Source organism: Oncorhynchus nerka, linkage group LG26 (genome assembly GCF_034236695.1).
Source record: "Oncorhynchus nerka isolate Pitt River linkage group LG26, Oner_Uvic_2.0, whole genome shotgun sequence".
NCBI lineage: Eukaryota > Metazoa > Chordata > Actinopteri > Salmoniformes > Salmonidae > Oncorhynchus > Oncorhynchus nerka.
This window is the reverse complement of record NC_088421.1, coordinates 24,116,539-24,188,627: the sequence shown is the minus strand read 5'-3', so window position 1 is coordinate 24,188,627 and position 72,089 is coordinate 24,116,539. Positions and strand designations below refer to the sequence as shown.

Genomic DNA, 72,089 nt, shown 5'->3' with positions numbered 1-72,089 from the left:
AGGAATGAAAGATAAATTAAATTCTTTGTTGCCATTTTTCCATAGGAAATTAAAGATGACCTTTGATTCAAACGCTCTAACTCTTTGTAGTGTTACAGCTGGGATTTCTCTGTCAAGGCACTCTCTTCCAGGTGTCAGAATATGAACTATTAACGTTTTTTAGTGTTCCCCACTTGCATCCAGGGCTCTGATTCAAGTCAGACATGAATTCAAAACATGTGACAAACAACCACCCACACACACACAGCCCCCAACTCCATAAAAATACTTTCAGTATTTTCACCCCATTGTTTGGAAGCTTTCCCAGGCTGTTATTCTTCTCACTGTAAACTAATGTAGACCTATAACTGTCTGCAGGACTGAGGGGCCAGGTAACACATGTGCATATGGTATGTGTGGATGCTGGGTGTGTCTCAGGCTGGCTCTAGATGTTACGTAGGTCTCAGGGCTGTGAGTAAGTACAAAAGTGATGTGATTATGGCTAGGACTGAAGAGAGGGAGGGTAGATTATTTTTCAAGGATTTTACTCTCCTGTTTAAATGTCACACGGTTGGTTGTTGATAATGTGTCCACCATTCTTTTTCTGAAAGGCATCTGGGAGCATGTGAAAGGATAGACATTTTACTTTAAATATCAAAAACTGGAGCTTCATCTAATTACTATCGTGACCATGGGCACAATGCTGTTTTAAAGATCAGATTTGATTTTGTCCCTTTTGTGCACTTCTTCTCTCTCTCTCTCTCTCTCTCTCTCTCTCTCTGTCTCTCTCTCTCTCTCTCTCTCTCTCTCTCTCTCTCTCTCTCTCTCTCTCTCTCTGTCTCTGTCTCTCTCTCTCTCTCTCTCTCTGTCTCTCTCTGTCTCTCTCTCTCTCTCTCTCTCTCTCTCTCTCTCTGTCTCTCTCTCTCTCTCTCTCTCTCTCTCTCTCTCTCTCTCTGTCTCTGTCTCTGTCTCTCTCTCTCTCTCTCTCTCTCTCTCTCTCTCTCTCTCTCAATTCAATTCAATTCAATTCAATTCAAGGGCTTTATTGGCATGGGAAACATGTGTTAACATTGCCAAAGCAAGTGAAGTAGATAATATATAAAGTGAATATATAAAGTGAAATAAACAATCAAAATTAACAGTAAACATCACACATACAGAAGTTTCAAAACAATAAAGACATTACAAATGTCATATATATATATATATACAGTGTTTTAACAATGTACAAATGGTAAAGGACACAAGATAAAATAAACAAGCATAGATATGGGTTGTATTTAGAATGGTGTGTGTTCTTCACTTTTCTCGTGCCAACAGGTCACAAATCTTGCTGCTGTGATGGCACACTGTGGAATTTCACCCAGTAGATATGGGAGTTTTTCAAAATTGGATTTGTTTTCGAATTCTTTGTGGATCTGTGTAATCTGAGGGAAATATGTCTCTCTAATATGGTCATACATTGGGCAGGGGGTTAGGAAGTGCAGCTCAGTTTCCACCTCATTTTGTGGGCAGTGAGCACATAGCCTGTCTTCTCTTGAGAGCCATGTCTGCCTACGGCGGCCTTTCTCAATAGCAAGGCTATGCTCACTGAGTCTGTACATAGTCAAAGCTTTCCTTAATTTTGGGTCAGTCACAGTGGTCAGGTATTCTGCCGCTGTGTACTCTCTGTGTAGGGCCAAATAGCATTCTAGTTTGCTCTGTTTTTTGTTAATTCTTTCCAGTGTGTCAAGTAGTTATCTTTTTGTTTTCTCATGATTTGGTTGGGTCTAATTGTGCTGCTGTCCTGGGGCTCTGTAGGGTGTGTTTGTGTTTGTGAACAGAGCCCCAAGACCAGCTTGCTTAGGGGACTCTTCTCCAGGTTCATCTCTCTGTAGGTGATGGCTTTGTTATGGAAGGTTTGGGAATCGCTTCCTTTTAGGTGGTTATAGAATTTAATGGCTCTTTTCTGGATTTTGATAATTAGTGGGTATCGGCCTAATTCTGCTCTGCATGCATTATTTGGTGTCCTACGTTGTACACAGAGGATATTTTTGCAGAATTCTGCGTGCAGAGTCTCAATTTGGTGTTTGTCCCATTTAGTGAAGTCTTGGTTGGTAAGCAGACCCCAGACCTCACAACCATAAAGGGCAATGGGCTCTATGACTGATTAAAGTATTTTTAGCCAAATCCTAATTGGTATGTTGAAATTTATGTTCCTTTTGATGGCATAGAATGCCCTTCTTGCCTTGTCTCTCAGATCGTTCACAGCTTTGTGGAAGTTACCTGTGGCGCTGATGTTTAGGCCAAGGTATGTATAGTTTTTTGTGTGCTCTAGGGCAACAGTCTAGATGGAATTTGTATTTGTGGTCCTGGTGACTGGACCTTTTTTGGAACACCATTATTTTGGTCTTACTGAGATTTACTGTCAGGGCCCAGGTCTGACAGAATCTGTGCATAAGATCTAGGTGCTGCTGTAGGCCCTCCTTGGTTGGTGACAAGCACCAGATCATCAGCAAACAGCAGACATTTGACTTCTGTCTCTGTCTGTCTGTCTATCTCTCTCTCTCTCTCTGTCTGACACAACATATAGTATCTGGACAACCTTTTCCTCCCCTCTGTTTTACATGTCTCTCCTCCACTCTGTTTTACATATGTCTCTCCTCCACTCTGTTTTACATCTGTCTCTCCTCCCCTCTGTTTTACATCTGTCTCTCCTCCACTCTGTTTTACATCTGTCTCCCCTCCCCTCTGTTTTACATCTGTCTCTCCTCCACTCTGTTTTACATCTGTCTCTCCTCCACTCTGTTTTACATCTGTCTCTCCTCCCCTCTGTTTTACATCTGTCTCTCCTCCCCTCTGTTTTACATCTGTCTCTCCTCCCCTCTGTTTTACATCTGTCTCTCCTCCACTCTGTTTTACATCTGTCTCTCCTCCGCTCTGTTTTACATCTGTCTCTCCTCCACTCTGTTTTACATCTGTCTCTCCTCCCCTCTGTTTTACATCTGTCTCTCCTCCCCTCTGTTTTACATCTGTCTCTCCTCCACTCTTTTTTACATCTGTCTCTCCTCCACTCTGTTTTACATCTGTCTCTCCTCCCCTCTGTTTTACATCTGTCTCTCCTCCCCTCTGTTTTACATCTGTCTCTCCCCCTGTTTTACATCTGTCTCTCCTCCCCTCTGTTTTACATCTGTCTCTCCTCCCCTCTGTTTTACATCTGTCTCTCCTCCCCTCTGTTTTACATCTGTCTCTCCTCCCCTCTGTTTTACATCTGTCTCTCCTCCCCTCTGTTTTACATCTGTCTCTCCTCCCCTCTGTTTTACATCTGTCTCTCCTCCCCTCTGTTTTACATCTGTCTCTCCTCCACTCTGTTTTACATCTGTCTCTCCTCCCCTCTGTTTTACATCTGTCTCTCCTCTCCTCCCCTCTGTTTTACATCTGTCTCTCCTCTCCTCCACTCTGTTTTACATCTGTCTCTCCTCCACTCTGTTTTACATCTGTCTCTCCTCCACTCTGTTTTACATCTGTCTCTCCTCCACTCTGTTTTACATCTGTCTCTCCTCCCCTCTGTTTTACATATGTCTCTCCTCTCCTCCCCTCTGTTTTACATCTGTCTCTCCTCTCCTCCCCTCTGTTTTACATCTGTCTCTCCTCCACTCTGTTTTACATATGTCTCTCCTCTCCTCCCCTCTGTTTTACATCTGTCTCTCCTCTCCTCCCCTCTGTTTTACATCTGTCTCTCCTCCACTCTGTTTTACATCTGTCTCTCCTCCGCTCTGTTTTACATCTGTCTCTCCTCCACTCTGTTTTACATCTGTCTCTCCTCCACTCCTCTGTCTCTCCTCCTCTTTTACATCTGTCTCTCCTCCCCTCTGTTTTACATCTGTCTCTCCTCCACTCTGTTTTACATCTGTCTCTCCTCCACTCTGTTTTACATCTGTCTCTCCTCCACTCTGTTTTACATATGTCTCTCCTCCACTCTGTTTTACATCTGTCTCTCCTCCCCTCTGTTTTACATCTGTCTCTCCTCCCCTCTGTTTTACATATGTCTCTCCTCCACTCTGTTTACATCTGTCTCTCCTCCCTCTGTTTTACATTCTCTCCACTCTGTTTTACATCTGTCTCTCCTCCACTCTGTTTTACATCTGTCTCTCCTCCACTCTGTCTCTCTCCACTCTTTTACATATGTCTCTCCTCCACTCTGTTTTACATCTGTCTCTCCTCCCCTCTGTTTTACATCTGTCTCTCCTCCCCTCTGTTTTACATCTGTCTCTCCTCCCCTCTGTTTTACATCTGTCTCTCCTCCCCTCTGTTTTACAGTATGCGGTGTCTTTTCACACAACATTCTAGACATGTGATTTTGAATATACTGCTTGTTGTGGTAAATAGTTTATGTTAAGTGTATGACATGGATTTGGGCCTTCACAGGTCGACAGGTAGCTAGTGTTTACTGTTCTCTCCATTGTTTTCCTCCCTAGGAGTTGAGCTCTTCAGACAGAGCTGTAAGCCGATCCTTTCTGGCCGATATTGACCCAGAGCCTCAGATATCTCTCTCTCCCTCCCTCTCTCTTCCTCTATGCTCTCTCTCTCTGTCTCTCTATGTCTCTCTATATCTCCCCCTCTTTCCCGCTCTCTCTCTTTCCCCCTCTCTCTCTCTCTCTCTCTCTCTCTCTCTCTCCCCTTCCTTCCTTCCTTCCTTCCTTCCTTCCTTCCTTCCTTCCTTCCTTCCTTCCTTCCTTCCTTCCTTCCTTCCTTCCTTCCTTCCTTCCTTCTCTCTTCCTCTATGCTCTCTCTCTCTCTCTCTCTCTATATCACCCCCTCTTTCCCGCTCTCTCTCTCTCTCTCTCTCTCTCTCTCTCTCTCTCTCTCCCCCCCTCCGCTGCTCTAGAAGCATAGCCCCTATTGATCCCATTCTCTAAGTGTTACCATAAATTCCCTCTTCATTAGTTTAAACAGCACGGCGCTACATCCATCCCATGATTCATCTGGACAGTTCTCCTAAGAGCCACGCAGTGTGTACCGTATCTCTTCCTCTCCTCCAGACGCCCCCCTCTACTCCCTTCATCCCTCCACCCCATGTCCTCCCTCCATTATTACCTCTCCATCTGCGCAACTCTTTGCCCACTCTTTCATTCACTCTCTCCCTTGATAATAATGCCAGGATCCCAGTGCTGTGGTACAAAGTGCTTCTGATAGAGAGATTGAATCTAACCCTTATTTGGTTATGTGTATTTTTGTCTGTGTTATTTCTTTGTTTTAAGTGGAGACACTTTACCCACTTTCTGTCCTTGAGAATGAAGATTGGCTCAATGTTCTGTAACAGTGAAATATGGAGCATTTTCTGGTGGTGCTATTAATTATTACTTTCCTTTCGGTCATATGTTCACCATACTTTCAACCAAAATCAGCACACAAGACCTGTCTGTACTATCTGTGGAAGACATTTGACAGCGCGGCATACTAAGGAGGGGTCAGGAGAGGTAAAGATTGACACCAGTCCAGAGTCAGCAGCAGCCCATTACCACAGCACTGGCAGCTTAGAGAGATATGCTTTCATACTCATATCACATATCACATGATTTCTCTCTCCTGCACAGTCTTTTAGCCTCCATGGTCTCATGTGACCAGGGTTCTCGGCTCAACTCCCAGGTGAGACCAAGGAAATCCACTTGAATCACTTTGCTAAACCATCCAACACTCTGAAGTGTGAAATGTAAGACACACAAATCATCCTGGATGGATGAACGAGCCACATGCAAGGCAATAATCATCTTGGTTAGGAGCCAGGAGGTAGAATTATGACTTTGTCAGTGCAGTGAAATATATGCCTTTATTCTAAAGTTGATGGAGAATCTGAGTCTCAATGACAGATGGAGCTGTTGTTTCCACAGGGATGGCAGACAGCTCTAGTGATTCTCTGGAATAGTGCCTGGGTGGCCCGTTGGCGAGATCCAAGCAGTCTGTAAAGCTTCAGTTATACTCCTACACTCTTAGAAAAAAAGGTTCTATCTATAACCTAAAAGTGTTCTTCGGCTGTCCCCATGGGATAACCCTTTGAAATAACCTTTCTGGTTCCATGTAGAACCATTTGGGCTCTATGTAGAACCCTTTCCACAGAGGAACCAAAAAGGGTTTTCCTATGGGGACAGCCAAAGAACCCTTTAGGAACCCTTTTTTCTTAGAGTTTAGTCCACTAAAGCCTGTATACGTTTTATGCCCCAGAATCTGTGTGAGTCTGTGTGTGTCCTGCCCATCTGTGTCAGTCTGTGTGTGCATGGATATGAGTGTGTGTATATGGAGTGTGTGTGATCTGGAAGGAAGGAGCAGATTGGCTTTGGGAGATCAAAGCTGTAATTTAATCAGACGTTCAAAAATAGACAGAGCAGGAAGTTTGATTAAAAAACTTGTACATCTGTATAAGGAGGCTGGTTCAGCCTTCTCCATGCCTGCCCTGTGGATGGACCAGCATCCAGTCAGCTGATTAAACCCCCACAGGACCCCTTCACTGGATAACGCTCTCTGAGTGAATAGACTGGGAGTGGTCGACAGGGGAGGGTGTGTGTGCGTGTGAATAGAGTCCCAGTCAGTGCACTAAATCACCGTAGTTCTCCTTTACTACCAGACACTGTGTCTCCCCTCCTCTCCTCTAGCCCCCCTCGATGAGTACCAACATCATTTTAGACAACAGTCCAATCCAGGGAACCTGTGCTCCTCAGGACGTTGAGGATGTATTTCATTATGTCTCTGATTTACAAGTGGAGACCATTGTGTTGGTATACAAGCCTCTTGTGTTTTCTCAGAGGTCATGGAAGAACCTGCCCTCTAAACAACACAGAGTTGTGTTTGGCTTCCACATTGTCTAATCAAATTGTGATAGGACACATGCTTTGATAATGGCCAATCATCAGAGGTTCATTAACCACCTGCTGTGCTGCTCCATTATATATGTATTATCAGTGAGCAGCCGTGTGTTACAATCCACGTGTGTGACAGTGCACAGTACAGTGACGTTCTATGGTATGAACCACGATGCATCATGATGCACCTGTATATTGTGATGGCGTTACAAACGGTCAAAGGATAACCTGTAATTGAACCTGCCAGGTTTAGATCAGCTGTGTGCAAGTAAATAAGCATGATCAAGGTCAACTCATTCTTAGAAAAGACCAAACACTTCCTCTAGCCACATGCTCTCTACAATGTGTTGTCTCTGATTGATTGATACAGCCAGTGCCATTAGTTGAAGGGCTGGTTAAGTATTAAAAGCCAGGAGGCTCTATTAACCACTGTTATCCTCATGGCCTGTAGACTAAACACTCCTGTAGTTACACTGTTATCCTCATGACCTGTAGACTAAACACTACTGTAGTTACACTGTTGTCCTCATGGCCTGTAGACTAAACACTCCTGTAGTTACACTGTTGTCCTCATGGCCTGTAGACTAAACACTCCTGTAGTTACACTGTTATCCTCATGGCCTGTAGACTAAACACTCCTGTAGTTACACTGTTGTCCTCATGGCCTGTAGACTAAACACTCCTGTAGTTACACTGTTATCCTCCTGACCTGTAGACTAAACACTCCTGTAGTTACACTGTTATCCTCATGACCTGTAGACTAAACACTACTGTAGTTACACTGATATCCTCATGGCCTGTAGTTACACTGTTATCCTCATGACCTGTAGACTAAACACTCCTGTAGTTACACTGTTATCCTCATGACCTGTAGACTAAACACTCCTGTAGTTACATTGTTATCCTCATGACCTGTAGACTAAACACTCCTGTAGTTACACTGTTATCCTCATGACCTGTAGACTAAACACTCCTGTAGTTACACTGTTATCCTCATGGCCTGTAGACTAAACACTCCTGTAGTTACACTGTTATCCTCATGACCTGTAGACTAAACACTCCTGTAGTTACACTGTTATCCTCATGACCTGTAGACTAAACACTCCTGTAGTTACACTGTTATCCTCATGGCCTGTAGACTAAACACTCCTGTAGTTACACTGTTATCCTCATGGCCTGTAGACTAAACACTCCTGTAGTTACACTGTTATCCTCATGACCTGTAGACTAAACACTCCTGTAGTTACACTGTTATCCTCATGAACTGTAGACTAAACACTCCTGTAGTTACACTGTTATCCTCATGACCTGTAGACTAAACATTCCTGTAGTTACACTGTTATCCTCATGACCTGTAGACTAAACACTCCTGTAGTTACACTGTTATCCTCATGGCCTGTAGACTAAACACTCCTGTAGTTACACTGTTATCCTCATGGCCTGTAGACTAAACACTCCTGTAGTTACACTGTTATCCTCATGACCTGTAGACTAAACACTCCTGTAGTTACACTGTTATCCTCATGAACTGTAGACTAAACACTCCTGTAGTTACACTGTTATCCTCATGACCTGTAGACTAAACATTCCTGTAGTTACACTGTTATCCTCATGACCTGTAGACTAAACATTCCTGTAGTTACACTGTTATCCTCATGACCTGTAGACTAAAAACTCCTGTAGTTACACTGTTATCCTCATGACCTGTAGACTAAACACTCCTGTAGTTACACTGTTATCCTCATGACCTGTAGACTAAACACTCCTGTAGTTACACTGTTATCCTCATGACCTGTAGACTAAACACTCCTGTAGTTACACTGTTATCCTCATGACCTGTAGACTAAACACTCCTGTAGTTACACTGTTATCCTCATGACCTGTAGACTAAACACTCCTGTAGTTACACTGTTATCCTCATGACCTGTAGACTAAACACTCCTGTAGTTACACTGTTATCCTCATGACCTGTAGACTAAACACTCCTGTAGTTACACTGTTATCCTCATGGCCTGTAGACTAAACACTCCTGTAGTTACACTGTTATCCTCATGACCTGTAGACTAAACACTCCTGTAGTTACACTGTTATCCTCATGGCCTGTAGACTAAACACTCCTGTAGTTACACTGTTATCCTCATGACCTGTAGACTAAACACTCCTGTAGTTACACTGTTATCCTCATGACCTGTAGACTAAACACTCCTGTAGTTACACTGTTATCCTCATGACCTGTAGACTAAACACTCCTGTAGTTACACTGTTATCCTCATGGCCTGTAGACTAAACACTCCTGTAGTTACACTGTTATCCTCATGACCTGTAGACTAAACACTCCTGTAGTTACACTGTTATCCTCATGGCCTGTAGACTAAACACTCCTGTAGTTACACTGTTATCCTCATGACCTGTAGACTAAACACTCCTGTAGTTACACTGTTATCCTCATGACCTGTAGACTAAACACTCCTGTAGTTACACTGTTATCCTCATGACCTGTAGACTAAACACTCCTGTAGTTACACTGTTATCCTCATGACCTGTAGACTAAACACTCCTGTAGTTACACTGTTATCCTCATGACCTGTAGACTAAACACTCCTGTAGTTACACTGTTATCCTCATGACCTGTAGACTAAACACTCCTGTAGTTACACTGTTATCCTCATGACCTGTAGACTAAACACTCCTGTAGTTACACTGTTATCCTCATGACCTGTAGACTAAACACTCCTGTAGTTACACTGTTATCCTCATGACCTGTAGACTAAACACTCCTGTAGTTACACTGTTATCCTCATGACCTGTAGACTAAACACTCCTGTAGTTACACTGTTATCCTCATGGCCTGTAGACTAAACACTCCTGTAGTTACACTGTTATCCTCATGACCTGTAGACTAAACACTCCTGTAGTTACACTGTTATCCTCACGACCTGTAGACTAAACACTCCTGTAGTTACACTGTTATCCTCACGGCCTGTAGACTAAACACTCCTGTAGTTACACTGTTATCCTCATGACCTGTAGACTAAACACTCTTGTAGTTACACTGTTAATTCATTTTATTTATTTTTATTTACCTTTATTTAACCAGGACGGCAAGTTGAGAGCAAGTACTCATTTACAATTGCGACCTGGCCAAGATAAAGCAAAGCAGTTGGACACATACAACAACACAGAGTTACACATGGAGTAAAACAAACATACAGTCAATAATATAGTAGAAAAATAAGTCTATATACAATGTGAGCAAATGAGGTGCGATAAGGGAGGTAAAGGCAAAAAAGGGGTGCAAAGGAGCTAAATAAATATAGTAGGGGGAGAGGTAGTTGTTTGGGCTAAATTATAGATGGGCTATGTACAGGTGCAGTAATCTGTGAGCTGCTCTGACAGCTGGTGCTTATAGCTAGTGAGGGAGATATGAGTCTCCAGTTTCAGAGATTTTTGTTGTTAGTTCCAGTCATTGGCAGCAGAGAACTGGAAGGAAAGACGACCAAAGGAAGAATTGGTTTTGGGGGTGACCAGAGAGATATACCTGCTGGAGCGCGTGCTACATGTGGGTGCTGCTATGGTGACCAGCGAGCTGAGATAAGGCGGGGCTTTACCTAGCAGGGTCTTGTAGATGACCTGGAGCCAGTGGGTTTGGCGATGAGTATGAAGCGAGTGCCAGCCAACTAGAGCGTACTGGTCGCAGTGGTGGGTAGTATATGGGGCGTTGGTGACAAAAATGATGGCACTGTGATAGACTGCATCCAATTTATTGAGTCGGGTATTGGAAGCTATTTTGTAAATGACATCGTCGAGGATCGGTAGGATGGTCAGTTTTACAAAGGTATGTTTGGCAGCATGAGTGAAGGATGCTTTGTTGCATCGGTGGCCCGTTCCTGTAGGTTCATGCTCTACAACATCCGCAGAGTACGACCCTGCCTCACACAGGAAGCGGTGCAGGTCCTAATCCAGGCACTCGTCATCTCCCGTCTGGATTACTGCAACTCGCTGTTGGCTGGGCTCCCTGCCTGTGCCATTAAACCCCTACAACTCATCCAGAACGCCGCAGCCCGTCTGGTGTTCAACCTTCCCAAGTTCTCTCACGTCACCCCGCTCCTCCGCTCTCTCCACTGGCTTCCAGTTGAAGCTCGCATCCGCAACAAGACCATGGTGCTTGCCTACGGAGCGGTGAGGGGAACGGCACCTCAGTACCTCCAGGCTCTGATCAGGCCCTACACCCAAACAAGGGCACTGCGTTCATCCACCTCTGGCCTGCTCACCTCCCTACCACTGAGGAAGTACAGTTCCCGCTCAGCCCAGTCAAAACTGTTCGCTGCTCTGGCCCCCCAATGGTGGAACAAACTCCCTCACGACGCCAGGACAGCGGAGTCAATCACCACCTTCCGGAGACACCTGAAACCCCACCTCTTTAAGGAATACCTAGGATAGGATAAAGTAATCCCTCTCACCCCCCCCCCCCCCCCACTCTTAAAAGATTTAGATGCACTACTGTTCCACTGGATGTCATAAGGTGAATGCACCAATTTGTAAGTCGCTGTGGATAAGAGCGTCTGCTAAATGACTTAAATGTAATGTAAATGTTGCGAAATAGGAAGCCAATTCTAGATTTAACTTTGGATTGGAGATGTTTGATGAGAGTCTGGAAGGAGAGTTTACAGTCTAACCAGACACCTAGGTATTTGTAGTTGTCCACGTATTCTAAGTCAGAGCCGTCCAGAGTAGTGATGTTGGACAGGCGGGTAGGTGCAGGCAGCGATCGGTTGAAGAGCATGCATTTAGTTGTACTTTTATTTAAGAGCAATTGGAGGCCACGGAGAGTTGTATGGCATTGAAGCTTGCCTGGAGGGTTGTTAACACAGTGTCCAAAGAAGGGCCAGAAGTTTACAGAATGGTGTCGTCTGCGTAGAGGTGGATCAGAGACTCACCAGCAGCAAGAGCGACATCATTGATGTATACAGAGAAGAGAGTCGGTCCAAGAATTGAACCCTGTGGCACCCCCATAGAGATTGCCAAAGGCCCGGAAAACAGGCCCTCCGATTTGACACACTGAACTCTTTCAGAGAAGTAGTTGGTGAACCAGGCGAGGCAATCATTTGAGAAACCAAGGCTATCGAGTCTGCCGATGAGGATGTGGTGATTGACAGAGTCGAAAGCCTTGGCCAGGTCAATGAATACGGCTGCACAGTATTGTTTCCTATCGATAACGGTTAAGATATTGTTTATGACCTTGAGCGTGGCTGAGTTGCACCCATGACCAGCTCTGAAACCAGATTGCATAGTGGAGAAGGTATGGTGGGATTCAAAATGGTTGGTAATCTGTTTGTTGACTTGGCTTTCAAAGACCTTAGAAAGGCAGGGTAGGATAGATATAGGTCTGTAGCAGTTTGGGTCAAGAGTGTGTGTCCCCCCCCCCCCCTTTGAAGAGGGGGATGACCGCAGCTGCTTTCCAATCTTTGGGAATCTCAGACGACACGAGACGTTGAACGGGCTAGTAATTTTAGAAAGAAAGGGTCCAGATTGTCTAGCTCGGCTGATTTGTATGGGTCCAGATTTTGCAGCTCTTTCAGAACATCAGCTGACTGGTTTTGGGAGAAGGAGAAATGGGGAAGGCTTGGGCGAGTTGCTGTGGGGGGTGAAGTGCTGTTGACCGGGGTAGGGGTAGCCAGGTGGAAAGCATGGCCAGCCGTAGAAAAATGCTTATTGAAATTCTCAATTGTAGTGGATTTATCGGTGGTGACAGTGTTTCCTAGCCTCAGAGCAGTGGGCAACTGGTAGGATGTGCTCTTATTCTCCATGGACTTTACAGTGTCCCAGAACTCTTTTGAGTTTGTGTTGCAGGAAGCAAATTTCTGATTGAAAAAGCTTGCTTGGCTTTTCTAACTGCCTGTGTATATTGGTTTCTAGCTTCCCTGAAAAGTTGCATATCACAGGGGCTGTTCGATGCTAATGCAGAACGCCATGGATGTTTTTGTGTTGGTTAAAGGCAGTCAGGTCTGGAGAGAACCAAGGGCTATCTGTTCCTGGTTCTACATTTCTACATGCCTATTTAAGATGGCGAGGAAGGCACTTTTTAAAGAATAACCAGGCATCCTCTACTGTCGGGATGAGATCAATATCCTTCCAGGATACCCCAGCCAGTTCGATTAGAAAGGCCTGCTCGCTGAAGTGTTTCAGGGAGCGTTTGACAGTGATGAGTGGAAGTCGTTTGACCGCTGACCCATTACGGATGCGGGCAATGAGGCAGTGATCGCTGAGATCTTGGTTGAAAACAACAGAGGTGTATTTAGAGGGCGAGTTGGTTAGGATGATATCTATGATGGTGCCCGAGTTTACGGATTTGGAGTTGTACCTGGTAGGTTCATTGATAATTTGTGTGAGATTGAGGGCATCAAGCTTAGATTGTAGGATGGCTGGGGTGTTAAGCATGTTCCAGTTCAGGTCGCCTAGCAGCACGAGCTCTGAAGATAGATGGGGGGCAATCAGTTCACATATGGTGTCCAGAGCACAGCTGGGGGCAGAGGGTGGTCTATAGCAGGCGGTAACGGTGAGTTGAGTGATCATAAGGGTCCAGTGAGTAGTGAGGTTGGTTGGGGTAACGGCGATTCAGACAGCTAGCCGGGCCATCGGTAGCAAGCTAGCATAGGAAGTAGGTCTGTTTTTAGCCACCTTGTGCGCTTCCGTTGGTAGATTTGTGGGGTTCCGTGTGGTGGAGGGGATCAATAAAATTGGCAAAATAGATATAGTTATAGTGAACCAAGAAAAATTGTCCGATAAACCTATTCAGATAGCAGCGGATAAGACAGCTAATGATTAGCGGGCCGCAGATGGGCATTCAGGTAACGTGACGACGGAGGGGCCAGTTGGATAACTCCCTCGGGCAGATAACGTCGGTAGTCCAGTCGTGAAGGCCCGGTGGGGCTCCGCATCGGCAGTAAACCGGGTCCTGATAGGTGATTGTAGCCCAGGAGTGGCTGATGGAACTCTTCAGCTGGTTAGCTCTGGAATAATTGATGTTTGCTCCAGGATCGACGTAAGCCAATAGTCACACGGATAGCAGCTAGCTAGCTGGGGATATGGAGAGAAAAATAGGTCCGGTATGTTCTGGTCTGCTTCGCGTTGTACTAAACTGGCGATAGCTTTTCGAGCTAAAGGATAGCTGATGACCACAAACCGTGGTTAGCTGAATATTAATGTTAGCCAGTACACTGGCTACCTTCTGGCTACCTTCTATTGTGGATTTCAGATTTGAGGAAAATAATACTTTCTTTTTTTCAATTGGTGAGGCGGGTTGCAGGAGAGTGTTTTGAAGTTGAGTTTTTGGAAAATAAAATATCTAAGAAAGATGTAAATATATACATACACGTGGACACGACAAGACGAGGACAAAGGACGTCTGACTGCTATGCCATCTTGGTATTCAATAATAATAACACAACACCATTTATGGGGCACCCCAATACCACATAATGTTTCAGTTGAAAACACATATTTAAAGATCTATAAACAAGGAGACTATCTGTTTGATGAGTTGATCATCTTTATTAGAGCTGATGTTCTTAGTGGAGAGTTTAGTCTTCATATCACCTCCAGTCCTGTGTTGATGCACCTTCCTTCACTTCCATTTGGAATGTTCATTTACAATGAGATGACTTATGGTGTCTGAGTGTACCAATGAATTTCAACATTTTAGTTGTGTAAGCCTGGAATTCAATCCAAGGTGCGTTGTAAATAAGCATGCTACACTGACTAATGACTAATAATGTGCCTTTTAAATGCAATATTCCCAACGTCGGCGGAGATTCACGGTAAAATCTACAGATGTTGGTTCAACCATAAATTACCTTTAAAAGTTCAATGTGTGCCTTTACAATGATCCTTGGATTGAGTCCTGGTCTATGTATTTGATGTTCTATGTGTGTCTGCTTATAGGACATACAGCATGCATGACCTTTCACCATTCATTGCTGGTAATGTTCTGTATGTAAGAGAATTTCAGTAGAGCCTCTGAAGGAATGAACTACCCCCCTCCTCTTCCTCCCCCTCCGTCCCTCCATCTCCCCCGCGCCCACTCCATCCCTGACCCTTTCCACTCAGTTCCATTTACCAGTGCACAGAGTATGATTTCATTACACCATCCTTAATAGTGTCTGCAGCATCCTAATATGCTCTGGCAAAACAATAGGGAGGGGGAGGAGGGATGTAGACGGGGAGGGTGGGCAGAGGGGATGTCAAAGCTTTTATTCACTGGCTTTTAAGAAGCTCTCTATTCCATGCTGATGCACTTCCTCTCCGCAGGCCTGGGCTGAGTGTGCCTCCTCAGCTGTGTCTGTACACTGAGAGAATAGGCCTTCAGTAAGCCTAACTGCATGCCTGCCTCAATGAGTTATATCCCTCCGTTTATGGTGCAGAGGGAGGAGAAGGATGGAGGGAGAGAAAGGAGGTGAGAGTGAGATGTTGTCGCTTCAACATCTCTACTGGCTGCATCACCGCCTGGTATGGCAACTGCACTGCCCTCGACCGCTAGGCTCTACAGAGGGTGGGGCGGACGGTCCAGTACATCACTACACCCAAGCCATGGACTGTTCTCTGTGTTCCTGTCAGACAATCGGTACCGAAGCATCAGGTCTCGGACCAACAGGCTTCGACATATACGCTGCAGCTACTTTTGACTTTACCCTGATTCTCTCCTGATGCCTAGTCACTTTACCCCTGCCTACATGTACATACCCAGCAAGCACATAACGTTCTGAGACCCCTATGTTTCTTAGAGCTTGGTGAGAGCATGTTTGTTCTATGCTTACAACCTTCCCGCAACTTTCTAGGAATGGTGCAGGAAAGTCGCTTGGATTTGAAACATTCTCTTGACAAAATGACGTTATTTTCTTGGAATTTCATTACTTTAACAGGTTGTTTACTAAAAGTTCAAACATGGTTATAATTTTGCATATTTAAAAAAAAAAATTATATTAACACATACAATCAACCTGTAGTGAAGCCGGTCAACATTTACTTTACATTCAGTCATCTAGTAGACACTCCCTTCCAGAGCGACCCACAGGAGCAACCAGGTGTCAAGCTCCACGCCCAAGGGAAGGTCGATAGATCTTCCACCAAACCAGTGCCCTATCAGCCACCGACCCAAGCTCCCAACTGCCAGGCTACCAACCAACCCCCCCCCCCACAGTCCCCCGAGAGTTGCCCCTCAACCAACCGAGACCCCCCCCGAACCTCCCCACTCCTCACCTCCAAATCTCCCCCTCAGTGAACGTATGCATTTGAGTGCATATATGGCACTATTTACATATGTGTGTCCGTGTGTGCTCTCTTTGACCGTCATTCTATCCCCCGCCCAGCAACTCCACTCCCACGTGTCTCCAGTTCCACATCCCAACCCTCAGTTTCCCCCAGCCCATCCCACCTATCTGCTCTACGGATTTCTACCCTCAGTCCATCCCACCTATCTGCTCTACGGATTTCTACCCTCAGTCCATCCCACCTATCTGCTCTACGGATTTCTACCCTCAGCCCATCCCACCTATCTGCTCTACGGATTTCTACCCTCAGCCCATCCCACCTATCTGCTCTACGGATTTCTATGCATCATATATCTTTCAACTATGCTGTGATGTTTAACATACAATTTGAATCTATCTAATCGAGTCCACAGATTGCGAGTTAAAGATAAATACTTTTACCAAGAGTATTAGTATATTAGTAATTGACTGACCAGTTCTCTCCAGATCTCCCAACAGTACTATTTCTAGGGTCAGTTTTTTATTAGTGTTATGCTTTTTCAGTCATTCCTGAACCTGAGACCAGAAACAGGCTACTTGAGGGCAATACCAGAACACATTTCAGCATTATGTCAAGAAGCAGTGTGGCTTGGTGGGGTCTTGTTTTGGTGGACACATGGCTCACATGGCCTCGTCCGAGTCAAGACTGTAACTACCTATTGGATACCATGAAAAAGGGTGTTCAAAAAATTGTCTTCTTGAAACGTTCAGTGAAATATCCAAATAAATCATTTCTGTTCTGAGCGCTAATAAAACCTCCCAGGAGAACTTTCAAGGAAACAGAGTAAAAGGTTCTTAGAACCTCCCTGCATCCTAAAAATAAACAGTCCCAGAACAGGCAAAATCTTAACTTCTGTTCTCAGAACAAAACAACCCCTCAATTTTACCGATCAGGAAACATAGGATTTTGTTCCCAGAATCAATGGGAAACCAAAAACGTATGTTCCGTGAAGACTTCCAAGAAACCGAATGTGTTAGCTGATTATCTACCTCAATTACCACTTATCCCTGCATTTTTCTTATCTGACTTTGCATCATTGGGGAAGAGCTTGTAAGTAAGCATTTCACTGTAAGGTCTACAGCTGTTGTATTCAGTCCATTTGATAAATACAATTTGATTTGATTTTGATACAGAGAAGGGCAAGACACAGAAAGGTACAAAGGAAGGTGGTGTAGGTTATTAGAGGAAAGGTAATGAAGGGGAAATGGAGAGAGAGATGAGGAGAGAGAGAAAATAAAAGGACCTTTATGTCTATGCCTTAGCCTCTATAAATCTGACAGAAGTATATCATTTCTTGATAGAGTTGCCCTTAAATAGACTGATTATGTTCTCACTTTTCTTGGCAGTCGCTGCCTATTTACAGCTATTACAAGAGCTTACATTTCATGTCAAATCAATCTGGACAGCTGGAAATATACCACAGAGCAATGGCAGACCTCACATGGGGGTCGGAGTAACAAAGATCCCATCAGGGACTTGAACCTCCACCCCTCTGCTGTTCCCCGGCCTGGCTGTTGGTGACACCTGACACGGCCTGGCTTACGGCCTGGGTTGTGGAGCTGAAACACCTGCTGGGTCTATTATTATATGTGGAGATCTGTTCGCATGGGTTCAGAGGTCAGCCATCCACCCACAGCACACCACCCCACTGCTGGTTAATCTGTCAGACTGCAGCTGAGAACGATGCCCTGTCAGCAAATTTGTGATGGAATAATTTGTGTGCATGTGTGTGCGTGCATGTGTGTGAGTGCTTCCATGAGCGTATGTGTGTTTGTTGATGTTGGAGGTAAAAGAGTTAACACACATTCCATGTCTGCAAAAAGTATCATGTTGATTTCAGTGAATGTTCTCAGATATTGACAACAACAACAACAGCAGCCACGGAAAGTACCATGTTGATTTCAGTGAATGTTCTCAGATATTGACAACAACAGCCACGGAATTCTGTTCTCATAAAATTAAGCACTTCCATCCTGGTCTCTCTTTGAGGTGGCTGGTGGATTTCGTCATGTGGGAGTGAGAGACACTGCGTGAGAGACACTGCGTGAGAGACACTGCCATTACAGACCAGTTGAACGGTTTGTGGTTAGCCAGCCAAGGTGCCTGGCAGTCAGCTGGACATGAATGTTTCTCCTCCAGACTAAATCCAGAGACGTCTGATGAGGGTGGGTTCAATAGAATCCTTCTACACAGAACAGAACCTCCAGGTGGAGCCTAAGGGACCAATTCCTGGGCAGTTTGTGTGTGATTGTGTTTAAAGTTAGAATTTACCCTTGATTTAAGGTGTTATGGATTGAGAACTGAACAGGGGTGGCTGTATACCAGAGGAGGCTGGTGGGAGGAGCTATAGGAGGATGGGCTCATTGAAATGGCTGGAATGGAATATATGGAACAGTATCAAAGAGTGTGTTTGGGCCAGGAGGAGACTGAGTAAAGGGACAGACGGGGTCTTTAAGGCTATAGATCAGGTCTTTAAGGCTATAGATTAGGTCTTTAAGTCTATAGATCAGGTATCAGGTCTTGTAAAGTAACTTTGAAAAGTGGACTTTGTAGTTTGATTTTCTCAGGCACTGGAGCACTGGTCAGTCCTGCCATTGGCTTGATTGCACTCACTTAGAGCCATTTGGGTCTTCAGGATGTAGCTTACATGTATTATCCCACGTATCACATACAGATGTGGGATCCTAATTTGAGCACTATTTTGTTGTTGAGAATGCAAACTTGTAGTGTATTCAAGGTTTAAAAGGCTTCTAAAGTTTGTAATTTCCACTTTAAAATGTCAGACTTGATTTGCCCGAATGAAAAATGCACATTAATTATAATCCACATAATATTTCACATTTCCTGTTGCTGCAGGATTATTTTCCTGCTGTAGCAAATTGGCTCAAAATAAGATCCTCCATCTGTATGTACGGTAATACAACTGAGTAGTCTTTTGACCTCACAAATGGACATGGATTGCATACAGTAGGTTTTATGCAGAGATAAGCATATTGAACACCATACCCTCTATTACCTAGCTATTTCAGTGTCATAGAAAGCTCTACACAACTCAACTTTGCTTTTATCTGCACCCATCTATGCTAGCTTTACCGCTAATGTACATGCATGCATTTGAATAATGGAGGTGCATTTAAAGACTCGCATCTAGGCTTTTAACCATTATGATATGTGGAGCACGTCACTGAGAAGCAGGGGCAGAGAGGGTCTTTGTGATTTATAATTGGGTCGGGCACTTTCCTAGACAGGCCTGCAGCGCCAGCGAAGGACCCATGTATGGTCTTTTGTTTTGATCCTCCTCAGCTTGTCTGATGCATTGAACCACCTCTCTCAGCAGACACACTCACCAATGAGTCACAGTAAAGAGAACCGCAATGAGATGCATTGTAAAACCTGACCCCTTATTCCTTACTGCACAATGTGATGCTCTCTACTACATCATAGCATAGGTCATAGGTCACTCCCTGTTGCGTCAAAAAACAGAACACTCAAAACATGAGCACAATGGCAGCTCTTCCTTTAAAGAACTCCAGGCCTCAAGAGGGCAGATAACCCAAAAACACAGGTGGAACTAAAAAATTGAGCCAGGATTTCTGGAGTGACTACTTTTACATGTGCACCTGGCAGATAAGCATGGGTATAAAATGTTTGGGCTTAGCTTTGCTTGGGGCCTCAACATGCAAACAGCTCATTGTTCAACCCTAAAGAAGCAACTGGTATGTAATGTTTGGAATGATTTATTATGTTGCATCCAGTGCTTAGCACAATTGACATGTTTAACTCTGGTAGGAGTGGTGACTTCTTTTTTTGTGGATATTTTCTGAATGCAGAATTAATTGCTTGAAGTGCTAGATTAAACTGTTCAAACGTTTACTTTATTCCAAGCCATGCTTTGTTGCTGTGTCATGCATTGTTTATTGTGTAAAATAATGCATGTTTATTCTCTGTTTAAGATTATCAACCTATTCCTATTCCCTATTCCTCTGTCATTCAACTACTCTATTCAACAAATCAACTGTTTCAACATATTCAACAAATGGCATGAAAACCGTAATTAAAACACTAAAAAGGAATTGAGTTGTCCCTTTGCATCCTTCACGTGTTGGGCAAGCAGTTTTCAAGTTTGGGCAGAGCTGAAATAATTATAACACCTAGACAACTTGACACTCCCCACACATAAACTATCCGCAGTGGACATTATACTGGAGTGTTACGGTACTATAAAGCCCACACAGCACAGCATACTAAGAAACCTGTAATGATTCATGATTTGTAAACTGAGGCTTGATTGTCCTCACAGAAGTCTGGAGAGATGAACTAATAAAACCCAATGGAAAATGCATTGGACTTATTAATTGATTCAACTTAAAACAATGGAACAACAGGCTGTGTCATTGTTAAGAGTTTGGCAGCTTCTTACGTTATGAAGTCAACAAGCGTTTGACAATGGATGCTGTCTGTGCTCAAGGCTTACAGTTTGACAGAGAGCATCTTTTCTCCTCTCGATAGATTATTCCTCTGCCTTGCCTTGTAATGTTATGTTTTTCCTAGTAGACTAACTTGATTGGCACCTCCAAAAATGCATAAAGTTGAAGAATGAAATGATGCAGTTACTCAATGAGAATGTGGTTAATTACAACATGTCTGAGGGGCTCTAACCTACCCACGTCCATCCTGTGTTAAAACTCCATGGCCTCTCCTGAACCTGCACCACATGCCTGTACTACACTGTAAGAACAGCCATGCAGGATTCAGACTGTGTACCCATACCAATTACAATAAACAATGCAATAAAGCTGACGAATGCTCATTTAGATTATCTACATAGCAATCTCATTGCCATAATGCTATTTTAATGGTTCTCATTGCAGTAACAACGTAAACCCTAACTTCATTAGGTGTCTACAGTGCTGTATACAATCTGGCTGGCTCTAGTGCTTGTTAGTGTTTGCATGGATATTGTGTGTGTGACAGTCAGGGAGCAGCAGTTGGCAGAGCTCTGGCCCTCAGCCTCCAGAACCTGCTAATGAGATCGCTAAGACCCTGGTCCCTGGGTCTCTGCTCCCCGGTACAACACCACCTACATTCCTCTGTTACAAATTTATTTATATAGCCCTTTGTACATAAGCTGATATCTCAAAGTGCTGTACAGAAACCCAGCCTAAAACCCCAAACGGCAAACAATGCAGGTATAGAAGCACGGTGGCTAGGAAAAACTCCCTAGAAAGGCCGAAACCTAGAGGAACCAGGCTATGTGGGGTGGCCAGTCCTCTTCTGGCTGTGCCGGGTAGAGATTATAACAGAACATGGCCAGACCTACAGACATTGGTCCCTAGGTCTCTCTGCTCCCTGGTACAACAACACCTCCATTACTCTATGGTACAGACCCTGGTACAACAAACATCCTCCATTCCTCTATGGTACAGACCCTGGGTCTCTCTGCTCCCTGGTACAACACCTCCTCCATTCCTCTATGGTACAGTCCCTGGTACAACAAACATCCTCCATTCCTCTATGCTCCAGACCCTGGTCCCTGGGTCTCTCTGCTCCCTGGTACAACACCTCCTCCATTCCTGTATGGTACATACCCTGGTCCCTGGTACAACACACATCCTCCATTCCTCTATGCTCCAGACCCTGGTCCCTGGGTCTCTCTGCTCCCTGGCACAACACCTCCATTCCTCTATGCTACAGACCCTGGTCCCTGGTACAACAACACCTCCATTCCTCTATGCTACAGACCCTGGTCCCTGGTACAACACCTCCTCCATTCCTCTATGCTACAGACCCTGGTCCCTGGTACAACAACACCTCCTCCATTCCTCTATGCTACAGACCCTGGTCCCTGGTACAACACCTCCATTCCTCTATGCTACAGACCCTGGTCCCTGGTACAACACCTCCTCCATTCATCTATGCTACAGACCCTGGTCCCTGGTACAACAACACCTCCTCCATTCCTCTATGCTACAGACCCTGGTCCCTGGTACAACACCTCCATTCCTCTATGCTACAGACCCTGGTCCCTGGTACAACACCTCCATTCCTCTATGCTACAGACCCTGGTCCCTGGTACAACAACACCTCCTCCATTCCTCTATGCTACAGACCCTGGGTCTCTCTGCTCCCTGGTACAACACCTCCTCCATTCCTCTATGCTACAGACCCTGGTCCCTGGTACAACAACACCTCCTCCATTCCTCTATGCTACAGACCCTAGGTCTCTCTGCTCCCTGGTACAACACCTCCTCCATTCCTCTATGCTACAGACCCTGGTCCCTGGTACAACAACACCTCCTCCATTCCTCTATGCTACAGACCCTGGGTCTCTCTGCTCCCTGGTACAACACCTCCATTCCTCTATGCTACAGACCCTGGTCCCTGGTATAACACCTCCATTCCTCTATGCTACAGACACACTGCACCTAATCAGGCACACAACACACAGTCCTTCCTTGCTCATATGGATGCAGTGATAGAACAGGGCCTTGAGTAGCTAAACAAGTCCCCTGCAAAGCAAGGCTCGTCTTCAAGCTAATAAACCACGGAGTGCTGCCTGTCCATGGTGTATTGGAGGCGAAGTCAGGTGCAGGAGAGCAGAGTATAATGAACAGGCGCACTTTTATTACAGTTCCAAAAATGAGAGCACTACATAAATCAAACACGCTCAAAAAATGGAACAAAAGTAAAGCGCGTAAACTAACATCACTTAACATGAAACAATTACACACAAAACATGATGGGAAACAGAGGGTTAAATACAAGTAGATTGATCGGGGAAATGAAAACCAGGTGTGTATAAAATCAAGACAAGACAAATGGAAAAATAGAGCGGTGATGGCTAGAAAGCCGGTGACGTCGATCATCAAACGCCGCCCAAACAAGGAGAGGAGCCGACTTCGGCGGAAGTCGTGACGCTGCCTCTGAAAGAGAGGGAGAGAGAAACAGAGATATGATAAAATGGGAAAGGAGGGGGCGGAGTAGGGATGTAATCTAATACAGTTTTGTAAAAGCATTTCCATCAGGCCGGGGCGAGGGTCCACGTGGGCTGACTAACGACAAGCACAGCTGCATCTGTACAGTTACACCATCCTGTCCTCCACAGAGGAATTTGGCTAAAGGAACCAACACTAGAAGGGTTGTTTCAGGGTTAGTTGGAAGCTCATTCTTACAGTTACACCATCCTGTCCTCCACAGAGGAATTTGGCTAAAGGAACCAACACTAGAAGGGTTGTTTCAGGGTTAGTTGGAAGCTCATTCTTACAGTTACACCATCATGTCCAACACAGAGGAATTTGGCTAAAGGAACCAACACTAGAAGGGTTGTTTCAGGGTTAGTTGGAAGCTGATTCTTAGCTTGCACTTTTATACTACTGTTTTCATTTAGGAAAAGCCATTCTATTCAGAGATCTTTTCCATTGCTCAGATGACATTCGGCATCTAAGATAACAATGAAGAAAACATGGAGTCATCAGTGCGAAATCAGAAGTGAAACAAGTGCTTCAAGTGAAATGAAGAGCCAAAATGAAGTAAAACATTTTTTTAAAGAAAAGCTTTCGGGGGTAGGTCCAATGTTGTCCCTCATCCTCCTGTTCTCTCATATCACATTATTGATCACAGGGTTCTTAATATGACCAGACCAGTCTACAACACTTACACAGTGGTCCTGTATGGCTCAGTTGGTTGTGGGTTCAGTTCCCAGGACCACCCAAACGTAAAATGTATGCACGGATGACTGTAGGTCACCTTGGATAAAAGCGTCTAACAACGTTGTGAGGTCATACCATTTGGAAGCCATTAAGCATTATATTGTACATGAGCAACCATATATAACACTATATAGCAGTCCGTTGATGATCACTGGCACAGTTCACCAGTCCATATGGTCATTTAACAGAACACGTGTTCATTTACAGTACAGTGTGTAACAGTATACATGGTAATACAGACCCAATGGAACTCTCCCAGCCTGTGCCATCAGGCCATGTCTTTATTAGTTCCCATGCTGTAATGAGATGGAGGGAGGGGGGAGAAGAGGGGGGGGGGATCTGTTAGGTTAGTCTGTCCAGGCTAGGTTTAGGTTCACCCCTCCGCAGGGTCTGCTGTTTTCTTTAAGGAAAAACCATTCTATTCAGAGATATTTTCATTGCTCAGATGACATTACAATGGAGAAAACATGGCCTAGGCTCTGTTTAGGGAAAGGGTGCCTTTTGGGACATATAGATGTTGTAGACTGGGAAGGCTGGTGGAGAACAGGGAGCTATAGCAGGACTGTTGAGATCTGGTGACACATTGAGAAAACAGGGTGTGAAAATGGATGAGAACAGTAAGCTCTCCTGACAGATGTGTTGACAAGGCTGCAACAGGAAGGGCTCATGGTGAGGGTATAACTGTGAACCGACCAGAAAGGATGGAGGGAGAGAGTAAAGGAGGGAAAGAGAGAAGGGGGAGATTTGAGAAAGGAGGAAATTGGAGTCGTCTTCTTTCTCAGCTGTGATTAGTCATCTTATTTGTCTGACCACCCTTCAGCCCTCCCTCCAAATTAGTAACTGTCAGACCCTGTCCCTCTGTGGCGCTGATTGATGACCTCATCGGGGAGTTAACATGACACTGTGTCAAGTTTGGAGACTACCACTCACCTACTAGTCTTTCCTCCTGCCTCTTCACCAGAGACCAGTCATCCCTTTTTCACTTCTTTCCCTATTTCCCATTCCCCTCTCTATTTCTGTTTCTCTCTCTCACCTCATGTGGCGAGCAGATTTCTGGCACAGCATTAAAGTGGAAGCAGGGTAGGTCGTTGTAGTGAATGCAGGGATCAGTGCTAAGATAGGTGAGGATGTTTGACTAAGGCCCCTGCCAGAGGTCCAGCTTGAAGGGCTTGGTTCACCCTGTCCTGAGACTTGCATTGGGACACTACCCACGCCCATAGGTAGTTGATGCATGGCTGGAAGTCTGATGGATGACTCAGGGTGCTCTGTGTGGTGGGGCTCAGAGGTTTATTTACTTTACAGTCTGTTGGTGTGTCCTCAGAGCACTAACTGTAATTTACTGCAAGAGAGCAAAGGTGACCAGAGTTGGAGAGTTAAAGTTTCCTGTCAGTCCTTTATTCTGTCAGAGCTACTTGATATGATATGTTTGATATGATAAGTTGATATGTTTTCTTTCCATGTCTCATTGCATTCTTCCATTTGATCATAGACATAAACATGATCCTACAGATATAGGATCTTAATTTGAGTCAGTTTGCTACGGCAGGAAAATAATCTTGCAGCAACAGGAAATGTGAATTATTATGTGGATTATAATGAAAGGGCATTTTTCTAGGCGTTGATACATTTCTCGTTAGGGCAAATCAAGTCAGAATTTACAAACTTTAGAAGCCTTTTAAAAACTTGAATGCACTACAAGTTTACATTTCCTGCTGTGCAGGAAAATTCTCAACAACAAAAGAGTGATCAAAATTAAGATCCTACATCTGTACTTTTATTTTAGTTTGGGAGCTGTCTTCTTAATTACCATGCATTGGCAACCGTTTATAAACGTTTAACAGAGGGTCTCATCTGGAAAATACATTTTTCAGGGCAACTTGTTACTGTGCCAACATGTTGCGAGATCACTGTTTGTATGGCATTTCCTGAACAATAAAGTCCACTGTGGTTTCAGCATGGCTTTGTACTGGGATAGTAATGATCTATGTGATGTGAGGGTTCTATTAGCTGTCCTATGATTAAATATATTTGTGCTACTCAGAATGATATGTAATGAGTTTTGACTCTTCATATAAATAAAGTAACAATGGAGAACTCCAACTAACCCTTTAAATAGTTTATGAATGCAAATGAATTCAAGCCCAGAAAAACACATTTAGCATTTGCATCACTTCACTTCCTGGCAGACACCTCACAATATTATAAAAAAATGCATATGCTTTTTTCATTTTCTTTTCTTATCCATTTATGTTTTGGACAGTAGCCCACTTCCCTGGTTGGTTTCTGGCACCACCTTTTAATGTAATGTTGCAGTTGTTTGTTTGTCTGTTCCTGGTTTAAAAAGTTTAAAAAAAAAAAACATTTATCCGACAGCTTGACTGGTGAGATGAAGAAAATAAAGTGAGACTTATTCATTCTTCATAATGTCACCTAAGGATTGGCGGTGGTGTAGATGGGGTGGGGACAGGGTAGCCCCCCTGGGCAGTCTCCTATTCAGTACTGTTAAAAGGGATGATTTCCCCTTGATATGGTATATTCAGCGATGAGCGGAGAGAGAAATGGAGAAGAACTACTGCTGCTGATTGACAGGTGTGCTTTATTGTCTCAGTGTAATGGACTTGGCACAAACACAATGCAGGCGATTATCATTAAAGTGACTCCCTAGCTCATTACAGTACTGTACGGTTAGAGCAGCCGGCTTCCTTTTCCTCACTGTCACAGGGACAGCCATGTTGGCAGCCTGAGTCAGAGTCAAGGAGACGTGGAGACGTGCCCTGGGTACCCAGCAGCCTCAGGCTTTCCCTGGGGGGACGTGTGTGGGATCCATAGCAACCCTGCTTTCTTCTGACTCTCTGTCAGATATCCCCGTCTCACTGACTCAGTGACTCATTCATTCACAAACACAAGCGCACACATATACATGGACACACACACACCCTATTATTTGCGTATATAGATTGTATTCCAAACATGCAAAAAACTTGTCCCTTCATAAGCATCTGCATGCAGTCACATGCTATACACACAGGGGGCCACATACCCACCATATGCATGTAGGAGATGCTTGGTGTTCAGACGGCATAGAGCCAAATGCATCTGAGCCCTGCAGAGAAAAACAAACTCACGCTACATTGTTGGTGACAGCAACTGGTGGGTTTGAATGATGGGACAAAGTACGGAGAAAAGTCAACTGTTACAGTCTTTGAAACCAAGCCTCTCTTGTTTGGCCCACAGCCCTTGTTGCATTAGGAGTTTGGAAGGATAGGTAGGCTGCTTCCTCACTTTCTCACGTTCATGTAACTGATACCAACAATGCTAAGCAGGATTTGGCTTGGTCTAATGGTGGAATATAATTTTACCCCGTTCCGTTCACCTTGGTATTATCAGGAATGTCTGAGTGTTTTTGATCTGTACCGGATCAGACTCCAGACTATGGTGTTGTATGCCTTCCTGTCTGTAAAATCAGTTTGTGTATGCCAGCATCTGTTTAGTGTGTGTGTGTGTGTGTGTGTGTGTGTGCGTATGCGTGCATATAATAGAAGCTTAAATTCACTGGGACAACAGGAAGAGATAATTACAAGGAAATAAATCCTGTCTTGTCTTATCAACAAAGTAGCGATTGAAGAGAACTCCCAGAGACTCAGGTGTGTCAGAGCAGAGATGAATGCAGACAACGTGTTGTCAGAGCAGAGATGAATGCAGACAAAGTGTTGTGTCAGAGCAGAGATGAATGCAGACAAAGTGTTGTGTCAGAGCAGAGATGAATGCAGACAAAGTGTTGTGTCAGAGCAGAGATGAATGCAGACAAAGTGTTGTGTCAGAGCAGAGATGAATGCAGACAAAGTGTCGTGTCAGAGCAGAGATGAATGCAGACAAAGTGTTGTGTCAGAGCAGAGATGAATGCAGACAAAGTGTTGTTTCAGAGCAGAGATGAATGCAGACAAAGTGTTGTGTCAGAGCAGAGATGAATGCAGACAAAGTGTTGTGTCAGCAGAGATGAATGCAGACAAAGTGTTGTGTCAGAGCAGAGATGAATGCAGACAAAGTGTTGTGTCAGAGCAGAGATGAATGCAGACAAAGTGTTGTGTCAGAGCAGAGATGAATGCAGACAAAGTGTGGTGTCAGAGCAGAGATGAATGCAGACAAAGTGTTGTGTCAGAGCAGAGATGAATGCAGACAAAGTGTTGTGTCAGAGCAGAGATGAATGCAGACAAAGTGTGGTGTCAGAGCAGAGATGAATGCAGACAGTATTGTGTCAGAGCAGAGATGAATGCAGACAAAGTGTGGTGTCAGAGCAGAGATGAATGCAGACAAAGTGTTGTGTCAGAGCAGAGATGAATGCAGACAAAGTGTTGTGTCAGAGCAGAGATGAATGCAGACAAAGTGTTGTGTCAGAGCAGAGATGAATGCAGACAGTATTGTGTCAGAGCAGAGATGAATGCAGACAAAGTGTGGTGTCAGAGCAGAGATGAATGCAGACAAAGTGTTGTGTCAGAGCAGAGATGAATGCAGACAAAGTGTTGTGTCAGAGCAGAGATGAATGCAGACAAAGTGTTGTGTCAGAGCAGAGATGAATGCAGACAGTGTTGTGTCAGAGCAGAGATGAATGCAGACAAAGTGTTGTGTCAGAGCAGAGATGAATGCAGACAAAGTGTTGTGTCAGAGCAGAGATGAATGCAGACAAAGTGTTGTGTCAGAGCAGAGATGAATGCAGACAAAGTGTTGTTTCAGAGCAGAGATGAATGCAGACAAAGTATTGTTTCAGAGCAGAGATGAATGCAGACAAAGTGTTGTGTCAGAGCAGAGATGAATGCAGACAAAGTGTGGTGTCAGAGCAGAGATGAATGCAGACAAAGTGTCGGATCCTTTCTGCTTGTATCCCATTACTGTAAAAGCTCTGCTGACTATCAACAACCAGGTGTCTGTGTTTAGCAGCCAACCACAATGGTTTGTTAAGGCATGAGACATCAGTTCGATACTGGTATGTAAATTACAGACACATTATCGTATTGCAGTTAAATCATCCCAATGTCTGCAGACCATGTGAAATTAGCCAGACCTAAACTCAGCCGTTGGGAAATATGATTAGTTGCTTTTCAAGGCAAATGTCACAAATAGACAGGCGGATGGTGCTGTCATTGTGGTCAATGGTTAACACAATGGGAACGGAATCACATAATGAAGAAACAGTGACAGGGCAATTGCCTCATTTTGTGTGTGTGTGTGTGTGTGTCCGTGCGTGTTTTATTTTATTTTACTAGGCAAGTCAGTTAAGAACAAATTCTTATTTTCAATGACGGCCTAGGAACGGGTGGGTTAACTGCCTGTTCAGGGGCAGAACGACAGATTTGTACCTTGTCAGCTCGGGGGTTTGAACTTGCAACCTTCCGGTTACTAGTCCAACACTCTAACCACGAGGCTACCCTGCCGCCCAAGTGTGTGCATATATGGTTGCATGTGTGAGTGTGTGTGGCCTCATTTCCAGACTTTTGTATGAGTGAAATTGTTGTGGGGTGTGGTAGGGGAGGGAGGGAGGGAGTACAATTTGTGATGCAATGCTGTAGGTTGTGAATGACTTTTAAGTGCTCAACAGCATCACTAGTACTGCGGCATTGGAAACAGATAATTGGATATAGATGAGTGAGGGTGTGTGTGAGTGGGTGGGTTGAGAGGGGAGTGGTGCAAGACACTTACAGGGTCGGGTGCTCACAGCTGGTCTCCATCCCAGGGAGGGGTATGTCTCTCTTTCCCTATTCTCCCTCTCCCTCTCTCACAGGGCAGAGTGTCAGACAGGGTGGTCCCTCTCCACCTGTGTGGGAGGATGGAGGAATGGAGGATGGGTGGGGCTATTTGATTTTCTCATGTTAATTGCTGTGGTGTTCCAGATGGTTTCCTCATGGGCGTTCTAACACCAAGTTCTAACACCAGTTTCTACTAGCCCAGAGAGTAGAGGACAGGAAACCGACATGTTGGATGATGCCCTGTAGCCTGTTCCAGCCATCTCCCCACACAGACCACTACAGAGACTTGTAAACAAACACCCGAGAAACCCCAGTAAAACCCAGCAGCAGGATCAGAAACAGAGCAAATTGATAATGATCTCAGTACAGCAGTAGTCCTACCTACCAATCTGTGGTCTATGTTCAGAAAGGGATGAAAGACTATAGGGTGGCTCTGCAGCTGTCTTTGGGTTGACTGCGTGTGCCAACACATTCTGGGAGTGTTTTTCTGTGTATGTGAATCACTTTCTCTCAGGCCTGCCTTGTTCTAGGCCTACGCCTGTGTCGTCTTCGATCAGGCAATACGATGCCTTCATCAATCACCTTGACCTTATTCTGAACTGCTTCCAACAGGCAAAGGCTCTGCTTACCAGAGTCTGTAGAGACAACAATGTGTGGTAAGAGTTCTGATGTCTCACAGGCTATTCAACATGGTCAGTGGATGAGATAAAGGAGACAGTACACCAAGTCAGTACACCAAAAGTACACCAAGTCAGAGTTTCTGTAACATTCAGGTTATCAGGGGTGTATTTTCTATGGGCCTAATCATAGAATTCCATATAGAACTGCTATTAATTCAATAGGATCTCTGTAGACCTAGTTGTAAATATTTGTCATTTAACTTTTAAATGCAATCACTTCAAAGGAATCCTTTACTAGGCTAACCTCGCACATTCATCCACTCTCAACATACAGTGCATTCGGAAAGTATTCAGACCCCTTGACTTTTTCCACATTCTGTTATGTTACAGCCTTATTCTGTAACATTAAAATGTTTTGTTTTTTACCTCATCAATCCACACACAATACCCCATATTAACAAAGCAAAAACAGGTTTTTAGGAATGTTTGTACATTTAGAAATAAATAAATAACTGAAATATCAAATTTACATAAGTATTCAAACCCTTTACTCAGTACTTTGTTGAACCTTTGGCAGCAATTACAGCCTCAAGTCTTCTTGGGTATGACGCTACAAGCTTGGCATACCTGTATTTGGGGAGTTTCTTCCATTCTTCTCTGCAGATCCTCTCAAAGTCTATCAGGTTGGATGGGGAGGATCGCTGCACAGCTATTTTCAGGTCTCTAAAAAAAAGAGGTTTGTTCGGGTTCAAGTCCAGGCTCTGGCTGGGCCACTCAAGGACATTAAGAGACTTGTCCAGAAGCCACTCCTGCGGTGTCTTGGCTGTGTGCTTAGAGTTGTTGTCCTGTTGGAAGGTGAACCTTTGTCCCAGTCTGAGGTCCTGAGTGCTCTGGAGCAGGTTTTCATCAAGAATCTTTCTGTACTTTGCTTCATTCATCTTTCCCTCGATCCTGACTAGTCTCCCAGTCCCTGCCGCTGAAAAATATCCCCACAGCATGATGCTGCCACCACCATGCTTCACCGTAGGGATGGGGCCAGGTTTCCTCCAGACGTAATGCTTGGCACTCAGACATTCAGGTTTTATCACACCAGAGAATCTTGTTTCTCATGGTCTGAGAGTCTTTAGGTGTCTTTTGGCAAACTCCAAGTGGGCTGTCATGTGCCTTTTACTGAGGAGTGGCTTCCGTCTGGTCACTCTACCATAAAGTCCTGATTGGTGGAGTGCTGCAGAGATGGTTGTCCTTCTGGAAGGTTCTCCCATCTCCACATAGAAACTTTGTAGCTCTGTCAGAGTAGCCATCAGGTCCTTGGTCACCTCCCTGACCAAGGCTCTTTTCCTCCGACTGCTCAGTTTGGACGGGCGGCCAGCTCTAGGAAGGTTGTTGGTGGTTCCAAACTTCTTCCATTTAAGATTGATGGAGGCCACTGTGTTCTTGGGGACCTTCAATGCTGCAGAAATGTTTTGGTACCCTTCCCCAGATCTGTGCCTCAACACAATCCTGTCTTGGAGCTGTACAGACAATTCCTTCAACCTCTTTCTGAATGCACTGTACATGCATTTCCAGCCTCCAAACAGTGGTGTATGGAAAGAGACTGTAACGAGTGAACTGAGAGTCGGGAAGCAAGTTCAGAGAGTAAGTATTTTAATTAATAAATGAAACAATAAACACGAAACACAAACAACGCACCGACATCAAAACAGAGTCAATAACACCTGAGGAAAGAACCAAGGGGAGTGACAGATATAGGGAAGATAATCAAGGAAGGGATGGAGTCCAGGTGAGTGTCATGAGACGCAGGTGCGCGAGACGATGGTGACAGGTGTGCGGGATAATCAGCAGCCTGATGACCTAGAGGCCGGAGAGGGAGCATACGTGACAGAGACATCTGTTACACAAAACACCAAACATTTGAATGAGGTTAGACTTATGAAGGTCAGTGTTTGCATATACTTTACACAGTAAGCATAATTAATGACATCATCCACATTGAATGTAATCGCCTCAATCCCATCTCTGAACGATCTCCACATGCATCCATTTTATTCATGGTTGTTCCTTTTTCTCTCTTTAACGATGTTTCTTTCTTTGAAATTTCAGCTGACTCATGCTCTTGATTAATGTTCAGGTAGGAAAAAAGACATTTCAGCATTTGATTAGCGCCTCTATTTGAACGGTCCTGGCTAATTAAATTAAACTATGTAGCGTGTCTAGCTCCCATCTGGTTTGCTGGTTTGGGATTCAACCACACATTCTGATGATTCAGCAATTCATCACACTATGTCGTGTGTGTGTGTGTGTGTGTGTGTGTGTGTGTGTGTGTGTGTGTGTGTGTGTGTGTGTGTGTGTGTGTGTGTGTGTGTGTGTGTGTGTGTGTGTGTGTACGAACCATATCTACCAGACATCGATGGTGACTCCATGTTTGTGAACGCTTACCTGATGATAAGAGAATAGAGAACGAGACTCCAACAGTCCAATGAGCCCTCACATATGGTCCTGTTTTTAACTGTGGTTTGGCTAAGGTCACATGCTCCATACTTTGTGGTTTTAACATTTTATTTTCATTAGCTTGAGGCCTTTTTCAGAAATACTTTGGGGGTAATTCTAAAGGGGAACCTTTTGGGTATTTTCATACAGAAAGCCAAAACTGTCAATGAGACACAAACCCACAGAGATCATTCCTGTAACTGTTGATAAAAGATCAGTTATACATGAGGGTCGGGAGAGTTTGTACTGGGTGCTGTCCAATATTGTTGTAATCAAGGATTTCCCGGGAGAGATAGCCGACTACCCGTGTTAAACATTGGCAATTTTAGATGTTTTAAGCGAAGAAGCATATTTCAGTGTATTGTGTCCACTATATTTCTTTCCCAAGCAACAACGAATTCACAGTAGGGAATGAGAATCCATCAGCTGACTTGCTACATTATCAACATTCATTATTGAGGACAAATGACTTGACAAAGGTGCAATTACATTTGTTTTATTCTATCAGATAATTCATTTGTTTGCTTTTTCAATTTTATAGTGTATTTATATATTGTAACAACTCTAAGAAATTCACATTTACACAATGCATTTTACACTAATAGGTAAGTACATGTAACATTCAGCTTTTGGGGGGGTCTGACATTTCTGTGTGGATTTATTATATCTTGGATATTACCATAGAGAATCACAGTGAATCCTCCTCATACATGGCATGTCTGTCCACAACCTCTGGACAAACTGAACATGTAAAAACATACTGGTCATGCTCATCACATATTGCCACTTTTGCACTGTAGGTAGAGTATATTGTGGTCGGTAAAATAGGACCACAGCAGATGGCATGTACGTAGATGATGCTATATGGATTTCAACAACATTAGTAGTACGTTTGAACCTATGGCCTATACTTCCTGAAACCTTCATTAACACTCAAATGATGAAACAAACACAGATCATACAACAAGTGAGAATAAAAACAGAAGAAGAACAACAAAGTGTTCTGAACATAACTCAAAGACACCTGGCTCTGTACACAGGCACTTGTATAGCACAGTCTGTGAGTGTGCCTATTACATCTAATAAGTGCTAAAACAAGAAACCGATTACAAAAAAATACTGATTTCAAAAAAGAGAATAATATTCATAACAAAAACAATAGAAGAACATTGAATGTTTTGCATATTTATGTCTGTAACGTTATTCAGCTTTACATTCTTATATTATCACCCTTCACTCTACCAGTGTCCCCTGCTGTGGAGGAACAGTACAGATTGAGTCATACTGTAGATTCTATATTGACACCTCTATTCACCTGTGAGACAGCACAGTGTTAGATTGGGCCCGTGGGGCCGCCAGCCACAGTGAAAGGTTCAGGTGTTCACCAGTCGTTGATGACAGTCCCTCCTGTCAGTCAGTGGTATTATGCCAATCAGTTGGTCCACTGGGTCCTACTGCACTTCCATTGTGGAGCAATATGAATCACACTGCTGTCAATAATATTGTGTGAAACACTGTGTGTGTGAAGCCACTGGATATGTCACAAGCAGAAAGAGGCCCCCAGGGGGAATATAGTGTGGGTGTGTTGGTCTGTTTTCTATTCAAAAGCCTCAAAACTCACTACTATGAGAGCGTCTTCCCTGCTGTATCTTTGCTATGCCAGATTATCTCTCTCTCTCTCACAACACACAAAAGTATCTCTGCTAATATCTCTACTTTGCTGTCTACCTACATCTAAATTCAAGCACCAAACCACACCAAAGGGACCCTGAGTAATCGCATGTCCCTGGGAATCAAACCTGGACTTCAAAGCAGTACAGTTACAGTAAGCGTAGCTACATTGCTAACATCTAATACCTACTGCGTGTTCAGTATGCTGCGTGCCAATATAGATACATACAAAAGGGATCCAAGGCAACACATACATACAGTTTATCATCAGAGAGAGTGTGTGTGTGTGGGGGGGGGGGGGTGTATAAGTGCTCCAGATCACTATTGTGATACAGTAAAATGTCACTGCTCTCTGACACATGAGAGGTGAGTAATGGTAATGTCACATTGTTGCCACTTTAAAAGCGTTCTGTATGTCTCTGTGCAGTACATAACAGAGGGATTCAGATGAGAGCCAGCTGACTGAGTGAAGCTAAATGAACCTGAAACCCTGAGGTAATTATACCTGCCTGTCAGGAATGTCTCCCTAATGGCCCCTGTGTTTACACCCATACCCCTACCATACCATACCACAGCAGACACATTAGCGCCACCGCACACTCTTTAGCACACACACATATCTGCATGTGAGTGTGTGTGTGCAAGTGCTTGTGTTTATTTCAGTGAGACGGAAGTCTCTGACGAGTGTCCCATGTCTCCACTCATTAGCAAGTACAATATAATGGATAATTAAGGGGAGTCTTGAGGATAGCCTACTATACAGTGTTTGTATATAAACTGTGTACTATTTCTAGACAACTCTCGTCAGGCTACCATGGAACAGCCTCGAATACTGATACTGCAGAGCCTCTTTCTGATGATGTCACCAGTTCCATGGTTTGGCAAAGTGGGTGGGGTTATATCCTTCCTGTTTGGCCCTGTCCGGGGGTGTCCTCGGACATCACATTACGCATCAGGTCAATGAGTCAGCAATGTTCAACAGTCCAAAATTGCTCCTCATATTGCATATCACAGCTCCTGGGGTAATGGAGCTGCACTGCTGAGGAGGCCTTGTAACTCAAACCACTAAGAGAGGCGGATGTGCCACAAACAGACATGAGAGAAACATCTAGAATCTGTTACATTCAAAGCATGAATCATTCCTGGAGTCCATGTTGGATGGAGGAAAGGAGTCAAGTGTGTCAGAAAACAGAGGGATGGTGTATCATGTTGCGGTGACGGAATGATGGAATGATCCACAGCCAATGAGAATAGGAGAGCAGTAATCAGAGGCAACAGTATAACAACAACACAAATGTGTCCGTCCCTGTACACCTTAGGAATGTCTGTCTGTGGTAAAGAAAAAGCATAGGAGATTTTGGAATGGGTGACTAATGCTGCATTTAGACGAGGGACGCAGAAACCGTCATACAAGAAGAAAGGAAGTCAGCACGACGGCATGTGTTGCTGTGGTGATTTCGGTAAACAAACAGTGCAAATCAACATCCGGTAGAAAACAACGCTACGACAGACAACAAAAGTTTCAATATTTGAACTCTGGTGGCATGTCCCGTCTACCGTGACCTCAACGGCGTGCTCTCATTGAAAACAATGACATCCGCACGCCGTCTACCTCGTACCATCTAAACGCAGCATAACCGTTCCCCCACTGAGTTGTGTTGAATAGATAACAGTGGGATACTATCAGACAGGTTCACATGGAGGATTACAACAAGCTGCTACTGCTGAGGTCTGAGAAGACAGTCTGGAGGTGTGACGGAGAGACTAATGCAGGACTTGCCCTGAGAACACACTAGGATAGGATAGGTACAGATGGAGGGATGGAAAGAGGGACAAATAGTTACACGCTGAGAGAGAGAGAGAGTACAGACAAGGGGAGAGAGGGGACAGAGAGTTTATCTACCTCTGAGGCACAAACATTTGATGATGTGAGTGAGTAGGGGGGAACCGGGGGATGGATGAATAATAATTTTAGCAAATGGTCAAAGGAAGTTGGCAGTGAACTTATGGGGACACAGGATGAAACTCCTTCATGGGATAACATACTAACACACTTTTCATAATGATTGGTCAACACCAGCTGACAGAAAAGACGGAGACCAGGATATCTAACACAGTGATGCTTCTTGGATTATGGGTGGTAGTGATATTGCAACTTTAGTGACTTGAGGCAGAGGGTTGGTGTTAGGGTTGGTGTTAGGGTTGGTACTGGCGGAGAGGTTTAGTGTTCAAAGACACACTGGCAGAGTTGAGTTCTGTGTAGAGATAATGGGTCAGTCTCTGATGTTCCAGTCTGTCTAATAAGGGTCCATACTGGGACAAGAGGCCAGTCAGAAACCAATGGCCACACTTGGTGAAAAGGGGCGATAATGTCGTCAACTTCCTTGTTGTATCCAAGAAGCCCACTCAGTCTGTACTCTCATACTGTATGTCCGTTCCCACATCAAGGTTTCCATGGCAACCCCACTTCCCCCTCTCCTCCTTTTCCTCCTTCCTGTCAGCGGCTTCTCCTCTTCCTCAGACCTGGGGGGGAGGTGAGTCAGGTACCCCATCCACCCTTACCACTGAGAGAGAGAGAAACATGTTAAAAACATATATGAGCAGTGGTGAAACGTGCAGATGTTCTCTGGTCGTATGAAGTAACACAATATCAGTGGTCAACGGTCTATGATGCTGTGTCCACTCTGACACACTTTGCCCTGTAGGGGGCCTTGTGAGGTCACAAACTCATCAACCCCTCCAACTGTTTCACTGAACTCATTACTACAGGGAGTGAGGAAGTGGGACAAATGTCCCCTTTTCCCACAAGCCCTCAACCTGTTGTCAGTTGAGGGGTGCCATGGAAACGCTTCCGGAATGCAGAGGCGTTTTTTAGAGGAGCTCCGAGCTCACTGGTTGTTTTTTTGTCTTGATCAATGCACCCCTGTGCCAGCCAGAAGAGAGCCCTAATTCTAAAGGTTCACAAGAAGGGCTTTTTTGTATCAACCACGCTATGACATCATCAGGCCTGTTTAAGTGTATGTGGTGCACACAGAGGCGGAGCTTCTGCTACAGTCGATCTTCTCTCATTCTACACACATTCCATTGTTTTCTGAAATCCTCTCTTTTTCCTCTGGCTCTCCTTTAGCTCTCGTTATTCATGTTGATTCTCTCCAGAGTACGTCATGCAGTCTGTGACTTGTTCTCCTTCCTTTTTAGACAGCCATCCTGCAGGCATGACAGACACTGCAGACAGACACTGAGCAGTCTTGCTGAATCATTCTGTCTTTTCATGATAGCAGCAAAATACTTGTGTTCCTCTTCAGGATCTCCACTTTGAATGGTTCATGCAGCCCTCCCTAGACTGCAAATGTAAACCTACTGAGTCAGTTGGTGGCTTCCTTGATAAATATTGTTGACACAGAAAATGTAATGGTTGCTTTAAATGGGAACCACTGTTTCACCCATTCCATTTCTAAGCTATTGACCAGTCTTTATCAGATTAAATTCTACTGGTCATGTTCAGAATAGTCGATCTAACAGTCGATCTTCCATTAGCATGTTCAGCCGATGCTGATTTGATTTCAGGCCACTCCGAAGCTTTAAAGATAGCTGATTAAGACTGAGATTGAGATCGGTAGTGAATAGGCAATCAACTGCTCTCCTCTTAATGGCAAGAATGGAATACAGGAGACATGCTGATTACTTTCTGTTGCCCCAGGGTCATTTGACCAGCCCTGACCAGCCCTAACCACCACATACACTACCTGTCAATCAGCCGGCAGTTACATGTATGTCATTGCCTCTGGCACCTTGAGGCGTCTCACATTCCTCCTCACATTCGATGACCCTCTCTGTGATGGGATTTTGCTTAAACAGGGACTGTGATTTGTGGTTGTCTTACCTACCTTAATTGAATGCACTGACTGTAAGTCTATCTGGATAAGAGCATCGGCTAAATGACCAAAGTGTACATGTAAAATGTAAATGTGACCTGGCCCTAGCTTCTCTGTCTGATTGTCACACTGTACCCTTCCCTGGCCCTAGCTTCTCTGTCTGATTGTCACACTGTACCCTTCCCTGGCCCTAGCTTCTCTGTCTGATTGTCACACTGTACCCTTCCCTGGCCCTAGCTTCTCTGTCTGATTGTCACACTGTACCCTTCCCTGGCCCTAGCTTCTCTGTCTGATTGTCACACTGTACCTTTCCCTGTCCCTAGCTTCTCTGTCTGATTGTCACACTGTACCCTTCCCTGGCCCTAGCTTCTCTGTCTGATTGTCACACTGTACCCTTCCCTGGCCCTAGCTTCTCTGTCTGATTGTCACACTGTACCCTTCCCTGGCCCTAGCTTCTCTGTCTGATTGTCACACTGTACCCTTCCCTGGCCCTAGCTTCTCTGTCTGATTGTCACACTGTACCCCTCCCACCACTGACATCCCTCTTTCTTTTAGAACTGACTCAATACAGACTCAAGTTATTCTATTTTACTCAATACAGAGGTCCTCACTACAATATGTTACATTTATTCATGATTAATACCAATAATGGATTAGCATTTATATAGCTCTTCATTTAGTCTCAAAGTGCTTTGGACAACGCAATACGTCAGTATTTGTCCTGCTCTAAAGCTCTTGCTGTCTACCTCATCCACATCCCAGGGCTGCCTCCTCAACAGAAAGGGCTTTACTCCCTACTACACCAACTTTCTACTGCACAAACTACTCTCCTACCCCACTAGCTACTCTCCTACTCTACTAGCTACTCTCCTACCCCACTAACTACTCTCCTACCCCACTAGCTACTCTTCTACTACACTAGCTACTCTTCTTCCCCACTAGCTACTCTTCTACCCTACTAGCTACTCTCCTACCCTACTAGCTACTCTCCTACTACACTAGCTACTCTCCCACCCCACAAGCTACTCTCCTACTCTACTAGCAACTCTCCTACCCTACTAGCTACTCTCCTACCCCACCAGCTACTCTCTTATCCTACTATCTAGCTTCTCTCCTACCCCACTAGCTAGCTACTCTCCTACCCTACTAGCTACTCTCCCAAAGCACTAGCTACTCTCCTAACCATCTAGCTACTCTTCTACGCTACTAGTTACTCTCCTACCCCACTGGCTACTCTCCTACTCTACTAGCTACTCTCCTACCCTACTGTCTACTCTCCTACCCCACTAGCTACTCTCCTACCCCTCTAGCTACTCTCCTACCCCACTAGCTACTCTCCTACCCCACTAACTACTCTCCTACCCATCTAGCTACTCTCCTACCCATTTAGCTACTCTTCTACCCCACTAGCTACTCTCCTACCCATCTAGCTCCTCTCCTACCCTACTGTCTACTCTCCTACCCCACTAGCTACTCTCCTACCCCTCTAGCTACTCTCCTACCCCACTAGCTACTCTCCTACCCCACTAACTACTCTCCTACCCATCTAGCTACTCTCCTACCCATTTAGCTACTCTTGTACCCCACTAGCTACTCTCCTACCCATCTAGCTCCTCTCCTACCCTACTAGCTCCTCTCCTACCCCACTAGCTACTCTCCTACCCCACTAGCTACTCTCCTACCCCACTAGCTACTCTTCTACCTTACTAGCTACTCTCATACTGCACTAGCTACTCTCCTACCCCTAATAGTTACTTTCCTACTACACTAGCTACTCTCCTACTACACTAGCGTTGTACTACACTAGCATTAGCCCACTGCCCCTCTAACCTGGGACGAGCAGACTTTGACTGACAGTTTCCGTGACTATCGTTCAGGTAGAGAATGGGATCAGATTAAGGACAGAGGCACGATGATGAGAGATGAGTGAGAGGTTTGAGTCTCATTTAAATTTTAAACATCCCTCTGCCCCTTGAGGAAGGAATACTCCAGCGTAAAGGGGAAGGGGCCTCAGAGGGAAAAGACAGATTGCTATTTAAAAGATCACCAGATTGCACTGGAGAGTAGAGAAGACTTATTATAGATGTCTGTAAGTCTTTTGGGAGTTCTTACCCCAAGGCAGGGACGCGGGGAGTCCTTTTGAGCTTGTCAATCAAAGCACAGGGCATCTTTTATAGACTTTCATATTTCACTTGAAATCTTAATTGACTTGTTTTGACTGGGTATGACACCGTCTACAAAGACTGCTGTGGGCTTTCAGTCATACTGTATGTGTAAAATATGGTTCATTTGAAAAGGGAAATCCATATGATTTTATGGATTTATTGTACATATTCTCACCCCCTTGGGTGTTTTATATTTTAACAAGTCCCCATTTACTAGTGGAGTAGTCTCCCAGCCCACAGCATGCTGTGTGCAGTACTGTATTTTAATGGCTTCTGCGCCAGAAGACAGCGCTGATGCTAATTAGCAAGACATTAAACACTGTTGCTGGATCAAATTTAAACAGGCAGGGGGATCGGGCCTGGCTTCCATCACACAACACCTGCTAATGAGCCAATCACACAAAGAAACAAGGGTTAAAGGGGCGGGCATCTACTCAATGACCCAATCACATGCTAATCCCCAGGAAAAGATGCCCCCTTTTCTCCATTATACTGAGGCTTTGCATTTCTGAGTGGGGGGAAATGAATAGAATTCCCACAACACAAAATAAAACAATAGCAGCATTTCCCAGGCTTCCCAAACATCACATGGACATGGGTATGCATTTAGGTTGTGGGTAAGATCCAAAACAGCAGAGGTCCCGGGTCAGATCAGGTGATGGTGCATAAGTTAACTCACGATTCACAAACATAACTTTATAATTGTCTTCTGAACTACCTCATTACTACTTCATAACTTCTTCAGTTATGCATTCATGACTGCATAGAGAGATGCTGAGTCACTGGATGTGTGGGGCCCCTTAGGCTCTGGCTCAGCACTTAGGAGGTTGACGACAAAGCTCTCTCTATCACTCCTCTGAGTGGATAGAAACTGTGCCACGCCACTGAGACTCCAGAGAGAGAGATAAAGAAAAGGGGAGATAGAAAGGGAGGGAGAAAGAGTAGATATGTAGAGAGACACAGAAAGAGAGAGATAAGTTGAAAGAGCTAAAGAGATGGAGAGAGGAGTAAGTAGAGCATGGTTCTCCTCAGTATAAGAGGACTGACTTTCTCTGCCATGGATTTTTAAATTAAAGTTAGGTAGGTTGCTCCAGGCTCTATAGAGAGACCACTTCACATTCCTGAAGCTCTTGCTTTTGTTTTCACTTGTTCCGTTTAAAAAGTTGCTCTCCTCCTTCACGACCATTCATCATGTATTTCCCACAAGGCAGTGGTGCTGTCTCCCACCGAATACTGGACCACCCTGTCCTCTCTCTCTCTCTCTCTCTCTCTCTCTCTCAAATATCAAATATCAAATATCAAAGGCTGGGTCACATGTAGCATAGGTAAAGGGGTATACTGTACATTGGTAAAACACAGATATCAGATGTAAATTGTGTAGACTACTCATCCTTCCCACCTTCATAACCTCCCATGTTAAGACTTCTTTGGTGACATTTCCAAAGTCGTATCTAAGTATGTACACACAACGGGATAATATCTGAGACTCGCTATGTACAATAATAAAATATGTATCCTAAATTCACTTTGTTACCACTTTCATCTCTATATGCCTAGTCCAGCTAGCATGGAATCTCCATACAGACCCAACAGGTGAACACACACTCATACAGACTTCCATTACAGCATCTAGCTAAGTGTACAGTGTGTGTTGTAGAGCTCACCTATCTGTTCCTGTCTGTGTGTCTGTGTCTGGGCCTGGGCTGCATGCTGCTGCTCCTGCAGACTCTGGCTGTCCACTGAGATGCCGCTGTCGCTGTGCAGCTTCTCCCCCTCCGGCGTCACCGTTTGATTGGCTGCTGTGACTTGGTGGTTGTTAGCCGGCTGTTTGTTCTGCTTGCAGCTGTTCCACCTGGGAAGGTGTGAACGGAGAAGAAGTGAGTCAAGCCCACAACACTGTGTTCCCAGAAGTGGTTTAATTGATGTGATACAAGTAATGGACGTTTTGTGATTGGGATGGTCATCAGGAAACGTGGAAGGGACGAGGAGTGATCAGTCATCAAACATCTCTGAAAGTCTTCCAGTAAACAGAAAGGACCAGCAGGGAAACAAGACTTCTGGCTTCATAGTGGTTTTATCCTCAGTCATTTTTACTGTAATGTTGTCTCTGGCTGGAACAGCCTCCTAGTCGTAATGATCCAATCTAATCAATCAGTCAATCAAGGCCTTTTAACAGACCGTGTTGGACCTGTTTATATAGTGGAAGGAGACAGATATTAAAGTAGCCCCGTAACTGTTTGTGTTGACGAAGTAGCCACTCGGATTTCAACTGGACTGCACTTTACAATCGATACTGGATTTGATGATGAGCTTGTTTACTTGGTACATGGTGTGTCTGAATTGGCGTGTATGCTTGTGTGTGTATGTGTGCGTGCGTCTGTGTGCGTAATTTCTAATGTTAAATATGTCACTCACCTCTGTCAATCTTTTTACTCTGGGTGTGTGACCTTTGAAATGCATTATGTGTGTGTGTGTGTGTGTGTGTGTGTGTGTGTGCGTGTGCGTGTGCGTGTGCAATCATGTGGTGTAACTGGGTCAATATCTTGCCATTCCACAACAGGCATGAATATTTCACCATACAGTCACTCTCTATCTGGCTCCCTGCCTTTCTTTAGCCATGGGCTACATCACTCAAACACCATCCTGCCTGTCATTCCCCTTCCCTGACAAGTCAACCTCTCTGTCCTAGTTCACTCTCTCTCCCTCCTCCAGCCTGAGCCCACTGTCTGCATACATGTATCATCCTCCCTGCTTTGTCTCTGGTCCTATCTGTGTGATAGCTGCTTCTATCTGTGTGATAGCTGCTTCTATCTGTGTGATAGCTGCTTCTATCTGTGTGATATATTCTTCTATCTGTGTGATAGCTGCTTCTATCTGTGTGATAGCTGCTTCTATCTGTGTGATAGCTGCTTCTACCTGTGCTCATATCCTATCTCCCTGCTTTGTCTATGCTCCCACTCCATGGCCCCTCACCTTTTGAAGACGATGTAGGCCACCAGCCCCACCACCACAGCAGCCAGGATGGAGCAGTAGATGGGGATGAGGTTCTCGTTGAAGCCCGGTCTGATGAAGTGAGGGCTGGGCTGGGCCGTGGTGCTCTCTCCCCCTGGGGAGGGGCTGCTGGAGCTGTCTGGTGGGAAGATGTCTGTGAAAGAGGGGGAAGACCGGTCCAGGGGAAAGGTGGGAGACGTGTAGGACGGGAGGAGAGGATCTAAGGAGAGTGAAGGAAGAGAGGAAAAAGGAGAGAATGCTATTATATAAGACAGGAAGAGGTCATTTTCGTATGAGGTCATTATTTTACGGTAAGAACGTTGTTGTTTTTTTAAATCACACACTTAACCAGCAGTAATAATAGCCAGTTTAGGAATACATTATCATTGGCTAAACAACCTACATCAAGTCTCCTTGGAACCAGCACATGGTACTGTAGTTAGCACACCGGTATATCAAAAAGGTAATTTACAATGGGGACCAGGGAAATAAAAACAAACCAAAAAGATACGTTTCCCCATAATGAAAAAATAACATTTCATAAACTATAACTGTATACATCCTTCTTCAAGTAGTTTTGAGCCTGTGTTTAGTCACGACAATGTCCCTAAGCAGATGTTTGAGTGACAGTGCACACATGTGAATGCTTGTTCTTATTAATCGGAATGGCCGATTTCAAGTTTTCATAACAATCGGAAATCTGTATTTTTTGGACACAGATTTGGCCGGACACAGATTTTTCATAACACCTTTATTTAATCTTTATTTAACTAAGCAAGTCAGTTAAGAACACATTCTTATTTTCAATGATGGCCAAGGAACAGTGGGTTAACTGCCTCGTTCAGGGGCAGAACGACAGATTTTTACCTTGTCAGCTCGGGGGACACAATCTTGTAACCTTACAGTTAACTAGTCCACTAGTTCTAGTTCTCTTGCGTTCATTGCACGCAGAGTCAGTGTATATGCAACAGTTTGGGCCACCTAATTTGCCAGAATTTTACGTAATTATGACATAACATTGAAGGTTGTGCAATGTAACAGGAATATTTAGACTTATGGATGCCACCCGTTAGATAAAATACGGAACGGTTCCGTACTTCACTGAAAGAATAAACGTCTTGTTTTCGAGATAATAGTTTCCAGATTTGGCCATATTAATGACCTAAGGCTCGTATTTCTGTGTGTTATCATGTTATAACTAAGTCTATGATTTGATAGAGCAGTCTGACTGAGCGATGGTAGGCACCAGCAGGCTCGTAAGCATTCATTCAAACAGCATTTTCCTTTGCCAGCAGCTGTTTATGACTTCAAGCCTATCAACTCCCGAGATTAGGCTGGTGTAACCGATGTGAAATGGCTAGCTAGTTAACGGGGTGTGCGCTAATAGCGTTTCAAACGTCACTCTCTCTCCGACTTGGAGTGGTTGTTCCCCTTGCTCTGCATGGGTAACGCTACTTTTGTGGAGCGATGGGTAACGCTGATTCGAGGGTGGCTGTTGTCGTTGTGTTCCTGGTTCAAGCCCAGGTAGGAGCGAGGAGAGGGACGGAAGCTATACTGTTACACTGGCAATACTAAAGTGCCTATAAGAACATCCAATAGTCAAAGGTTAATGAAATACAAATGGTAAACTGTCACTCACCCACATAATAACCCAAGCCCAGCAGCACATAATTACTCTCTCACCAGGGCCACATCCCAAAGGGCACCCTATTTTCTACATAGTGCATTACTTTTGACCAGAACTCATAGGGCTCTGGTCAAAAGTAGTGCACTATTATATAGGGAATAGGGTGCCATTAGGGACGCACTCCAAGTTCTACTCCATATGGGAGCATGACTGTGATCTCTGTACATAACATGACACACACCATGTGGAGTACCCGCAGTACAAACTGAAGGGCTTTAGAGAGTCAGTGTGTTCAGCTTAACCTCTGGTGCTGCAGGCCAGGCCTGGGAGTGCAGCAGTAGGAACTCTCTCTCTCTATCTCTCTCTCTCTCTCTCTCTCTCTCTCTCTCTCTGTGCTACTGGAGGGGTCTGGTTTTCATCAGGCTTAACTCACTAAAGAGGAGACATTTTTTATAAATTGTCCCATTTCCTCTCTCTTTCTGTTTCTCTATTAATTGCATTAATGAACAACTGCTATTTTCCAGTGTGCCAGCAACACCTTTCACCATAGCTGCCCAGAGGCCTTCTTGCTTCTGCTTCCCTTGGCAACGTACATACAGCACAGGACAACTCAGTCATGTTCTTTGTAGTGGTTACTCTGTTATCTGCTGTGTCACGCACTCCTACTGTGTGTGTTGTGTAATAAAACTGTTATGCTTCAAGCATTAGATGTAGTTACAGTATGTCTGCCAGTATCCACACCCCGAGGGAAGTGTGGTGGATGGTGGAGATGGGCCTTGTCTCTCTCTGTGGTGGTGTGGATATGAAGGAGTAATCCCCAACAGAACAGAACCCCATGCAGGCTTCCTCAGCCCTCAAATAATATGATTTTCCTGTGTTTTATAATCACCGGGTCAGACCTAAAAGTCGGAAACATTCCACAGGGATGTTGGTCTGTTGACACCAGGCAGGATGTTGGTCTGTTGACACCAGGCAGGATGTTGGTCTGTTGACACCAGGCAGGATGTTGGTCTGTTGACACCAGGCAGGATGTTGGTCTGTTGACACCAGGCAGGATGTTGGTCTGTTGACACCAGGCAGGATGTTGGTCTGTTGACTCATGCTGCTTACGCCAAATCCTGACTCTGCCATCAGCATAAAGCAACAAGAACCGGGATTTGTCGGACCAGGGAACATTTTTCTACTCCTCAATTGTCCAGTGTTGGTGATCGTGTGCCCACTGGAGCCGCTTCTTCTTGTTTTTAACTGATAGGAGAGGAACCCAGTTTGGTGGTTTTCTGCAATAGTCCATCCGTGAGGACCGACGAGTTGTGCGTACCTGAGATGTCGTTCTGCACACCACTGTTGTACTGCCCCGTTATTTGTCTGTTTGTGGTACGCCTGTTAGCTTGCCCGATTCTTGTAATTCTCCTTCGTCGTTGCTTATCCACAAGTTGTTGTCCCCCACAGGACTGGCGTTGACTGGACTTTGTGTTTGTTGCACCATTCTCTTCATAAAAAGCCCAGGAGGCCAGCTGTTTCTGAGATACTGGATCCGGCGCGCCTGGCACCGACGATCAAACCAGACTCAAAGTCACTTAGGTCACTCGTTATGCCCATTCTAACATTCAATCCAACAGGAACTGAATGCCTCGATGCCTGGCTGCCTGCTTTAGATAGCAAGCCATGGCCAAGTGACTCACTCTGTGTAGGAGCGATCCATTATTATGAAACGTTGTGGTATACTTAATAAACTGGCTGGTGAGTGGATATTTCCACACTATGAGTGAGGTTGGTATAATACTGTGAAAATTATGATAATGACATTTTAGTGAAAGAACTGTTTGAAAATACTGCCTGAAATTTCTGCCTGTTTTGGTGGGATGGAGTTTTGACATCACCAGGCTGTAAATGAGTTAATAGACCAATAAGAAAGAGTTCCAAACCTCTCTGCCAATAACAGCTAGTTTTCAGTTTTCCCCTCCCCACTTAAGAAATTTCTCTTTGCTAAGAAGCTATTTTTCTTTCTTTTTGACCATTTTAATTCAAAACGATCACTGTAAAGTGCTTAATCGTTACACAGAAATGATTTGATATTGAGATAAAATGGCTGCAATGGAACTTTAAGAACACAGTGAAGTATGAAATGGCAGTCCTGGTCAGTGATGTGGTCTCTTGACAGTTTGACACAAAGTTAAGCAGTGGACCATCACAATAATAACGAACTGTCGAAATGCAGCACTTCTTTTTATTACTGACAAGGCTGTTTTTCAGTTTTTTTTCTCCACATTGATTGAATGCATATTTATTTACGCTCCCCAGGGACACTGATGGGAGTCTTAGGGTACATTTGTTAAATTCTGCAGCTTGTTAAGACTTAGATATCTCCTGGCTGTTTCCTTGACGATGACAGGACATTCCTTTGTCCGTAGGTTTACTGAAATTGTAGAGAATACCGTTCCACACTGGACACTCCCTGCTCACAGCCACGTCACACCAAGACACAAAAATAAAACTCAACCTATTTAAAGGCATGGTATCGATTGCAGGGAATTATTTTAGGCCCAGGTCAGGTCACAAGTGATGTTGCCAGTAGGAATGGTAGTCACGTTTCCAGTCTGTCAGTCCCAGTGCAGGTGTAACAGAACATGCTTGAACTTTCAGGAAGTGCGCTTCTCCTTCCATCTCTATTCACCTATCAGTTACAGTCTGTTTAGCATTATGGTGATAAAACAAGAGGATCCCAAAGATGAGATTTCCACAATGACTTCAAATTCCCCCCTTTCCCCTCTTTCCACTGTGTGAGTCATACAGTGCATGCAGCGACTACGTCAGCTATATAATTCTACAATGACCACACACACACACCATTTATTCACACCTTTGGAGACGGTGTGTGTGAGTTCTGATAGCTGTGTCCATTTCATCCGGTACTCTCTGGATGGCAATCTGGGGTGATCACAGTGAGTCAGAGTGACTCAACACTCACTGTCACAAACACAAACCTTCTGTATCTCTTTTTCCTCTCTTTCTTTCTATATTCCTCTGAAACCCTCGCCCTCTTTCTCTCTCTTTCTCCCTATTCTATGTCTCTCTGTTTTTCTCTCATATCTCATGCTTACCTGCATGTATGCATCAGCCCTGTGCTGATCTAGAAAGTAAGGCAGTTAACTGGGTAATAAACCTGCGGCTCCAGTGCCTGTCTCGGTCGGCTAAGCGTGTTACCCAAAGGCAGTCGTGGTTTAACTGTTTTATTTCAGCTTCAATGGATTTAAACGTCTCTGAAACAAATAAAACTTCCCTGAGCTTTTATGAGCCCAGGCTGGTGAATAACTGTTTATTAGGGGGAGTGGAGGAGGATAGAGAAATGCTATTCAATTGTATTTTATTTGGCATTTTATGTTTTGTATTGTAAAGTTAACCCTGTACAGTGCATTCAGAAAGTATTCATACCCATTGACTTACTCCACATTTTGTTGTTACAGCCTGAATTCAAAATGGATTAAGTAATGTTTTCCTCACCCATCTACACACAAATATGACAAAGTGAACACGTTTAATTGTTTTTGCAAATGTATTAGGACATGAAATACAGAAATATCTCACTTACATAAGTATTCACACCCCTGAGTCAACACTTTGTAGAAGCACCCTTGGCAGCAAATCTTCAAATAGATTTAAGTCAAAACTGTAACTAGGCCACTCAGGAACATTTATTGTTTTCTTGGTAAGCAACTTTAGTGTAAATGTGGCCTTGTGTTTTAGTTTATTGTCCTGCTGAAAGGCAAATTCATCTCCAAATGTCTGGTGGAAAGCAGATTGAAGTTTCCTGTAGGATTTTGCCTGTGCTTCGTCCATTCCATATATTTTTTATCCTGAAAAACTCCCCAGTCCTTAATGATTACAAGCATACCCATAACATGATGCAGCCACCACTATACTTGAAAATATGGAGAGTGATACAGGTGATGTATTGATTTGCCACAAATATAACACTTTATATTAAGGAAAAAAAGTGAATTTCTTTGCCACATTTTTTGCAGTATTACTTTAGTGCCTTGTTGCAAACAGGATGCATGTTTTGGAATATTTGCATTATGTACAGGCTTCCTTCTTTTCACTCAATTAGGTTAGTATTGTGAAGTAACTACAATGTTGTTGATCGATCCTCAGTTTCCTCCTATAACTGCCATTAAACTCTATAACTGTTTAAAAGTCACCATTGGCCTCTTGTTGAAATCCCTTGTAACTGAGTTAGGAAGGATGTCTGTATCTTTGTAGCGATTGGGTGTATTAATACACCATCCAAAGTGTAGCTAATAACTTCCCCATGCTCAAAGGGATATTCAATGGGATATTTAACCCATCTTCCAATAGGTGCCCTTCTTTTTGCGGCATTTCGAAAACCTCCCTGGTCTTTGTGGTTGAATCTGTATTTGAAATTGACTGCTCAACTGAGGGACCTTACAGATAATTGTATGTGTGGGGTACAGAGATGAGGTAGTCATTCAAAAATCATCTTAAACACTATTATTGCGAACAGAGTGAGTCCATGCAACTTATTATGGGACTTGTTAAGCATATTTTTAGGCTTGCCATAACAAAGGGGTTGACTACGTATTGACTCAAATACATTTCAGCTTTTCATTTTTAATTAATTTGTCCAACAACAAAAAAAGTATAGAAACATAATTCCACTTTGACATTATGGGGTATTGTGTGTTGGCCAGTGAAAAAACATCTCAATTGAATAAATGTTTAATTCAGGCTGTAACACAACAAAACATGGAAAAAGTCAAGGCACTGTATTCCCTCCTTGGTTCCTTGCAGTCAAGTTGGGGTGGAGGACAGTTATCAAACACACCACACGCACAATGACCTCTTTATCTATCAGAGAACACTCTCCCACTGTCTCATTACGGCCTATCTCTATCTGCCTAGGCCTCTTGTAAACACCACGCACGCACGCGCACACACACACACACACACACACACACACACACACACAGACACTTCTCTCTCCGGATGAAATGATTCAAGTTGGCATTCTGCTTTCCATAGAGAGTGAGAGTTAATAGGGAGAGTGAGGGTAGAGAGAGTCAGAAAGGGACGGTATTAGGAGAGTGGAGGGGAGGGGGAGAGTGGGGGAGAGAGGAGGGGAGGGGGAGAGAGGAGGTGAGAGGATGGAGGAGAAGAGGAACAGAAGCACTGATGTAAAGTGCTCTGATTAGCAGGAGTAATTACACTGCAGCAGTGAAGCACTGAATGACCCACTCCTCCCCTCATCCCTTTTCTCCCTCTTTTCCCTCGGCCTAACCACTCAAGGCTGCTCGGGGAGAAAGGGAGGAAGGAGAGAGGGGAGGAGAAGAGAAGCTGAGAAAGAGAGAGTGGGGAAGAGATAATGAGGGAGAGAAATAATTTTTCCCTCTTTATCTGGTGATAAACTGAGTCATGAAAAGCTCAACTTTAGTGTGTAAGGAATTGTGCAATAACCCTGTCACACACACAGTCTGCACACTCACCGACACACACAACTAACCGTATGGTGGAGGAGAGAGACCGCTGAGCTGAGAGATGAAGAGATGAACAGAGAGGGAAGGAGAGAGAGAGAGAGAGAGAGATGTGAGCTGGGAGAGATGTGAGCTGCTGGGAGAGATGTGAGCTGAGAGAGATAAAGAGATGTGAGCTGAGAGAGGATGAGAGAGCGAGATGTGAGCTGAGAGAGAGAGATGTGGGCTGAGAGAGAGATGTGAGCTGAGAAAGAGATGTGAGCTGAGAGGATGAGAGAGAGAAATGTGAGCTGAGAGAGGATGAGAGAGAGAGATATGAGCTGAGAGAGAGATGTGAGCTGAGAGAGAGATGTGAGCTGAGAGAGAGAGAGAGATGTGAGCTGAGAGAGAGAGAGAGAGATGTAAGCTGAGAGAGTGTCTAAGTCTGTGTGGGTCCTGCTGCAGAGTGTTCGGTGCTCATAAAGGTCACCCAGCGAAACCTGAGTGTGAGCAGGAGAAACCCCAGCACTCTTATCGACCCTCCAGTCCACACAGAACAGCACAGTACATCTGATCCCCCCTCTCTCTCTCTAATCATTCTCTCATTGTGTGTGATTGCCACTTCGAAACAGCTGGATATGAAGGGAGTATGTGAAAATGCCTGCCGTAGCTACTTAAACACACACGTGCGTGCACACACACACACACACACACACACACACACACACACACACACACACACACACACACTGTGTCAGCAAGATTGAAATCTAGTATCACACACATTGACTGAGTTAGGCCTAGATTCAATCAGATCAAGCGTTAACCGCCGAAGTCTGGATAATTTTTTATTGCAAAAACGGTTTGAATTGTCCACTGGCTCCCAGAGGCAAGATTTTGATTGGATGTTACATTTCAAGAACCCTCCCCCACCGATATCCCTCCAGTAGTTGTGGCCTATGCTAGTTTCAAGTTATGAAAGGTGGCCGACAGTCTGCAATTTATTTTCATTGAAATTGAAAGTGGATTATACTGGTAAAGTCAAACATCACAACTAAACCACTCTGGTGACAGACTTTTTCCCCTGTCTCCATTCATCAACATGGCTGCTTGCTGCACTTTGTTACCACTGCAAATATCGTGAAGATTGCCCATTATATTTGTTTTTGTAAGGACCCAAAAAACTGAGGCAGTGGGAGAACCTAGAAAGTAAATACAAAAACAATGTATTATTAGCTAGCTAGCTGGCTACAGTAGGCCACTTGTAGGGTAATGCCAGGTGTGCACTACATGACTTTCAAAATCCTAACATGGCTGAGCCTCTCACACTAAACGACCGCCTTTCCTGTAGTATTTTGTTGTCTTGCCAACGTAGTGGTGCCACACTAAACCATGTGGCACAGACAGGGCTCACACACTAAACAATGTGGCACAGACAGGGGTCACACACTACAAGATTCCTCACTTGGTCGTGAGGATTGTCGATTGCACGTTCTATGGTATATTGGTGATCACACAATTGAATGTGCATCCCGCCACCTACTATGCTGGAGGGAAACAGGATTCCCCCCAAAAATGAACAAACTATCCAAAAATAAATCAAAACTTTTTTGTTAAAATATAAAACAGATCTGATCTCTACACAGGCTCAAAGGGAACCTGGAAGGGCAGGTCTTCCGGCGCCAGCACCCCTTGAAAGTCTTCAGATGTAAAATCCTTAAGTCAGTTTGTCCAGTTTTCTAGACTTCTTTGAGACTTGTGCTGTATACCTCATAACTGTTGAAATGAATGCAACAAATTCCACCCTTTTAACACACAGGGTATATTTTGTCTGCCAACAAACATTTACTACAGGCTGTGGTGTATCCAGTACCATATCTTCACTTATGCTGCTCAGGTCAATACAATTCTGGTCTGACCAATCGGATTCCACGCTTCATGATTGCTTCGATCACGTGGACTGGGATATGTCCCGGATAGCCTCAGACAATAACATTGACGTATACGCTGACTCGGTGAGCGAGTTTATTAGCAAGTGGATCAGAGATGTCGTTCCCTCTCTGACCATTAAAACCTTCCCTAACCAAAAACCGTGGATTGATGGCAGCATTCACACGAAACTGAAAGCGCGAACCACCGCTTTTAATCATGGCAAGGTGACCGGAAACACGACCGAATACAAACAGTGCAGCAATTCTCTCCTCAAGGCAATCAAACAGGCAAAGCGTCAGTATAGAAACAAAGTAGAGTCGCATTTCAACGGCTCAAACACGAGACGTACGTGGTAGGGTCTACAGTCAATCATGGATTACAAAAAGAAAAGCAGCCCCGTCGCAGACACTGACGTCTTGCTCCCAGACAAACTAAACAACTTCTTTGCTCGCTTTGAGGACAATACAGTTCCACTGACACGGCCCTCTACCAAATCCTGTGGGCTCTCCTTCTCAGTGGCCAACGTGAGTAAAACATTTAAACGTGTTAACCCTCGCAAGGCTGCCGGCCCAGACAGCATCCCTAGCTGCGTCCTCAGAGCATGCGCAGACCAGCTGGCTGGTGTGTTTACGGACATATTCAATCAATCCCTATCCCAGTCTGTTGGCCCCACATAATTCAAGATGGCCACAATTGTTCCTGTTCCCAAGAAAGCTGAGGTAACTGAACCAAATGACTATCACCCCGTAGCACTCACTTCTGTCATCATGTACTGATTTGAGAGACCAGTTAAGTTTCATATCACCTCCACCCTACCCAATACCCTAGACCCACTCCAATTTCCTTACCCCCCCCAATAGGTCCACTGGCAATGCAATCGCCATCACACTGCACACTGCCCTATCAAATCTGGACAAGAGAAATACCTATGTAAGAATGCTGTTAATTAACTACAGCTCAGCATTTAACACCATAGTACCCTCCAAACTCGTCATCAACACCCTGGGTCTCGACCCCGCCCTGTGCAACTGGGTCCTGGACTTTCTGACGGGCCGCCCCCAGGTGGTGAAGGTAGCAAACAACATCTCCACCCCGCTGATCCTCAACACTTGGGCCCACAAGGGTATGTTCTCATCCCTCTCCTGTACTCCCTGCTCACCCATGACTGCGTGGCCATGCAGGCTTCCAACTTAATCATCAAGTTTGCAGACGACACTACAGTAGTAGGCCTGATTAACAACAACTACAAGACAGCCTACAGGGAGGAGGTGAGGGCCCTCGGAGTGTGGTTTCAGGAAAATAACCTCTCACTCAACATCATAAAAGCAAAGGTGATGATCGTGGACTTCAGGAAACTCCAGTGGGAGCACCACCCTATCCACATCGACGGGACCGCAGTGGAGAAGGTGGAAAGTTTTAAGCTCCTCGGCGTACACATCACAGACAAACTGAAATGGTCCAGCAACACAGACAGTGTGGTGAAGAAGGCGCAACAGTGCCTCAGAAGCCTAAAGAAATTTGGCTTGTCATCTAAAACACTCACAAACTTTTACAGATGCACAATCGAGAGCATCCTGTCGGGCTGTATCACCGCCTGGTACGGCAATTGCACCGCCCTCAACCGCAAGGCTCTCCAGATGTAACAAACCTCGTCTGCCTCTTCTGAGGAGGAGTAGCGAGAAGGATCGGAGGACCAATTTGCAGCGTGGTAAGTGTCCATAATGTTTATTTTAATACATAAACTGAACACTACGAAATACAAAACAATAAATGTGAAATGAAAGAAACAGTCCCATGTGGTACTAACACGGAAGACAAACACCCACAACCCAAAAGTGAAACCCAGGCTACCTAAGTATGATTCTCAATCAGGGACAACAATTGCCAGCTGCCTCTGATTGAGAACCAAACTAGGCCGAACTCAAAAACCAACATAGAAAAAAAAATTGACTGCCCACCCAACTCACACCCTGACCATACTAAAACACAGATAAAATAACAGAACTAAGGTCAGAACGTGACACCAGAGGGAAGTGCGGTCTGCACAACACATCACCAGGGGCAAACTACCTGCTTTCCAGGACACCTACAGCACCCGATGTCGCAGGAAGGCTAAAAAGATCATCAAGGACAACAACCACCTGAGCCACTGCCTGTCCACCATAACGCCATTTTAATAATGTTTACATACCCTACATTACTCATCTCATATGTATATACTGTATTCTACACCATCTACTGCATCTTGTCTATGCCGCTCGCCATCGCTCACCCATATATTTATATGGAATATACTTATTCATCACTTTACATTTGTGTGTATTTGTGTATAAGGTAGTTGTTGTGAATTTGTTAGATTACTCGTTAGATTTTACTGCATAGTTGGAACTAGAAGCACAAGCGTTTCACTACACTTGCATCTGCTAACCATGTGTATGTGACCAATAACATTTGATTTGATGGGACTTGTTTTCTCAATTATTTTAATCGCCTCCTCATAGGAGATTTGATTGACAGCTCTAACTTTTGCCACCTCCCTCACCTTCACAGGGCACTCCAGGAACTCGGGATCATGATCCCCACCACAATTGCAACACCATGTTTCTACACAACATTCTTCAGAATACTCTGTTCGTCTACACACAGTTGAAATGTCTGCACACAGTTGAAATGTCTGCACACAGTTGAAATGTCTGCACACACTTGAAACGTCTGCACACACTTGAAACGTCTGCACACACTTGAAACGTCTGCACACACTTGAAACGTCTGCACACACTTGAAACGTCTGCACACACTTGAAACGTCTGCACACACTTGAAACGTCTGCACACATTTGAAACGTGGCCAAATCCTTTAATATTCTTACACTGCAGTGGTTTGGGAACGAAAGCTTCCTACATAACCAAGCTTCACATGCGTAGATATTTGCTCTTTATCAAACCCCAACAGAATCGACAGACTTTCTTCTATTTCTCCATTCCCCCAGCGGTTCAGACGCCGGGCACCAACCACACCAGGAATTCTCTTCAGGTATTCAACCTGAACATCTGTCGTCGCCCCTGAGATGACTATTTTAACGGGTGCTCTACTCTGAAGTTCAAAACATAAAACTTCTGTTGTCCGGATTCGTTTGAGTCCCACTGAAATCTTCCTCTGCTCTTCAGAAATACAATGAATCAAAATACGCCATTTTAGACACCTCAAACGGGTTTCCCACATATGCATCCTTACTCATCAAACGCATCCCAACAAGAAGCAATTCATTATCATTCACACACGTATCCTCCACTCCAATTTGAGACAATTTCAACTACTGTTCTCCATTCAGAACATTCGTCTTCACCAAATTTGCTCGACGCGCTGCTTGATTCCAACTCAGCATCCACTTCAGCCGTCTTTCCACACTCTAGTCGACACATTGAAATGAAAGTGGACATGTAAACGTTGCATCATCTGCTGATGACAGATAAACCAACACATGTATTGACCCAAATTACTTATTGATATTGGTATGAGTGGGTTCATGTTGTTTTATAGATCTACACAGGCTGCGGTTTGCTATTTAGAGTTGTTGAACTAGACTTTCCATTGCAACAATGATGTCATTTCATTTAACGTAGCTACAACAGGCTTTGGCTCAAAGCAGCCTCATAAATGTTTTCAGTCAGACATTCATGCTTGCCACACAGAGTTGAAATGTCTAGCCAACATTTTGAATTGAATAACATTGCTTGTGCCCTTCAGATCTGTAACGATTTAACGTTTTGGTTAAAGGCAAGTATAAACACATACTAGTAGTAGTCATCGTTTCTGCTGGAGAGTCTACACATTCTGGGTGACCCGAAACAATGTCAACATCTCGCTGGCTTCTTCTCTGGCGAGCTCTCATTGGCTATTGCTGATCACAGTTCTAAAAGCTTGTTGTTGCACATTTCACACTACAAGAACATTGTAGATTTTGCTCCGATAAAATCCAACATGTCTGAAAATATCGGGATGTCTGGGACTGCTCGAAGACTAGATCGGTAGCCCTCAGATTGCGTCTCTGACGCGTTCAAGTTAAATGAGCGTTGGTGACGGCCGCGCACCCTGAGTAGGCAACGACATGGGGGTTTTGTATCAGATTTCAGGTACAGCTAAAATTGTGTAGTGTACACCCGGCATAACTCAATTGAACTGCTAATTAACTGACTTTACACACTGTTAAGCTAAGTGAATTAAATGTCATCAGCTAGCAAACGTCCTATTAGCGAGCTATCTTGATATAATCATTGTTAATTAAAAACACAGTCTCCAAATGCCATGGAAGGGGGTGAAATTGAACCTCCAGCTGTCAGTAAAGGGAGAGTGTCGGCTGCTGGACAGGGCAGGTCATTTTGTGCCAGGACATTATGAAAAGATTGTCCAGTTCCAGTACCTAGAGGGGAAAAGTTTGAGGACAGCGAGATAATAGCAACATAATATTCTGTGCTGTGTAATTGAAGTATAATGAAGCCTGTATCTTTATAATGTTTTCTGTCTTCAGATATGGAATGCTGTGAAAGCCTGTTTGTGTCACACCCTGATCTGTTTCACCTGTCTTTGTGATGGTCTTCACCCCCCTCCAGGTGTCGCCCATCTTCCCCATTATCCCCTGTGTATTTATACCTGTGTTTTCTGTTTGTCTGTTAGTAGTTTGTTTTGTTCATAAAACCTACCAGCATTTGTTCCGCTGCTCCTGCCTGTTTTCTTGCTCCTGTTTTCTAGTCCTTCCCGGTGTTGACCCTGAGACTGCCTGCCTTGACCCTGAGACTGCCTGCCTTGACCCTGCCTGCCTTGACCCTGAGACTGCCTGCCGTTTTGTACCTTACCCCACCGTTCTGGATTATTGACCCTCATTAAAATGCAAATCAATTTATATCATTTTTTATGTATGTTTTTCTGGATCTTTTTGTTGTTATTCTGTCTCTCACTGTTCAAATAAACCTACCATTAAAATTATAGACTGATCATTTTTTTGTCAGTGGGAAAACGTACAAATCAGCAGGGGATCAAATCATTTTTTCCTCACTGTATATGCCATGGGTCATTGTGGCTAGCTACTTCTTGTCCCTCATGCTAGCCTTTACAACCAAATATCACGTCAGAAATGTCAACATTTTAAATATTGACATGGCCAGCATTGTAGACCATTTCTCCCCTCTTGCTGCAGATTGAACTGATCTAGAAATAACAGAGACATGCTGTTAAAACCTGCATGCTGTAAATGTTCTCAAATGTTTTGTCACCACTGCTTGTTGTGTAGATGTTTTTGTCCTCATGCACTGTTGCTACTTTTATTTATTTTTTATTTCACCTTTATTTAACCAGGTAGGCAAGTTGAGAACAACTTCTCATTTACAATTGCGACCTGGCCAAGATAAAGCAAAGCATTTCGACACATACAACAACACAGAGTTACACATGGAGTAAAACAAACATACAGTCAATAATACAATAGAAAAATAAGTCTATATACAATGTGAGCAAATGAGGCGAGTTGGGAGGTAAAGGCAAAAAAAAGGCCATAGTGTCGAAGTAAATACAATATAGAAAGTAAAACACTGGAATGGTAGATTTGCAGTGGTAGAATGTGCGAAGTAGAAATAGAAATAATGGGGTGCAAAGGAGCAAAATAAATTATAGATGGGCTATGTACAGGTGCAGTAATCTGTGAGCTGCTCTGACAACTGGTGCTTAAAGCTAGTGAGGGAGATAAGTGTTTCCAGTTTCAGAGATTTTTGTTGTTCATTCCAGTCATTGGCAGCAGAGAACTGGAAGGAGAGGCGGCCAAAGGAGGAATTGGTTTTGGGGGTGACCAGAGAGTGAGTATTTCTTACATTAGTACCCCAGGTCATCTTAGGGTTCATTACATACAGTCGAGAAGAACTACTGAATATAAGATCAGCGTCAACTCACCATCAGTACGACCAAGAATATGTTTTCCGCGACGCGGATCCTGTGTTCTGCCTTACAAACAGGACAACGGAATGGATCGCATGCAGCGACCCAAGAAAACGACTCCGAAAAAGAGGGAAACGAGGCGGTCTTCTGGTCAGACTCCGAAAAAGGGCACATCGCGCACCACTCCCCAGCATTCTTCTTTCCAATGTCCAGTCTCTTGACAACAAGGTTGACGAAATCCGAGCAAGGGTAGCATTCCAGAGGGACATCAGAGACTGCAACGTTCTCTGCTTCACGGAAACATGGCTCACTGGAGAGACGCTATCCGATGCGGTGCAGCCAACTGGTTTCTCCACGCATCGCGCCGACAGAAACAAACATCTTTCTGGTAAGAAGAGGGGCGGGGGCGTATGCCTTATGGCTAACGAGACATGGTGTGATGAAGGAAACATACAGGAACTCAAATCCTTCTGTTCACCTGATTTAGAATTCCTCACAATCAAATGTAGACCGCATTATCTTCCAAGAGAATTCTCTTCGATTATAATCACAGCCGTATATATCCCCCCCCCCCAAGCAGACACATCGATGGCTCTGAACGAACTTTATTTAACTCTTTGCAAACTGGAAACCATTTATCCGGAGGCTGCATTCATTGTAGCTGGGGATTTTAACAAAGCTAATCTGAAAACAAGACTCCCTAAATTTTATCAGCATATCGATTGCGCAACCAGGGGTGGTAAAACCTTGGATCATTGTTACTCTAACTTCCGCGACGCATATAAGGCCCTGCCCCGCCCCCCCTTTCGGAAAAGCTGACCACGACTCCATTTTGCTGATCCCTGCCTACAGGCAGAAACTAAAACAAGAGGCTCCCACGCTGAGGTCTGTCCAACGCTGGTCAGACCAAGCTGACTCCACACTCCAAGACTGCTTCCATCACGTGGACTGGGACATGTTTCGTATTGCGTCAGATAAAAATATTGACGAATACGCTGATTCGGTGTGCGAGTTCATTAGAACGTGCGTCGAAGATGTCGTTCCCATAGCAACGATAAAAACATTCCCTAACCAGAAACCGTGGATTGATGGCAGCATTCGCGTGAAACTGAAAGCGCGAACCACTGCTTTTAATCAGGGCAAGGTGACCGGAAACATGACAGAATATAAACAATGCAGCTATTCCCTCCGCAAGGCTATTAAACAAGCTAAGCGTCAGTACAGAGACAAAGTGGAATCTCAATTCAATGGCTCAGACACAAGAGGCATGTGGCAGGGTCTACAGTCAATCACGGACTACAAGAAGAAACCCAGCCCAGTCACGGACCAGGATGTCTTGCTCCCAGGCAGACTAAATAACTTTTTGCCCGCTTTGAGGACAATACAGTGCCACTGACACTGCCTGCAACGAAAACATGCGGTCTCTCCTTCACTGCAGCCGAGGTGAGTAAGACATTTAAACGTGTTAACCCTCGCAAGGCTGCAGGCCCAGACGGCATCCCCAGCCGTGCCCTCAGAGCATGCGCAGACCAGCTGGCCGGTGTGTTTACGGACATATTCAATCAATCCCTATACCAGTCTGCTGTTCCCACATGCTTCAAGAGGGCCACCATTGTTCCTGTTCCCAAGAAAGCTAAGGTAACTGAGCTAAACGACTACCGGCCCGTAGCACTCACTTCCGTCATCATGAAGTGCTTTGAGAGACTAGTCAAGGACCATATCACCTCCACCCTACCTGACACCCTAGACCCACTCCAATTTGCTTACCGCCCAAATAGGTCCACAGACGATGCAATCTCAACCACACTGCACACTGCCCTAACCCACCTGGACAAGAGGAATACCTATGTGAGAATGCTGTTCATCGACTACAGCTCGGCATTCAACACCATAGTACCCTCCAAGCTCGTCATCAAGCTCGAGACCCTGGGTCTCGACCCGCCCTGTGCAACTGGGTACTGGACTTCCTGACGGGCCGCCCCCAGGTGGTGAGGGTAGGCAACAACATCTCCTCCCCGCTGATCCTCAACACGGGGCCCCACAAGGGTGCGTTCTGAGCCCTCTCCTGTACTCCCTGTTCACCCACGACTGCGTGGCCACGCACGCCTCCAACTCAATCATCAAGTTTGCGGACGACACAACAGTGGTAGGCTTGATTACCAACAACGACGAGACGGCCTACAGGGAGGAGGTGAGGGCCCTCGGAGTGTGGTGTCAGGAAAATAACCTCACACTCAACGTCAACAAAACTAAGGAGATGATTGTGGACTTCAGGAAACAGCAGAGGGAACACCCCCTATCCACATCGATGGAACAGTAGTGGAGAGGGTAGCAAGTTTTAAGTTCCTCGGCATACACATCACAGACAAACTGAATTGGTCCACTCACACTGACAGCGTCGTGAAGAAGGCGCAGCAGCGCCTCTTCAACCTCAGGAGGCTGAAGAAATTCGGCTTGTCACCAAAAGCACTCACAAACTTCTACAGATGCACAATCGAGAGCATCCTGGCGGGCTGTATCACCGCCTGGTACGGCAACTGCTCCGCCCTCAACCGTAAGGCTCTCCAGAGGGTAGTGAGGTCTGCACAACGCATCACCGGGGCAAACTACCTGCCCTCCAGGACACCTACACCACCCGATGTTACAGGAAGGCCATAAAGATCATCAAGGACATCAACCACCCGAACCACTGCCTGTTCACCCCGCTATCATCCAGAAGGCGAGGTCAGTACAGGTGCATCAAAGCTGGGACCGAGAGACTGAAAAACAGCTTCTATCTCAAGGCCATCAGACTGTTAAACAGCCACCACTAACATTGAGTGGCTGTTGCCAACACACTGTCATTGACACTGACCCAACTCCAGCCACTTTAATAATGGGAATTGATGGGAAATGATGTAAATATATCACTAGCCACTTTAAACAATGCTACCTTATATAATGTTACTTACCCTACATTATTCATCTCATATGCATACGTATATCCTGTACTCTACATCATCGACTGCATCCTTATGTAATACATGTATCACTAGCCACTTTAACTATGCCACTTTGTTTACTTTGTCTACATACTCATCTCATATGTATATACTGTACTCGATACCATCTCCTATATGCTGCTCTGTACCATCACTCATTCATATATCCTTATGTACATATTCTTTATCCCCTTACACTGTGTATAAGACAGTAGTTTTGGAATTTTTAGTTAGATTACTTGTTGGTTATCACTGCATTGTCGGAACTAGAAGCACAAGCATTTCGCTACACTCGCATTAACATCTGCTAACCATGTGTATGTGACAAATAAAATTTGATTTGATTTGATTTGAGATTTGTCCTCATAGACCACCCGTCTTGGGAACAGAACAGTCATGGCAATGGTTTGATGGCATCCACATGTTTCCGTGTGACCTTATGGGTGTATGACTGTGGCTCCTTTCACATGCCAGAGTCCCCCTGACACACCACACAGGGCAAGGTCACCCAGAGCCACCCCATACTGCCACTACTGTCCCTAGCACTGTCTCTAGTCCTGTCCGTGGCCAGAGGAACACAACACATGGTCACAGAGAAGAAGACAGAGCCCCGAGGTCAGAGGTGAGAGGCGCTCTGCTTCTGTGCTGTCGTTATCTCCACTGCTGGTGGTCCTCTATATGGTACAGCACAAGGCTGCATTGTACCCTACTGTACATCACTCATAATAGAAGGCCTGACATAGATGTTCACTCACTGTATGAGGCACACATGGTGCGGTTTGACTGGATTTCTGCAGTCCATATGAATTGGGAAGGTTCTGGACTTGTTCATGTGACTTTGAATTGGGAAGGTTCTGGACTTGTTCATGTGACTTTGAATTGGGAAGGTTCTGGCCTAGTTCATGTGACTTTGAATTGGGAAGGTTCTGGACTTGTTCATGTGACTATGAATTGGGAAGGTTCTGGACTGGTTCATGTGACTATGAATTGGGAAGGTTCTGGACGTGTTCATGTGATTATGAATTGGGAAGGTTCTGGACTTGTTCATGTGACTTTGAATTGGGAAGGTTCTGGCCTAGTTCATGTGACTTTGAATTGGGAAGGTTCTGGACGTGTTCATGTGACTATGAATTGGGAAGGTACTGGACTGGTTCATGTGACTTTGAATTGGGAAGGTTCTGGACTGGTTCATGTGACTATGAATTGGGAAGGTTCTGGACTGGTTCATGTGATTATGAATTGGGAAGGTTCTGGACTTGTTCATGTGACTATGAATTGGGAAGGTTATGGACTTGTTCATGTGATTATGAATTGGGATGGTTCTGGACTGGTTCATGTGAGTATGAATTGGGAAGGTTCTGGACTTGTTCATGTGACTATGAATTGGGATGGTTCTGGACTGGTTCATGTGATTATGAATTGGGAAGGTTCTGGACTTGTTCATGTGACTATGAATTGGGAAGGTTCTGGACTTGTTCATGTGACTATGAATTGGGAAGGTTCTGGACTTGTTCATGTGATTATGAATTGGGAAGGTTCTGGACTGGTTTATGTGATTATGAATTGGGAAGGTTCTGGACTTGTTCATGTGATTATTAATTGGGACGGTTCTGGACTGGTTCATGTGATTATGGTGCTGGGACATGTCTTCTTTTGTCCTCACTACCTTCTACTCTCTCTCTGTCTCTCTCTGTCTCTCTCTCTCTTTCGATCTCTTTCTATCTCTTTCTGTCTCTCTCTCTCTGTCTCTCTCTGTCTCTCTCTCTCTTTCTATCTCTTTCTGTCTCTCTCTCTCTCTCTCTCTCTCTTCTCTCATTTTAATCTCCCTCTCTCTGAATAGAGATGTCCCTGGCTGATCAGAAGCAGGTGATTCTGCCTTTTTGAGAACCCAGAAACAGCTGTCAGTTTGCCTCCTAAATGACACGTTACTCACTATGTAGTGTACTACGTTTGACCAGGACACACTACAGGCTCTGGTTAAAAGCAATTCACTATATTGGGAATAGAGTGCCATTTTGGACATAGCCTATGTGTGTGGGTGAGAGAGTGTTTCCTCCTCTCCTGATCTTTCCTCCTCTTTGGATCTTTTCTCAGTTTGTTTCACAACTAACTGAGAACTTCCAAGAGATGACAGAACATTAAAAGAAGAGCGATTTATGGACCCATCTGCCTGACAAGCATCTCCAGCACAGTGCAGCAGGTGTCCACGGATATCCCACTTGCATTTGCAACGTGGCATTTCTGGCCCAGGCAGCATCCAAGCCCAGCACACAAACCTCACCCAAGTCCCCCATCCAAAAAGTAACTAATCCTAGTAAGTGTGCAAGTTCCAAATTCCGAACCTAACATCCAAAACCATTACAGAAATGTTGTTTCCAAAACCCCAAATTAATGTCCATGATCCAAAACCAATATCAAGCCTTGTTTTTATCACTTTTACAAAACCTTGGAACATTCTAGTCCATCTGTACCAAATGCCATCTGGAGGTGGCATTAAGGACTTCTGTTATAAATTTGATCATTACCTTCATACAGTATATTTACTGGAACTCAAACCTGCTGGTCCCATAAACCTAACCCAGCCTGTGGAGCCAACACATTACTATAAACCTAACCCAGCCTGTGGAGCCAACACATTACTATAAACCTAACCCAGCCTGTGGAGCCAACACATTACTATAAACCTAACCCAGCCTGTGGAGCCAACACATTACTATAAACCTAACCCAGCCTGTGGAGCCAACACATTACTATAAACCTAACCCAGCCTGTGGAGCCAACACATTACTATAAACCTAACCCAGCCTGTGGAGCCAACACATTACTATAAACCTAACCCAGTCTGCTACCAAAGCAGGGAGCTCCATATCTTGCAGCCCTAGCAGCAGTGGACCTCCCAGAGGCTGGGCTTATTATTCACTGACATGGCTGATTTCATGCCACATCCACCCTACTGGATTGACAGCTTCCTGGGTATGTTCTTCAGTGCTGCAGCCTGCCCTGTAGTGCATCTGTGTTCACCGTGCCTACAGAGGGAATACCTGGCCTCTAGTTAGAGCGTTTGGAGATTATGCACTGTCTCTGTGTTGACACTCCACCACTTCTTGACCTCTGTGACCGCTGTTCTGTTTTTTCTGCAGCCTGACAATTTGGCCTGAATGGCCCTCTGACCCTGACTGTAGAACAGACACATGTGGAAGTCACCCCTGTTGACCTCCTAAATTCACATGAGAAAGAAAACATTGTGATAGAGACATACAGGCCTTTACTATACGACCCTGATAGGACAGGAGGGTAAAGATTACCATAAGTTCCCAGACGTTACTGCTACTGGCTAGCTTGCAGGTTGTGTGTGTGTATGTTGCTGTGAGTGTGCGTTGGTTCTCTTACTATGGCAGAGGGAGTCGCTGACGGGGGTGCAGGCGCTCAGCTCCACCTCGATGCCCTCATCACATATGGTGCAGGGCAGGCAGGGGTCCAGGGAGCTGTCCCGGTCAGAGTAGGTGTCGTCTATACACTCCTCACACACCGTGTCGTGGTTGTGCTCGCAGTGTGCCAACACGCCCTGGCCCGCCGGGCACACCGTGCAGGGCTCACAGCGCCCAGACACCTCATTCAGGTAGTAGTTGTAGTCACACACGCAGATGGCATTGTTGGAGTCGGTGCAGGGCGTCTGCATGCGCATCAGACCTGTACACATGGTGCAGGGGATACAGGTGTCTGTGTGGCTGTAGGTCTCTGAGTAGGTCTCACCTGGAGGAGGAGAAAGAAGAGGGGGATAGAGAACAATGAGGGGAGGATGAGACAGAGGGGAGAGGGGGATGGAGGGAGGAGAGAGAGATACAGTCAGTCTAATGACATGAATCATGTTTACTGCTGCTGTGTTCATCGAGAGGGGACACACAGTGATCCAGTGGGCTCTGGATGATTAGTGTTCTGAAGGAGTCTGAAGCCCACCGTGCTCATTACTAGATTGATCTCTGTATGGACTGTACCGACTGTACTGTAATGATATAGCTCTCTACTGCTCTGAACAGAAGATGAGATGGCCTGTATTCAAAGTTAATCAAGCTGGGTTTGGCACAAATTATCACTGATTATTTGATGCTTGGCCACTCTTCATCATTTTAAAGTATGTTTCAAGCTATTTCTGAAAAGAATACATACGTTTAACAATATTGAGATGTATAAACGTAACGCACGCCATACGCATGTTTCCCATTGTAAATCAGACTTGCCATGAAACTGTGCGTGTGAACAAGCATTATAACTCTGCCAGGAAAACGCCCTCCATTCACCTGACTATAACACCCTTCAACACACTTTGTTTGTTGTATGATGTGGAACTATTGGAATTAGACCATGGGACGGCAGTTTCTCAAAGAAAGAGCAATGGCCAATTTGATCACATTTCTGTAGAGGTGTGGGCAGAATGTTTTAGTCTTTTACAGTGACTTTTTCAAACGAAACATACATGCTGTGTCACGCCCTGACCTCAGAGAGCCTTTTTATGTCTCTATTTGATTAAGTCAGGGTGTGATTTCGGTGGGCATTCTAGTTTTCTATTTATTTTTTGGCCGGGTAGGGTTCCCAATCAGAGGCAGCTGTCTATCGCTGTCTCTGATTGGGAATCATAATTAGGCAGCCTGTTTTCCACCCTAGTTTGTGGGATTTTGTTTTTGCATAGTTGCCGTGGAGCCTGCAGAAATGTACATTTGTTTGTATTTTGTTGTTTTTTGGTGACATTTGAAAATAAAGTAAAATGCTGCACCTTGGCCTCCTTCTAACGACAGTAACATGCTGCCTATACCGAGTGCCAAACACTTTATTGATTGTATATTCAAAAATGTTTTAATTAAAATGCAACAGCCCACACTTCTTTGCAAAATACTAATTGTTTTGATTATCAATAGATTATTGTGTTTCTTCAGTATCTCCTGCCTTGGGTCTCTGAGAAGTCGCGCTCCTATCGCACAGCAATACTGTAGACTAAACCCATACTGGCAAGTCTTTTACACAAGCTACTGATATATTTACTGTGTAGGAAGAATGTATTCATATTTTTCAGTAATTTATGCTGTATCTGGCTGTAAAGGGCAGTAATTAATGCTGTATCTGTCTGTAAAGGGCAATAATTTATGCTGTATCTGGCTGTAAAGGGCAGTAATTTATGCTGTATCTGGCTGTAAAGGGCAGTCATTTATGCTGTATCTGGCTGTAAAGGGCAGTAATTTATGCTGTATCTGGCTGTAAAGGGCAGTCATTTATGCTGTATCTGGCTGTAAAGGGCAGTAATTTATGCTGTATCTGTCTGTAAAGGGCAGTAATTTATGCTGTATCTGTCTGTAAAGGGCAGTAATTTATGCTGTATCTGGCTGTAAAGGGCAGTAATTTATGCTGTATCTGGCTGTAAAGGGCAGTAATTTATGCTGTATCTGTCTGTAAAGGGCAGTAATTTATGCTGTATCTGGCTGTAAAGGGCAGTAATTTATGCTGTATCTGGCTGTAAAGGGCAGTAATTTATGCTGTATCTGTCTGTAAAGGGCAGTAATTTATGCTGTATCTGGCTGTAAAGGGCAGTAATTTATGCTGTATCTGTCTGTAAAGGGCAGTAATTTATGCTGTATCTGGCTGTAAAGGGCAGTAATTTATGCTGTATCTGGCTGTAAAGGGCAGTCATTTATGCTGTATCTGGCTGTAAAGGACAGTAATTTATGCTGTATCTGGCTGTAAGGACACTAATTTATGCTGTATCTGGCTGTAAAGGGCAGTAATTTATGCTGTATCTGGCTGTAAGGACACTAATTTATGCTGTATCTGGCTGTAAAGGACAATAATTAATGCTGTATCTGGCTGTTAAGGGCAGTCATTTATGCTGTATCTGGCTGTAAGGACACTAATTTATGCTGTATGTGGCTGTAAAGGACAATAACTAATGCTGTATCTGGCTGTTAAGGGCAGTCATTTATGCTGTATCTGGCTGTAAAGGACAGTAATTTATGCTGTATCTGGCTGTAAAGGGCAGTAATTAATGCTGTATCTGGCTGTAAAGGACAATCATTTATGCTGTATCTGGCTGTAAAGGACAATAATTTATGCTGTATCTGGCTGTAAAGGACAATAATTTATGCTGTATCTGGCTGTAAAGGGCAGTCATTTATGCTGTATCTGGCTGTAAAGGGCAGTCATTTATGCTGTATCTGGCTGTAAAGGACAATAATTTATGCTGTATCTGGCTGTAAAGGACAGTAATTTATGCTGTATCTGGCTGTAAAGGTCAATAATTTATGCTGTATCTGGCTGTAAAGGACAATAATTTATGCTGTATCTGGCTGTAAAGGACAATCATTTATGCTGTATCTGGCTGTAAAGGACAGTCATTTATGCTGTATCTGGCTGTAAAGGACAATAATTTATGCTGTATCTGGCTGTAAAGGACAATCATTTATGTTGTATCTGGCTGTAAAGGACTGTGACACTTTCTGACAGAGAAAACAGTGGCCAATTGTTGTGGACTTGTCAACAATGTTTTGATTTCAAGTACAAAAATAAAACACATTGAGTTTCGTTCTTCTCACTAACAGCAAATGGTTGCATCTTGTTATTATGTTTTTATGAATAAGCGTGTCCTCATATCCCCCATTTGCACAACATACTTACTTGCCTGCTTGCAATACAATACTACAACTAACAGAAAATAGGCGTGGAGGAAAGCACATTCTCAAGCCAAGTTCACTTTTTATAAATTACTACTTTTGCGTCCAAACTGGCGCACGCATGTTTTGTGGTATATTTTGTAGCTACGCAATGTTTATAAATGACGCCCCTGATGACTATTTGCTGAGACAGATGTAGTTGTCTTTATGAAGTTCCATTAGTAGAATGTGCTGTTCAGGAATGTTGGTGCTAGAAGTTGAGCCATGAAGGTGTTGACCCCAAACTGGGTTATTCTCATGCTGAGAGTTCTTAGCGGTACAAAGTCATCCATTAATATTGCATGTTCTTATAGAATTTTTTCAGATATAATTGGAACCCTGCTGAATTATTCATAGAGTCTGTTATTTTCGTGGCTGTAGGAGATGAGAGTGACGTTTGGCGGGAGAGGAGGGGAGAGGAGGGGAGAGGAGGAGAGGGAGGATGAGGGAAGAGATGAGGATAAGAGAGGAGAGGGTGGAGAGGAGGAGAGGAGAGGATAAGAGAGGAGAGGAGAGGATAAGAGAGGAGAGGGGAAGACGGTGGAGAGGAGGAGGAGAGGATAAGAGAGGAGAGGAGGAGACGGTGGAGAGGAGGGGCAGGCTGGTTTGAATAATAGAGCACCGGGTTCCCCACCGGATATAGGGTTCCCCAAATCCCTCTGTACTCTTGTGTGATGCTCTTCTAAATGGGGAACAGGAGAGAGGAGGCATCTTCTGCAATCTATTCAATGTAGAGCTTAAGAGGCTTCCCTTGCTATTAAAAACAGCAAGTGATGCATGTGTGTGTGTGTGTGTGTGTGTGTGTGTGTGTGTGTGTGTGTGTGTGTGTGTGTGTGTGTGTGTGTGTGTGTGTGTGTGTGTGTGTGTGTGTGTGTGTGTGTGTGTGTGTGTGTGTGTGTGTGTGTGTGTGTCTGTGTGTGCACGTGTCTGTGTCAGCAGTGAGAAGTGTTGGATGGCAGTTGTTGTGTTCAGTAAGAGAGAGAGCGTATTGCTGGTGTGAAAAGCCCTGCAGCAATGTCCCAGCACTTGCCTTGCATCGTAAGCTCCTCCAGCATGTAAACACAAGCACAGGCTGAGCCTAATATCTCTAACACCTTGTAAACAGCAGCACAGCTTACTACCTGACAACACAGGGTGTCATCTCCCTTACTTTAAACACACTGGAAACAGAGAATGTGAGAGGTAACGGCATTGAAACATTAGTGGAGGATAAACAGAACAGGATTGGATAAAACAGGCTCATACTGTGACAACAGGATTGGATAAAACAGGCTCATACTGTGACATCAGGATTGGATAGAACAGGCTCATACTGTGACAACAGGATTGGATAAAACAGGCTCATACTGTGAGAACAGGATTGGATAAAACAGGCTCATACTGTGACAACAGGATTGGATAAAACAGGCTCATACTGTGACAACAGGATTGGATAAAACAGGCTCATACTGTGACAACAGGATTGGATACAACAGGATGTTGGAAACAGGAGTTTCCTACACCAACCATTTGAGGTAACACAGTGAAAAACATTGACGATGGTCCAAAATTGGATGATCCAAACATGACAATATGTTACAGACCATCAAATAGTAAATATAAATTCATATGAATCATAAGAATCAGGGAACATATGACAGGGCAATGGAGAGACCTGAGGTTGAGCTCCCTCCACTGACAGGTGGTAGCCCTGGTCCAGTGTTATTGTTCTCTTACATTTCTCTCAGCAGTCATTTGGCAGTGAGTGGTTCAGATGGTGGTCTGGTCTCTTTATATGGCTCTGGCTAGAGGTAGCAGAGCAGCTCTGACATTGACTGAGTGAGTGGGGCCTTCGATCTGGTGGATAAATAACTGACCTTAGGGTAAATAATGATTTGAAGTAGGACTCAGAGCCTTTGTTTTCTTTTCAGTCAGGCTTGACGGTTCAACCTTTCCTCAACCTCCCCAATTATCCTACAGTGCAACAGGCCTCTACCTAATTTGAGAGAGAGAGAGAGAGAGAGAGAGAGAGAGAGAGAGATACCATGCAGAGCATTAAGGTTAGCAACATCTATCCTCTCCTCCTGAATATGATCCTCATGGTTCCTCTCAACCTGACCACCCTCCTCTATATATCTAGCAGTATGATCCTCATGGTTCCTGTCAACCTGACCACCCTCCTCTATATATCTAGCAGTATGATCCTCATGGTTCCTGTCAACCTGACCACCCTCCTCAGATATCAGCAGTATGATCCTCATGGTTCCTGTCAACCTGACCACCCTCCTCTAGATATCTAGCAGTATGATCCTCATGGTTCCTGTCAACCTGACCACCCTCCTCTAGATATCTAGCAGTATGATCCTCATGGTTCCTGTCAACCTGACCACCCTCCTCTATATATCTAGCATTATGATCCTCATGGTTCCTGTCAACCTGACCACCCTCCTCTAGATATCTAGCAGTATGATCATAATGGTTCCTGTCAACCTGACCACCCTCCTCTATATATCTAGCAGTATGAATGGTTCCTGTCAACCTGACCACCCTCCTCTATATATCTAGCAGTATGATCCTCATGGTTCCTGTCAACCTGACCACCCTCCTCTAGATATCTAGCAGTATGATCCTCATGGTTCCTGTCAACCTGACCACCCTCCTCTAGATATCTAGCAGTATGATCCTCATGGTTCCTGTCAACCTGACCACCCTCCTCTAGATATCTAGCAGTATGATCCTCATGGTTCCTGTCAACCTGACCACCCTCCTCTAGATATCTAGCAGTATGATCCTCATGGTTCCTGTCAACCTGACCACCCTCCTCTAGATATCTAGCAGTATGATCCTCATGGTTCCTGTCAACCTGACCACCCTCCTCTAGATATCTAGCAGTATGATCCTCATGGTTCCTGTCAACCTGACCACCCTCCTCTAGATATCTAGCAGTATGATCCTCATGGTTCCTGTCAACCTGACCACCCTCCTCTAGATATCTAGCAGTATGATCCTCATGGTTCCTGTCAACCTGACCACCCTCCTCTAGATATCTAGCAGTATGATCCTCATGGTTCCTGTCAACCTGACCACCCTCCTCTAGATATCTAGCAGTATGATCCTCATGGTTCCTGTCAACCTGACCACCCTCCTCTAGATATCTAGCAGTATGATCCTCATGGTTCCTGTCAACCTGACCACCCTCCTCTAGATATCTAGCAGTATGATCCTCATGGTTCCTGTCAACCTGACCACCCTCCTCTAGATATCTAGCAGTATGATCCTCATGGTTCCTGTCAACCTGACCACCCTCCTCTAGATATCTAGCAGTATGATCCTCATGGTTCCTGTCAACCTGATCTAGCAGTATGATCCTTCATGGTTCCTGTCAACCTGACCACCTCCTCTATATATCTAGCAGTATGATCCTCATGGTTCCTGTCAACCTGACCACCCTCCTCTAGATATCTAGCAGTATGATCCTCATGGTTCCTGTCAACCTGACCACCCTCCTCTCTATATATCTAGCAGTATGATCCTCATGGTTCCTGTCAACCTGACCACCCTCCTCTATATATCTAGCAGTATGATCCTCATGGTTCCTGTCAACCTGACCACCTCCTCTATATATCTAGCAGTATGATCCTCATGGTTCCTGTCAACCTGACCACCCTCCTCTAGATATCTAGCAGTATGATCCTCATGGTTCCTGTCAACCTGACCACCCTCCTCTATATATCTAGCAGTATGATCCTCATGGTTCCTCTCAACCTGACCACCCTCCTCTATATATCTAGCAGTATGATCCTCATGGTTCCTGTCAACCTGACCACCCTCCTCTATATATCTAGCAGTATGATCCTCATGGTTCCTGTCAACCTGACCACCCTCCTCTAGATATCTAGCAGTATGATCCTCATGGTTCCTGTCAACCTGACCACCCTCCTCTAGATATCTAGCAGTATGATCCTCATGGTTCCTGTCAACCTGACCACCCTCCTCTATATATCTAGCAGTATGATCCTCATGGTTCCTGTCAACCTGACCACCCTCCTCTATATATCTAGCAGTATGATCCTCATGGTTCCTGTCAACCTGACCACCCTCC

The 72,089-nt window shown here is 44.5% G+C and overlaps 1 protein-coding gene across 1 annotated transcript; it reads right to left on the bottom strand.

Annotated features, from left to right (window-relative positions):
• Positions 1-33,158: 33,158 nt before the first annotated feature.
• On the bottom strand, positions 33,159-69,045 carry ngfra (nerve growth factor receptor a (TNFR superfamily, member 16)). The gene is made up of 5 exons (XM_065010942.1): positions 69,039-69,045; positions 64,704-65,066; positions 43,363-43,600; positions 42,054-42,241; positions 33,159-36,913 (listed from the first exon to the last, which is right to left on the bottom strand). Exons 1-5 carry the CDS (start codon positions 69,043-69,045, stop codon positions 36,867-36,869), a joined length of 843 nt encoding a protein of 280 aa, XP_064867014.1. The 3' UTR covers positions 33,159-36,866.
• Positions 69,046-72,089: the final 3,044 nt, after the last annotated feature.

Excerpts from the sequence above, each read along its gene's own strand:
- ngfra (XM_065010942.1), bottom strand. Across the intron at positions 43,601-64,703 it reads CAGCGACTCCCTCTGCCATA|ATCCTCTCCTCCCGTCCTAC; the intron begins GTAAGAGAACCA and ends CACTCTCCTTAG. Across the intron at positions 36,914-42,053 it reads ACACAGACAGGAACAGATAG|TGGTAAGGGTGGATGGGGTA; the intron begins GTGAGCTCTACA and ends TCTCTCTCTCAG.